This window comes from Bos indicus x Bos taurus, chromosome 2, assembly GCF_003369695.1.
Source record: "Bos indicus x Bos taurus breed Angus x Brahman F1 hybrid chromosome 2, Bos_hybrid_MaternalHap_v2.0, whole genome shotgun sequence".
Classification (NCBI taxonomy): Eukaryota; Metazoa; Chordata; class Mammalia; order Artiodactyla; family Bovidae; genus Bos; species Bos indicus x Bos taurus.
In genome coordinates this window covers 126653173-126722531 of record NC_040077.1, presented here as the reverse complement: position 1 = coordinate 126722531, position 69359 = coordinate 126653173, and the positions used below count along the sequence as shown (strand labels likewise).

The 69359-nt window shown below is 51.3% G+C and overlaps 3 protein-coding genes across 8 annotated transcripts; 1 reads left to right on the top strand and 2 right to left on the bottom strand.

Moving 5' to 3' along the window:
• Positions 1 to 13830: 13830 nt before the first annotated feature.
• Positions 13831 to 31851, top strand: EXTL1 (exostosin like glycosyltransferase 1). Of its 5 annotated transcripts, XR_003507109.1 has the most exons (13): positions 13831 to 15471; positions 22527 to 22617; positions 22909 to 23016; positions 23828 to 23947; positions 24483 to 24615; positions 24814 to 24920; positions 25758 to 25847; positions 26034 to 26087; positions 26565 to 26651; positions 27238 to 27398; positions 30030 to 30201; positions 30376 to 31484; positions 31570 to 31851. XR_003507109.1 is itself a non-coding variant. In XM_027519871.1 (12 exons), the coding sequence occupies exons 1-12, from the start codon at positions 14696 to 14698 to the stop codon at positions 30556 to 30558; spliced, it is 2082 nt and encodes a 693-aa protein (XP_027375672.1). In that variant the 5' UTR covers positions 13831 to 14695; the 3' UTR covers positions 30559 to 31851. The 5 variants fall into 5 exon arrangements, 3 of the variants coding, with proteins under 3 accessions (XP_027375672.1, XP_027375673.1, XP_027375674.1); XM_027519871.1 differs by having other exon boundaries at positions 30376 to 31851; XR_003507129.1 differs by lacking the exon at positions 26034 to 26087 and having other exon boundaries at positions 30067 to 30201; positions 30376 to 31851.
• Positions 31852 to 32766: 915 nt separating this feature from the next.
• On the bottom strand, positions 32767 to 41802 carry SLC30A2 (solute carrier family 30 member 2). 2 transcript variants are annotated; one of them, XM_027519876.1, is made up of 8 exons: positions 40918 to 41802; positions 39986 to 40200; positions 38887 to 39033; positions 38060 to 38141; positions 37100 to 37274; positions 36259 to 36364; positions 34830 to 34964; positions 32767 to 34342 (listed from the first exon to the last, which is right to left on the bottom strand). In XM_027519876.1, exons 1-8 carry the CDS (start codon positions 40965 to 40967, stop codon positions 34197 to 34199), a joined length of 1056 nt encoding a protein of 351 aa, XP_027375677.1. In that variant the 5' UTR covers positions 40968 to 41802; the 3' UTR covers positions 32767 to 34196. The 2 variants fall into 2 exon arrangements, with proteins under 2 accessions (XP_027375677.1, XP_027375676.1); XM_027519875.1 differs by having other exon boundaries at positions 38060 to 38213; positions 40918 to 41794.
• Positions 41803 to 48809: 7007 nt separating this feature from the next.
• On the bottom strand, positions 48810 to 63876 carry TRIM63 (tripartite motif containing 63). Its single transcript, XM_027519870.1, has 9 exons — positions 63571 to 63876; positions 62287 to 62459; positions 59168 to 59336; positions 58070 to 58165; positions 56671 to 56904; positions 55521 to 55543; positions 55065 to 55189; positions 50707 to 50781; positions 48810 to 49377 (listed from the first exon to the last, which is right to left on the bottom strand). The coding sequence occupies exons 1-9, from the start codon at positions 63727 to 63729 to the stop codon at positions 49367 to 49369; spliced, it is 1065 nt and encodes a 354-aa protein (XP_027375671.1). The 5' UTR covers positions 63730 to 63876; the 3' UTR covers positions 48810 to 49366.
• Positions 63877 to 69359: the final 5483 nt, after the last annotated feature.

Below are 69359 nucleotides of genomic sequence, written 5' to 3'. Positions count from 1 at the left end.
GAAACTGAGATTCACAGGAGACTTGCCGAAGTTTTGCAGTTAATAACTGGCAAAGCCAGGGACCTAAATGCAGGTCTACTTATTAACTCTGGGCTAGAGGGAAAGGGCGGAGAAGGCAATGGCACCCCACTCCAGTACTCTTGCCTGGAAAATCCTATGGATGGAGGAGCCTGGTAGGCTGGAGTTCATGGAGTCGCTGAGGGTCAGACACGACTGAGCGACTTCACTTTCCCTTTTCATTTTCATGCATTGGAGAAGGAAATGGCAACCCACTCCAGTGTTCTTGCCTGGAGAATCCCAAGGATGGAGGAGCCTGGTGGGCTGCCGTCTATGGGGTTGCACAGAGTCGGACACGACTGAAGTGACTTAGCAGCAGCAGCAGAGGGAAAGGGTAGGAATCGGGGTCTCTGAAGTTGTTTCAGCATTCCCTGCCCATCAGATTCACTCCTCCTTCTCATCCACAGTGACAAGCTGGTCCGTGGACAGGCATGCACTCAGCCACCCACATGTGTTTGTTTGTGCTCTTTCCATTTGCTGGTGCTATGTCTTTCCCATCTGCTCTTTGTCCAGTCTTTCAAACTGAGCAGAGATGTCAATTTCTCTGGGAAATCCTTCCTGGCTGAATCCCCCTGTGTTGGGGGCCAGAGTGAGGTACTCCGCCCGTGGCAAAAGTCATGAGTAAGGAGGCTCCGACATACGCAAAGGCGGGATCCAGCCTCAGGAGTCCCCCTGGAAATCCTCGAGCATCTACCCCCATAACCAGAGCCTGCCTACTTTACTACTTTGTGCTCTCACCTACACCTCTGACTTTACAGGGGACTGTCCCCCACCACCTCTTTCGGAGAAGGAGTTAACTTAGAGCTCCAGTTAATAAAAACTCCTGGACGTGACAAGAGTGTTTTAACCTACAAACTCCTCTGAAGGTTCTCTAGCCTGCCTGACGGGCTTGTCCGGCCACATGTGATTGCTCACTGCCTCCCAACCGTGAGAGGCACGAGATGCTTTAAACCTTCCAAAAACAGGTTCCTTAGAAAAGTTAGAAAACTATTAGTATAAGTATAATGGGCTGATTAGAAATTGTATTGGTGAAGGGTTTTTCATTTGTTGAGCCAATGTTTGTTGCTAAGTCTCCACATCCCCTGCCCTTACACACATTAATGAATATATAGAAGAAATAACTATTAACCTTTGATATTAATCATGTTAGACCTTAGGCTAAGTAAATTCTTTCCTTAACTAAAACTCACTATACCCTCACCCTATAGGAATGTAACTTTATTTGGGTGGCGTCTGTTTTAAGAATAATCACCCCTGGAGAAATAAGTGTTGACTGACCGCTGTCACAAGGAGAGGGTCGTAAATTGTCAGCAGGCCCCCCTGGCCAGAAGATGATGTAACACCCCTAAGACCTCTGTATACATTTGTGTGAAGCACCTGACTTTAATAAAAGTCAGGACTGCTGTCCCCACGTGACTTTTGTATACCATCTCAGTGTATAAAAACAGACTCTGGAAAATAAAGAATTGGGATCAGTTCCTCGAAATACTGGTCTCCCCATGTCTTTCTCCCTCTCAAACTCTGGTTGAGTCTCCATCTGGAGCGCGGAACCCACCAAGCTTACTAATTTTGCCTGGGTTTCTAAGATCCGACCGGGGAGGCCTCAGTGTCTCCTCTCCTTCGGGAGAAAGGAAGGACGCCTGCGGCCTACGTAAGTGGTACGAGCTTCTTGTCTTGAAGTTTTATTGGTCTCCCGCGTAAACCAAGCTACTCAGCCTCTTTTCTCCACTGAATTTTCCTACTGAGCTATCCCCATTCTATTACTCTGTACATCTTTAATTAATATCTAATTGAAGCTACTGTATCCTGATCCTCGCCAACGCCATCCCCGCTTCGAACTCCCTGGATCAGCCGAGGCTGGACCCCGGCACCCCTGGGTTTCCCTGACACTCACTGGCATCCCCATGACAGTACACATCACAAGGCAGTGAGGTGCCCTGTGTGCCCGTCTCCTCTGAACACAGCCTTGGGCTCTGGAGGGCATGGATGCCATGTTATTCATCTCTGTGGGTCTGGCACTGTACCTGGCACAGTGGGTGTTGGTTAAAAGATTGAGTGAAAAACTTCCCTGGCAGTCCAGTGGTTAAGACTCCGCTCTTCCAATGCAGGGGGAACAGGTTCTATCACCGGTCAGGGGACTAAGATCTCACATGCCCTGAGGCATGGCGCATATATATATATATATGTATATAGGTATATAAAGAGTGAATGAGTAAGAGGCACCCAGTAGAGATTGCAAACATGAATGCCTTCAGGGTCCAAGCAAGTCAGGTAAATTGGTGCAAGACAATAGGAAGCAGGAGGGGCTACAGCAAAGTGGACAGCCAGTGGCTCCCCTGAAGTATTCATATTCAATTAAAGAACATGGGTGGGTGAAATTCAGCCTTTGTTCAAAACGATAGTAATAATAATAGTTATAGTAAACATACTCTGCACCAGGAGATAAGGTGCATGGTTCAGAGTATGGGTTCTGAAAACTGGCTGTGGGATTTGAATCCCAGCTGTCCTACCTGTTAGCTGTGAGACTTTGGTCAAGTCACTTAATCTCTCTGAGCTACAGTTTCCTCTCTTGCACACGGAAATAATTATACCTACCTTACAGAGTTGTTGTGAGGATTCAAAGAGTAAGTACATGGAAAGTACAGAAAATGGTGCCCAGCACATGGAAAACGCTTGGGACGACAGGCTATTGCCATTCCTTGACAGCGAGTGCTCAGAGAAGGCCTGCCTGCAGAGGTGACATGTAAACTGAGCCCTGCGTGTCGATAAGGAGCCACCCATGATGAGCTCTGGGAGAAGAACATTCCAGGCAGAGGGAACAGACGGGTGAAAGGTCCTATGGCAGAAATGGCTGTGCTGGGTCTGGAGCACAGTGGCCAGAGAGGGGGGCTGGAGACAAGGTCTTGAGAGCAGACAGAGCCCAGATCACGGAGGGTCTTCTAAGCTGTGAAAAGAATATTCTTGTGTGATGGAAGCCACTGGGGCAAGTTTGTTTCAAAACATAGGTTTTATTATTATTTAGGTGCTGTGAGGCTGACAGACCAGGAAACAACTATCATTGAGAAAACAGTTTGGGACTTCCTTGGCAGTCCAGTGGTTAAGACTCCAAGCTTCTACCACAGAGGCCACGGGTTCCATCTCTGATCTGGGAACTAAGATCCCACATGCCAGGCAATGCAGCCAAAAAACAAGAAAAAAGAGTTTGTTATACACACAGACAGCAAGAGGAGCGGGCACACCATGCCACAGAGGGGCCACGTGGGAAAGCACCAGGGTCAGTCAGGAGGAAGAGGGAGGGAGGGGAGAGCACAGGCAAGGGCCTTTATTGTGGTTTCCATGGGAGGAGGTGGTGAGAGAGCAGGCAGGCTGAGAATTGGCTGGTATGGATAATTTCAGTGGACTCTGAGGCATGGGGACTGTCTCCAGTTGTTTCTGGTCCCTGACCCTGGAGTGCATAGGGCAGTGGAATCGTGGTACTGAGTGTGAAAGCCCAACAGAGGATGTGATGGATTCAGTTCAGTTCAGTTCAGTCGCTCAGTCGTGTCTGACTCTTTGCGACCCCATGGACTGCAGCACGCCAGGCTTCCCTGTCCATCACCTACTCCCGGACCTTGCTCAAACTCATGTCCATCAAGTCCATGATGCCATCCAACCATCTCATCCTCTGTCGTCCCCTTCTCCTCCCACCTTCAATCTTTCCCAGCATCAGGGTCTTTTCAAATGAGTCGGTTCTTCGCATCAGGTGGCCAAAGTATTGAAGCTTCAGCTTTAGCATCAGTCCTTTCAATGAATATTCAGGACTGATTTCCTTTAGGATGGACTGGTTGGATCTCCTTGCAGTCCAAAGAACTCTCAAGAGTCTTCTCCAACACTACAGTTCAAAAGCATCAATTCTTTGGTGCTCAGCTTTCTTTACAGTCCAACTTTCACTTCCATACATGACTACTGGAAAAACCATAGCCTTGACTAGACAGACCTTTGTTGGCAGTGGTTGGTTTTGCCTCGATTGGTTGGGTTGTTTTTTTTTTTTTTTTTTTTTGCATTGGCTTTGTCTGAATTGGTTGGTTTGCATTTGAAAAACAGGCTCAGGGATGAGCTGTTTACTATCTGTAGGAACTAGCTACCCTAGAAGGGGGAGTCCCTCCCGGGTCAGCAAGGCCCTGATGTCAAACATCAAAACACAGCAACTAAAAACACAGGGTTAATATGGAATTGCAGCCGAGGTGGCATGGGGTTTACATTTTATCAAATCCCCCTGGCTGCTGTGAGGACACAGTGAGCAAGAGAAAAGCAGAGCCCAGAGCCCAGTGCAATGATCCAGGTGTGAGATAATGGTGGCCTGGACTGCAGAGGATGCAGGGGACGTGGGAGCTGGCTAGCATCAGGGTCTGGATGAGGCGGGGCCACAGGACCTGATGGACATCCAATGAGGACACCTTTGGATTACAAGAGGAGATCTAAAACCCATCTTGTTCTTATTTCTGGGGTTCACACCTGTGTTTCCTTCCCCAGTTATGAACTGTACTATCTCACTTTTTTGATGTTGATGGTGTAGCAAAGGGATTCTAGGAAATAATTAGAGATTGAAATAAGATGTTCAACATAGTGCCTGACACATAGTAGGTACTCAACAAATCAGTAGCCTTTTGTCCCATGAGGGAGAGTAGAAAGCCCAGCAGATCTGAAGTCAAAGAGATTGTGGTTTGGCCCCAGTTCTACCGCCCACTGGCTGAATGGTCCTGGACAAGTGATTTCACCTCTGCATTTCCTGTCCCTAATCCGGAAGCAGAAGTAAGAGTCCCTCACCCTTCTGGTGCTTGTAAGAATTAAATGAAGTGATGTACAATATGTCAGGGTCTCCATCAATAACAGTAATAATGATTGCATCTTTAGGAATGTCAGTCTAAGCCAGACTCCCGAGGTAGGGCCCTGAGTCCAGAAAAAGGGGACTGAACCCCTTTCAACTCCATCTCAGAGCACCTCTAGGCTTGATCCCTGCCCCCAGCTCCCACCCCTCTGCTGAACATCTCCTCAAAGAGCCAACAGAAAGCTGTGTTTACTCTGCCAAGCAGCATCCCTGGGGAGGGAGGTGAGGACAAATAAATTTTCCTGCCTCAGCTCTGGAAAGCAGGCTGTTAGTTACCTGTGGTTCCAGGCAGCCTGCCTGCTAGGTAAACACTTGCTAAGCTGGCCCCAGTGCTTAACCCCTTGGCACCCAGGGCTGAGGTGGAGATGTCCAGGCGTGGACAGCTCTGGGAGACTCCAGGAACTAGAGGAGGCTGGGCGTGGCTTCTGGAGCCTACAGAGAAGGTCTAATTCAGGTGAAATATTCAGGAGGATGGCACAGAATGACTTCAGAACTAGGGTTTAAATTGGCTTTACTTGGTCTGTCCAGATTGGCCATCCCCCAGTCCCCACTCTCAACTCCTGTCCCAGGAATGCAGGCTCCAAAGGAGCAGCAGGAGCTGAGAGCTCAGCCTATGGTTTTCAGCAGGTGTTCTGGCTTGTGAGGGGCTGGACCAGAGATGCCCGCACACCTCAATCTCCTCTGGCTTTCTCCAGATAGCAGAAAACCGCCATGCAGGAAGCAGAGGACTGCCTCCCTGGGAAGAGGAGCCAGACCCTGGGCCACAACTGGGTGGGCCAGTTAGAAGGCAGTCTTGGGCTGACTATCATTATTCACGTATGTGCATCCCTGTAAAGTTTGCCAAGCATTTTCCCACGTGTTGTCTAATTTAAGGAGCCCCATAATGAACCTGTGAAGCAGAAATTAGCCCCCACCCTGTGATGTAGTGATTCAAAACCAGGCTCTATTACTCACTAGCTGTGATGCCTTGGAGCAATCACTTCACCTCTCTGAACCTCACTAACCTCACCTGTAGAATGGGGCTGAGAGCTGCCCTGGAAGTTTTGCTGCAAGGCTTAAATGAAACCATGGATCCAGAGAGCTCAGCAGCAGCTGGCACGTGGTCAGCAAATCTGTAAGCCCTTCCTTCAGATTCCTCATTTTATAGAAGAGGAAAATGAGGCTCAGTGAACTGTCAACTCATAATCTTCAAAATGTTTTTAAAAAAATTATTCGAATGTATAGTGAGAGGCTTCCCTGGTGGTTCAGTGGTAAAGAATCCACCTGCCAATGCAGGAGACTCTGGTTTATATCCTGATGGGGAAGATCCCACATGCCGTGGAGCAGCTAAGGCTGTGTGCCACAAGTGTTGAGCCTGTGCTGAAGAGCCCAGGAGCCACGACTACTGAAGCCCTCGCGCCCTAGAGCCCTGCTTCTCCACAGCAAGAGAAGCCACTGCAGTGAGAAGCCCGAGCGCCACAGCTGGGAAGCAGCCCCCACTCACCACAGCTAGAGAAAAGCCCACGCAACAAAGACCCAGCACAGCCGTATGTAAATATGTTTTTAGAAAATGCATCATGAGCACCTGTCAAAGTTGTATTTCACTCATTCATGAGGAATCTCTCTGGATGACAAAGCTGGCTCAGAGTGGTGCGTGCTAATCCACTTCGGTAGTGTTAGACTCTTTGCAACCCCTATGGACTGTAGCCCTCCAGACTCCTCTGTCCGTGGAATCCTTCAGTCAGACTACTGGAGTGGGTTGCCATGCCCTCCTCCAGGGGATCTTCCTGACCAGAGATTGAACCCACGTCTCTTGTCTCCTGCATTGGCAAGCGGCTTCTTTACCACTAGCACCATCTGGGAAGCCCCTGGTTCAGAGGGCTCATTGATCAGCAAAGCACAGAGAAGGCTGAAAGAAGATTGCTAGTCAGAGTCCCAGCTGGCAAATGCCCTACAGCAGAGGTCCCCAGCCTCCAGGCCGAGGATGGTACCTCCTTGTCAGATCAGTGGCAGCATGAGATTGAAGACAAAGTGCACAGTAAGTCTGGATGGGAGGGGAGTTTGGAGAGTGGATACATGTGTATGTATGGCTGAGTCCCTTTGCTGTTCATCTGAAACTATCCCAGCATCGTTAATCAGCTATCTACAATTGTTATTGTCATTAACCCAAGGACTGTAGCCCATGAGGCTCCTCTGTCCATGGGATTTCCCAGGCAAAAATACTGGAGTGGGTTGCCGTTTCCTGCTCCAGAGGATCTTCCCGACCCACGGCTCAAACCCATCTCCTGTGTTGGCAGGCGGACTCTTCACCACTGAGCCACCGGGAAAGCCCATACCCCAAAACAAAAGTTTAAAAATAAAGTGCACAATAAATGCAAGGCACTTGAATCACCCCAAACCATGCCCACCATCCTGGTCCATGGAAAAATTGTCCTCCGTGAAACTGGTCCCTGGTGCCAAAAAGGTTGGGGACTGCCACCCTACAGCACATGACTGTAACCTTTGGGGTGATCGCTGCTGGTCAGAAATCATTTGTATCGCCATTGGACAGAAGTCCTTTCTATCTTATCTGTTTTCTGTAAGTTAGCATCTTAGTCTCAGGCTTATAAAACATCTGGACCCTAATACATAGGGAGTCACATGACCCTCAGGGCTGCTAGATGATGCCCCAGTGGACAGATGAAGGTCAAGCACTATCCCCATTGCCTCACTTCCAAGTTCGTACACTCTTCCTTAATAAAGTCAAGTGTTGACAGGATGGGTAAGGGAAGGACTGACCTGCAACCTATATTAAGATTACTTCTGACTGAGAATTCCAGATCTTGTTGCTCTGGAAAGCCTAGTCCTGCTACTATATTAGGCTGATGGTGAGAAATTGAAGGCCCAGGAAGAAAGGGTGTGACTTGTCCAAGGTCACAAGGCATGCCTGGGGGAGAAGCAGAGGGCAGACCTGCTTTTCCCAACTCCCCTCCCAGAGTCCCTTGGGCTGCTCCCCTGGCCCTCGCCCAGGTATGAATTATCTGCTGTGGGCTTAGTGGGACAGACACATTTTAGCAGGAACTGGATCGATACTGCAGGGCCCTGTAAGTCTTCACCACAGTTTGGGGTTATCTGTGCTCTAGCAAGTGAAAGCTGAGACCCCAGAGCCTTCCAAAGCCTTCAGCCCCCGCTCCTGTTAATACTGCAGTGAGACACCCAGATGGTTCCAAGCAGGAGGAAAAAACACCAGCAGATAAGAAGCAGCAGATGGGTTTCCACGGTGATAGCTCCAAGTGTCTTTCTTCTGGAACGGAGATGGGCTTGCAGGAGGAAAAACACAGGGGAGGGAAGGAAAACCCAAATCCTGGCCACAATCTACCCAGATGGACAGCTTGGATATCTTTTGTGCAAATCATCTCCCTGCCCTGGGACCTGAGTGCGAACAGAGGACTTCATTTGTTGGGTGCCTGAGGGTCAGGCATGGTGTTCTGAATGCCAAACATTCATGATCTCATCTAATTCTCTTCCCAGCAAGCCTTTGAGGAAGGAGGTATTAGCAGCATTTTACGATGAAGAAGCAGAAGCACAGAGAGATGAAGCCGCTTGCATAGAAACACAAGCTTGCTCAGTACTCTTGACCACAGCACTCTACAGGGTGCCAAGCCCCTCTCCCCTGGGAGACTAGATATAATCTTTCTGAAAATTTCAGCCCAACCCAGAGAAGGAAGGCCCGGAGGGAGGCAGACTCAGGGTGCAAAGAGGGAACACTTCAAATCAAATACAAAGATGTTAGTGCCCATTTTCTACCTGGGCACCTTGGCCAATGTGACCCCTGGCACCTCAGGTAAGAAGAAACCCCATGCTTAGGCAGCCCCCAGGCAGCGTGATGCCACTATAGAAATGAAACCAACACAGTAGCGCTCAGAGCTCCCGGATGCCAGCGAGAGCACCTCCTTGTCCCCAAATCCGAATAAAAGGCCTGCTACAAACTTACCCTACAGAAAACAAGACTTCTGCCTCCTCCCAGAAGCTTCCAGGCAGGAGCCAGACCCCAGGCCTCTGTCCTCCTCTCCTTGCTTGTCTTCCTCCTCCTATTCACTGCTCTCCACTCCTTCCTGCCCTCTCCCACTCCCTTCTCCCTGAAGTGTGACTTCTCTCCCACTGATCAGAGCCCAGGTACGGGACTGGAACCCCTGGAAGCTTCTATGAACCCTGAAGAGCCTGATGGAGGCCCCAGAGCACTTGGCAGAGCCCAGAGGTATATTTTTAGGATGAGCCCAGGGCAGTCCTGCCTGGCAGGATGCCCTGCTTTCTCTTCCTCCATCCAAGCCCCAGAGCAACTGTGTGATTTGCTTCTGGACAAGTCCAGGCCCCAGCTGGCCTGAGAGCCCCGCTGCAGAGATGGAAGTAGGAGAGGCCTTGTGTGCGGATGCAAGTGTGGGTGTGGGCACCAGCCAGTGTGCCCAGGGCTGGGGCCAGGGGAGCTGGAACAGGATCCATATCCCCACAAACCCCTGACCAGCTGGCTTTGGCCTCCTACCCTCCCAACGTTGTCCATCATCCATTCATTCACTCATTCAACAAGCATGTGTTGGCCATTTATTATACTAATGCTGGGGATGAGAAAGATGAATGTGATATGACTCCTAGCCTCAGAACTGAAATCCTGACCTTCTCTCCCTAATCGGCTCCCCACTCAGTTCATCTCAGTTGACAGCAGCTCCATCCTGCCTGCGGCTCAGGCTCAGGCCAAACCTCACATCCGATCCATCAGCACATTTGTTGTTTTGCCCTGGCTCAAAATAGATCCAGGATCTAACTGCTTCTTATTCCTTTCATCCATGTCACCCTGGTCCAAACCACCATCACAGCTCACCCACCTGACTCACCTGGCCCCACGGGTCTCCCTGCTTCTGTCTCTGCTGCCAAATCAGCCTCTTACCAGAGTCTCAGTGGTGCTGGGAAAACAAGGTCAGACCAGGCATACGGCAGGCAGAGTCCCCACCCAGAACCTGCGCCCGGGCGGGGATGACCTTCCCCTAGAAACACCTTCCACTTACTCCCTCACCTCAAAGCTCAGCTTTTCCTGCTTTTTCTTTTTTTTTTAAATATGTATATATTTATTTGACTCCATCACGCCTCACTTGCGGCACATGGAATCTCTTACTTGCGACATGGGAACACTTTAGTTGCGGCATGTGAAATCTAGTTCCCTGACCAGGAATTGAACCCAGGCCCCCTGCATGGGGAGCGCAGAGTCTTAGCCACTGAACCACCAGGGAAGGCCCCATGGAGGCCTGCCTGTAACATTTAACAGTGCAGGCCCTCCCTTTCTCCAGACCACTATTGCCAACTATCTCATGGGGTATGTTACTTGTCTGTTTTGTTTATTGCTGATTTTCCCTCTCAGGAAAGCAAACTCCACCAGAGCAAGATTCTGTTTGCTTGGTTCACTCCCTGAGGGCCTGCCTGGCCCAGAGTAGGGGCTCATTAAGTAGCTGTAGAATGAGTGAGTGACTTGTGGGGTGACCCAGAAAAAAACTGTCCCTGCCTCCACTTCTACCATTTCCTGTCTGTCCCCACACACGCAACCACAGTGACGTCACTGCCTCAGACAGCTTTTCTGGCCCCGTGGGTTAGGCAGCCCCTCTGGGCCCTTCCATAGTCCCCTTCCCTCATCCTGTAATTGCCTGGTAGCTGACCTCTCTTTCCCTAGGACAGTGAATTTCGGGGGAGGGAGTGCATAATGTTTGTCTCACTCAGGAGCTAGAATGGTTCAGAGGTGAAAGGAATGGACAGCCTGGGTCTAAGTCCAGGCTGAGGTGTGGAAATTGAGTCCAGTCACCTAAGCTGGGGCTTCCCTGGCTGTCCAGTGGTTAAGGTCCTTGCTTCCAACACAGGAGGCGCGGGTTCAGTCACTGATCCGGGAACTCAGATCCCATATACCAAGGGGCAAGGCCCAAAAAAGGAAGTTACCTCAGCTCTCTGGGTCCATTTCCTCACCTGGAAAATGGGGATAATAATAGTATCTCCCTCAAAGCCCCCTCAGGAGAGGATTAAATAAACAAATACGCTGGCACTTAGAGCCACAGATGGCACCAAGTATGTTACGAATGTTAGCTATTATTGTTCTTCAGAATTGTATCTCCAGAGCCTGGCACAAAACCTAGCCTGTACTTAGTACTTATTAAGTGTTTGCTGGATGAGGGACTTCCCTGGTAGTTCGGTGGTTAAGAACCCACCTTCCAATGCAGCAGACACAAATTCAACCCCTGGTCAGAGAACTAAGATCCCACATGCCGAGGGGCAACTACTGAGCCCGTGCTCTCTGGAGACCAAACACCACAAATCCCGTGTGCTGCGACTACGACCAGAAGTAGCCAAAATAAATAAATATATATATTTTGTTAAAAAAAAAAAAGTATTTGGTGGATGAATGAATGAGTTTGTACAGGGACAGAGGAGAAGGAGCGGCATGAGAACCTAAAGGAGAGCCTAACCCAGCCGGAGAAGAGTCAGGGAAGCTTCCTGTAGGAAGGGAGCTTTGCGCCAGTCCCTGGAGGAGGAGGAGTTAGTGCAGGAAGGTGAGAGGCAGCAGCAGCCCCCTTTCTCTTGCTGCAGGAGAGAGCCTGATGCCTGTGGAAAGTCAGCGCCTCCCTTAGTGACTGACCCTGTAGTGTGAAGAGGCCAGAGCCCCCCTGTGTGGGCCATTTTGAGGACATTCTTGAGTGTGTGAATGGTGCCCCACCCCAGGCTGGCTGCCCCCTGAGGCCCTAACATTCCTGTGGTGGCTCCCTCATCATGTCAGCAGCCTTCTGAGATCAGGGGAAGGCAAGAAGGCAGGAGGCTAGGACTTCCCTGGTAGTCCAGGGGTTTAGAATCCACCTTCCAATGTGGGGGAAGCGGGGCCAGTCCCTTGTTGGGGAACTAGGATCCCACTTGCCTTGTGGCAACTAAACCCACATAGCAACTACTTGGCCCTCATGCCACCCCGCACCACAACAGAGAACCCATGTGTTGCAACCAAGATCTGATGCAGTCAAATAAATAAGTAAATATTTTTAAATTAAAAAAAAGAAAGAAGCCAGGAGACTGCTACTTGTTCAGGGACCCCCCCCTCCCCCGATAGGGTAGGCCTGGCTTTTAACTAGGCTATAGTCTTAAAATGGATATTATTACTCCCTCCCTAGAGAAGCAGGGACAGAGGCCCAACATTGTCCAGCCAGTAAGAGATAGAAACAGAGGCCACTCCAGGTCAGACTGGAGCTCCTGGAAGCCAGTCTGTCTTTCTATCACTTCAGTAACTTCTCATGGGTGACATCACCCATTCCTGACTCCCCACCACAGAGCACAGACCCAAGAACTGAGAGGTAGGGGGTGGCTGGGGGGGACCCTCAGTGGGGTGTGGATTAATGGAGAGTCAGGAAATGGAGCCTTCAGGAAAAAGAAAGGGCTGGTTACTCAGTCATGTCAGACTGTTTGTGGCTCCTCTGTCCATGGAATTCTCCAGGCAAGAATCCTGGAGTGGGCTGCCATTTCCTTTCTCAGGGATCTAACCCAGCTCTCCTGCATTGCAGGCAGATTCTTTACCATCTGAGCCACAGGGAAGCCCTTCACCCTCAGGAAGAACTCCACATATGGACTGGAACAAGGATCCAGTACTACAGACCCTTCCGACAGAGCTCCAGGCAAGGGCTAACCCATGGGCCTGAGTGTAAGGTGTCAGGAAAGGTGCTGAAAAAGCTGGAGCTAGAGTTGGATTGGCAGAGGGTAAGGGTGGAGGGCTGAAGGAAGAGAGACCAATCCTGGGAATAGTTGGAAGCACCTTATCCATTATCACACACCCACACCGCAGCCACTTGATGCCTCATTATCTCATCTGTTGATGGAAGGGGTTAAAATGTGGAGAGCCTGTATCCCAGCCAGGAGCAAGTCCCCCAGCTACAGTGACCAGTGGGAAGCTCTAAGGACTCTAGTCAGGAGCTCAAGGTTCAAATCCCACCCTGCCACTCCTTAGCAGGGTCTCCTTAGAAGATACCATCCCCTCTCTGAGTTTCGTTTTGCTCATCCATAGGAAATGGCAGTGATTCTCATCCCTTCATGGGAAATAGATGGGGAAACAGTGGAAACAGTGTCAGACTTTATTTTTTGGGGGCTCCAAAATCACTGCAGATGGTGACTGCAGCCACGAAATTAAAAGACGCTTACTCCTTGGAAGGAAAGTTATGTCCAACCTAGATAGCGTATTCAAAAGCAGAGACATTACTTTGCCAACAAAGGTCCGTCTAGTCAAGGCTATGGTTTTTCCAGTGGTCATGTATGGATGTGAGAGTTGGACTGTGAAGAAGGCTGAGCACCGAAGAATTGATGCTTTTGAACTGTTGGTGTTGGAGAAGACTCTTGAGAGTCCCTTGGACTGCAAGGAGATCCAACCAGTCCGTTCTAAAGGAGATCAGCCCTGGGATTTCTTTGGAAGGAATGATGCTAAAGCTGAAACTCCAGTACTTTGGCCACCTCATGCAAAGAGTTGACTCCTTGGAAAAGACTCTGATGCTGGGAGGGATTGGGGGCAAGAGGAGAAGGGGACGACAGAGGATGAGATGGCTGGATGGCATCACTGACTCAATGGACGTGAGTCTGAGTGAACTCCAGGAGTTGGTGATGGACAGGGAGGCCTGGCGTGCTGCAATTCATGGGGTCGGAAAGAGTTGGACACGACTGAACGACTGAACGGAACTGAACTGAAACCTTGGCCTTGGAAGGCTGATGTGAGATAGAGGTTGGAATAGCTCAAGGCCAATCATGAGCTGTGGGCCCTGCTGGTTATCATTATTAGCAATCCAGAAAACTGGTTTGGAAGGGGTTAAGTGGAAAGCTTGCCTCACAGACAGGAGCCAATCAGAGCTGGCAGGGGAGGAGTCAGGCTGCCGCTGGGAAAGAGATCTAGATTGACCAAACGCTGCCCTGAGAAGGGAGGCGAGACACAGCAGAGCTTGGGAGCCATGGGGCAGGGGCTTGGCAGGGGGTCCCCGGCCTCTGCACCCTGATAGCTCCAAGCCAGAGGGTGCAGGACCAGCTGCTAGAGGTGGAGGGAGGAGGGACTGAGCTGCCTGGACTGGGACAGCGGCAGGGTGGGAGAGGACCAGAACTTAGAGCCCTCCCAGCCCCCCAGGCAGGGGCCACCGGCTGCACTCAGGCCTTGCCCTCAGCTGACCCTGAGAGCCCACATGGGATGTAGGGTCTAATTTTAGCTCCAGCCGCAGGGCCCTCAGCCCAGGAGTGCTTGCCAGTGGACACAGGGTGGCCGGGCTGCTCAGGGGCTGCTCAGAAAGGGGGAGGATTGGGGAAACCAGCCCTGCTTCTGTCCAGCCCTGCACCCTGGCCAGACCGCCTCGTGTGGGAGTCCTGACAGGTCCCCCATGGCCTGGCAGACCGCCCTCCTCTCCCTCAAGGCTAAGGTCAGGGTGTGCAGCCAGGAGGGCAGAAGGACACTGGCTTGCAGTCTGCACAGGGGTTGCATCAGCCTGAGCAGCGCCCAGGGGCAGGGGGCCCTGCTGGGAAGGGCAAAAACTGGCTTGGTTGTCCAAAGGCCGAGGAAGCAGAGTCCGGACCACAAGAAGGCAGGGCCAGAGAGCGGGGTCGTCCCTGGCCTGTGACTTGTGACTTGCTGTTGGATCTTGCCCTCCACAGGCCTCAGTCTTCCCATCTGTACAATGAGGGCGCTGACCTAGAAGGTGGATCCCCATCCCAGAGACGCCCCCTCTGAACCTCTGGCTTCCTCTGCTTCCTGCAGCTCTGGCTGTGGGTGGCCACATGCAGTCATGGAGAAGAAAGTCCCTCTGGCTGGCCCTGTCGGCCTCCTGGCTCCTCATCCTGCTAAGAGTCTTCCCAGTTCTCCGCCTGGCAGAGCCTGCCAGACGCCAGGCAGGGGCCCCCCAAGGCTGGCCCCGCTGGCTGGACGCAGAGCTCCTGCAGAGTTTCTCCCAGCCTGGGGAGCTCCTAGAAGATGGCCCTCAACCTCCTCAAGCCCCCCGTGGCGGCAGCTGCTACCGGGGAGCTTGCTTTGATGCCTCGAGGTGCAGAGGTGGTGGCCTCAAGGTGTTCGTGTACCCGGCGGTCGGACCCATCTCTGAGACTCCGCGCAAGGTCCTGACTTCCATCGAGGGCTCCCGCTACCACACAGCCAGCGCTGCGGAGGCTTGCCTCCTCATCCTCGTCCTCAGCCCCGACACCCCTGCTGGAGAGTGCCACCCGGAGCTCCCGCAGTGGGATGGGGGCAAGAACCATCTGGTCCTCAGTCTCCACCCCGCCCCTTGCCTCCGGATCTTCCAGCTGGGACAGGCGATGGTGGCCGAGGCCAGCCCCACGATGGACACTTTCCGGCCCGGCTTTGACGTGGCCCTCCCGCTTCTCCCCGAAGCCCACCCTTTGCGAGGGGGGGCTCTTGGCCAGCTGCAGCAGCACAGCCCCCTCCCTGGGGTGGCCCTGATAGCCATGGCAGAAGAGAGGGGCGGGTGGCGTACGGTGGGCACCAACTTCTCTGCCTGCCCCTGGGATGGGCGTTGTGAGCAGGACCATGGACCCAAGCAGTAAGTGGACCTCTCCCCTTGGGGGCTGGATGGGAGGGGTCTGTGGTGGGAGTGAGCCCAGGAGCCCGGGTAGGATTGAGATAGGCAAATTTAGACCTCAGCTGTAGCAGGAGGGAATCGGGTTAGACAACAGAGAACACGACTAGCAAGATGATGATCTGCTGCAAGAAGTGTTCAAGGCAGATTTTGGAATATTTTCTTGGGGATCTTTAAAAGCATAAAATGTGATTCACTCCTATTTACTCTTCTTTTATGCCAATCCTTCCTTCCCTAACATTTTAGTTAACATACAAGTCTATAGTGCTTACTGTGTGCTTGTGCTAGTCACTCAGTTGTGTCCAACTCTTGGCAACCCCATGGACTGTAGCCCACCAGGCTCCTCTGTCCATGGAATTCTGCAGGCAAAAATACTGGAGTGGGTAGTCATTCCCTTCTCCAGGGGATCTTCCTGACCCAGGGATTGAACCCGGGTCTCTTGCCTTGCAGGCAGATTCTTTACGAGCCACCGGGGAAGTCCCACTATGTGCTAAGCACTTTTTATAAATGATTATCATAAAATAATACTAATCTATATCTTTTAAGTATTGGTGTACCAGACACTAAAGCCCAGAGAGGTTAAATAACTTCCCTGAGGCCACCCAGCCAGAAAGAGTACAGCTAGTATTTTAATCTAGGATTGCGTGGCTCCAAAGCTTTCAGCATTAGAGTTCTGGGTTTTAAGCAGGAGTTTATGATCAATTCTGAGACATGCCTCTGGGCCATGATCACAGATGGAAGCTGCTCCTATGTCTCATTTTGGGGATTAACCTCTAGCCTTTGGCTATAGCAAATATGGATAAAGTCAGACCTGCAAAAGCATTCCCACCAGTGAGAGTGTCTGAATACATACAAGGGACATGGGGACCCATGGGGACATGGAGAACTCATTCAAAAATGTCTCTGCCTGGGCTGGTTGGGGTGATACATCTCAGGTGGTAAAGCAGTTAACCCCTAAGCACCCTAATCCCTCTGCACCCCCAGGAAGCCAGCAATATCCTAGGCTGGCTGGGCAGACTAGAGTTGGAACCTGTCACTCTAGAATCCTTCTCTTGTCCCCTGTGTCAGATATCTCCCTGTTCTTTGCTAGAACAACATGGCTTATTCTGAGCTCCACTTCCCTCCCAGGAATTCTTCACGTGGCCAAGCTCCATTTTTGCCTCTGCCTGGGGCTTCTGGGGCTTCTCTCAGCCACAGGGCTCTTGTGGGAATGGAATCTCTCTACCTCCCAAAGGCACATGGCCTCCAGGGAACCCCGCAGCCAGGTTAGGAACAGCAGACCTGTCCCTCAGTCCCCATGGCCCTTCTGCCAGGACCCATCCCTAGCAGGCATCTTCTGGACCGCACCTGAAATGCTGGGGATCCCCCCAGGCACCTCAAGCTCCAAATTCAGATGGAGCTGACCTTTGGTGACAAGGTTCTCCACTCACTTGCCCGGCCTTATGTCTGATTAGACACAGCCATTCTTAGTTACAGGAAGTTCTTCTTTCAGCTGACTTTAGTGACTGCTAAATGCTATTGGTTACTGGTGAATCTGAAAGGTATTTTAGCCTGAACTTTGAGAAACTGAAACTTGGGGAGTGCACACGGTAGGTAGGAGCTCACTAAATGTTTACTGATTGAATCCAAACTGGCCAGAATTGGCCAGGGTTTTCTAATTGCTGTGGGCCACCGTCTGAGTTGCCTTTTTGATAAGTTTATTTCCAAGGTGTCATGCATGGCAGCGTCTAACTGTCCCCCGAACTTCAAGCAGTTCTGTGTTTGGTCTCCACCTACTTGCAGGCATCAGGACTTGTAATCTCTGGAGTAGCCCGAGCCTCAGTTTCCCTGTAGTGACAGGCAGCTGTCTGAACAGCTGTCAAGTATAGGGACAGAGAGAGGGAGGCCCACAGCCATGGGCCGGCCCCGGAAGGTAGCCTGAATAAACAAGTGCTGGCCAGAGAAAGAGGCAATTCACGGCCCCACCACTGGCCCACATTTACTCCGCCGGGGGGAGGGGAAGGGTGAAAAGGAGCATTGGGGAGAGCCCGCTCTCCGGGGCGGGTGCTGTGCCAGCCATGGCTAATCCTCTCAAGCACCTTTCAAGGGAGGTGTTACTATCCCCATTTCAGGGAACAGGAAACTGAGGCTCAGAGAGGTGGAGGGAGCCCGCCAAGGGCCTTTGGTGACAAGCTCCTTGGTTCACCAGGGCCTCCCTCACTGCTCTGATCTGGCACTCACGAGCTGCAGAGCTTGAGATTAAACCGCACATTTCTGGCTCCAAAGCCCATATTTTTCCACCTTCGTTGAACAGTCTCCTGTTGCTCTGGAATAAGCCTCTAACAGTTTAAATTGTTATTTATTTACTTTTATGAATAGGGGATTCATTCACATGGTACAAAATTCCAAAGGCACAGAAGGGTATACAGTAATAACTCCCTGCCATTCCTGTCTCCGGCCACCCAGTTTTCCTTCCTGGAGCCAAACACCGTTGCTAGTCTCTCTTGTGTCTTTTCTGAAGTACTCTGTGTGGATATAAACGTGCATAGGTTCTTCCCTGCTTTTTTTTAAAACATAAATTTAATGCACGTTTTAAGATCCCCTGCCCTGTCGCCACTGTGCCCAGGAGGTGCAGTGCCTAGGGCCCATGATATTGTAGGAGCCCATGAAACTGTTTTCATTTCTTTGAAAATCAGAAGGAAAAAAGAAATGAACTTTTAAATAGAAGAAAATGCTTTAATATATTCGTATGTTCATTTTTATACCAACACAGTTGTCGAATATAATTTTTATAATATTTTTATGGTTGAGGGGCTGCAAAGGCCAGAGCCTAGGGCTTTGCAAATTGCAATGCGGCCCTGCCTGGGGCCATGGGTGGAGTCACCTCATCAGCAGTCTTGGGCACTGAGGCCCCAGGTCCATGGCAAACACTTTACATAGTCACAGATGATCAGCAGTCACCATGACATCCCTTCTACAACACACACACACACACACACACACACACGTGCACACACACACACACACACACATGCCGTGCAGTGCTCAACCAGCCTCTGATAGGGAACTCGACACCTCCCGAGGCCACTCACTGACTACTCTCAGCCAGCTCCATTACTAGAATTTGTGCCAAAACTGACCTTTCAGACATTTGGCCCATTGGTGTTGAGTCTCTCCTCTGTTGCACACTGAGCTTTCATTTGTCTAGCACCACTGAGCGCCCATTCTCTGCTGGGTGCTCTGCTTGGCCCTGGGGATACTGGCTGAAGGAGGCACAGCCCCAACCTTCAAGTAGCTCAGTCTTATTAGAGAGACAGACAAGTCCCTGGTTATGACAGACATTGTTAAGTAGAGAGAGGCTGGGCAAGCTGCCTGCCTGGCTCCTCTACTTCAGAGCTGTGCAACCTCTTTAGGTCTCAGTTTCCTCATCTGTAAAATGGAGCATACACATACCTCTCATCTCCTAGGGTTGCTGTGAGAATGAAGTGAGTCTAAGTATTTAATGCACTTAGAACAAAGGACATGCTCAGTGAAGGTTCAGTTCAGTTCAGTTCAGTCGCTCAGTCATGTCCGACTCTTTGTGACCCCATGAATCGCAGCATGCCAGGCCTCCCTATCCATCACCAACTCCCGGAGTTCACTCAGACTCACATCCATTGAGTCAGTGATGCCATCCAGCCATCTCATCCTCTGTCGTCCCCTTCTCTTCCTGCCCCCAGTCCCTCCCAGCATCAGAGTCTTTTCCAAGGAGTCAACTCTTCGCATGAGGTGGCCAAAGTACTGGAGTTTCAGCTTTAGCATCATTCCTTCCAAAGAAATCCCAGGGCTGATCTCCTTCAGAATGGACTGGTTGGATCTCCTTGCAGTCCAAGGGACTCTCAAGAGTCTTCTCCAACACCACAGTTCAAAAGCATCAATTCTTTGGTGCCTAGCTTTCTTCACAGTCCAAATCTCACATCCATACATGACCACTGGAAAAACCATAGCCTTGACTAGACGGACCTTTGTTGGCAAAGTAATGTCTCTGCTTTTGAATATGCTATCTAGGTTGGTCATAACTTTCCTTCCAAGGAGTAAGTGTATTTTAATTTCATGGCTGCAGTCATCATCTGCAGTGATTCTGGAGCCTAAAAAAATAAAGTCTGACACTGTTTCCACTGTTTCCCCATCTATTTGCCATGAAGTGATGGAACCAGATGCCATGATCTTCGTTTTCTGAATGTTGAGCTTTAAGCCAACTTTTTCACTCTCCTCTTTCACTTTCATCAAGAGGCTTTTTAATTCCTCTTCACTTTCTGCCATAAGGGTGGTGTCATCTACATATCTGAGGTTATTGATATTTCTCCCAGCAATCTTGATTCCAGCTTGTGCTTCTTCCAGCCCAGCGTTTCTCATGATGTACTCTGCATATAAGTTAAATAAGCAAGGTGACATACAACCTTGACGTACTCCTTTTCCTATTTGGAGCCAGGCTGTTGTTCCATGTCCAGTTCTAACTGTTGCTTCCTGACCTGCATACAGGTTTCTCAAGAGGCAGGTCAGATGGTCTGGTATGCCCATCTCTTTCAAAATTTTCCACAGTTTATTGTGATCCACACAGTCAAAGGCTTTGGTATAGTCAATAAAGCAGAAGTTGATGTTTTTCTGGAACTCTCTTGCTTTTTCGATGATCCAGCAGATGTTGGCAATTTGATCTCTGGTAAGGTTAACTCAGTTCATTACTACTTCAGGGCACGGAGAGGCTGTGGGAGCAGAGGAAGGCGCCATCTCTGGAGAGACCATGGAGGGCTTCCCAGAGGAGGTGATATTTGAACTTTAGACATTAAGACAGAGCAGGGGGAGCTCTTCAGGCTGCAAGGCAGGGAAGGGTGCTTCAGGCTGAAGAAGGATGTGCAAACACACAGAGGAGGTTAACGAGGACTGACTGGTACAGTTTATTCAGTAAGTTCTCTGGCTCTGGTTTCTCTGTAGCCTTCAACTTAGGAGTTTTCAGTCCTTCAGGGGTTTACTGTGGCTTTTAGTGAGATGGAGGGTGTCCTGTTTTTAACTTGCAGCTTCTTCCAGGAGAAGCCTGATGGACACCTGAGTATCAGACAAAGAAAGCCGGGTCCGCTGGGAGACCCCTGGGCAGCAGCTCCAGGGGGCCCAGATAACCCAGGGTCAGGGGCCAGCACACCTTGGTTCCAGTTCCAGCAGAGCCCCCACCCTTTTCTGAGACCCTGAGCCAGTCCTCGGGCTCTCTGAGACTCAGTCTCCCCATCTGTTCAAGGAAGGTTGGTCCAGAGGCTAACTACTCCTAGGATTGCTTCCTGAAAGTTCAGACTCAGGACCAGACAGGCTGTAGGTGAGAAGGGTCCTGGGATCCCCTCGGCCTTACTCCTCAGTCCCACTCAGAGCAGGCCTATGGGCCCCAGAGTCCTGTGCACACCCATGTTTGAACATACACACACACCACACCACACACACACACCACACCACACACACACACACCACACACACACACACCACACACACACACCACACCACACACACACCACACACACACACCACACACACACACACACCACACACACACACACCACACACACACACCACACACACACACACACACACCACACCACACACACACCACACACACACACACACACCACACCACACACACACACACACATATACACACCACACACACCACACACACACACACACCACACACACACACCACACCACACACACACACACACCACACCACACACACCACACCACACACACACACCACACCACACACACACCACACACACACACACACACACACACCACACCACATACACACCACACACACACACACCACACCACACACACACACACCACACACACACACCACACACCACACACACACACCACACACACACACCACACACACACCCCATAGCCCGGAGTCCTGTGCACATCCATGCGTGCATGCGCACACGCACATACATGCATACACACACACCCGCACACACCCACCACAAACACACCCCATAGCCTGGAGTCCTGTGCACACCCATGTGTGCACACGCACACACACACACACATATACACACACCCCGTAGCCCGGAGTCCTGTACACACCCATGCATGTGTGTGCACACACACACACCACAAACACTCCCCCCCACACACAGACACACCCGCAGCTCGGAGTCTTGTGCACACCCATGCATGCGTGTGCGCACACACACACACACACACACACACACACACACACCCTTGCAGCTCGGAGTCTTGTGCACACCCATGCGTGCGTGTGCGCACACACACACATGCACACCCACACCCGTGCGAGCGCACACACACACACACACACACACCCCGTAGCCAGGTCATGGCACTCCTTCCCTGGCCAAGCAGTCCCAGGGTAGGCAGTGGCTCTGAGGAGGCTGTGACTTCTACCCCGCCCCCCACAGACACGCGGCCTGAGGGTGGCCCTGGGCCTGGGGGGAGGGGAGGGGGAGGAACAGAGGAGGCCTGTCCTCTGGGCGAGGGCCCTCTCTGGGCAGCTGCTTCCTGTGTGGTTCCAGGCTGGGGGCCCAGCCCACCTTCGGACAGAAGAGTCTTTCACGGGCCTGGGCTCTGAGGATTGGGGGAGGGCAGGGCATGGAGGCCACTCAGGTGAGGGGTGCCCAGAAGTCTGCGTGTGGCGAGTGGTGGGAGGGCAAACACATATGTACGTGCCCAAGTCAGCGGAAACAGCAGCTCAGCTGCCTCCCATTTTGCAAATGTGCAAACCATGGTCCAGAGAAGAGAAGGGAGGTGCCTAATCCTGAGGGCAGCGGCGGAGCTTGAGCTCGGGGTTCCTGCCTGCTGCCTTAGCAGTGGGACAGGGACAGTGTGTGGCTGTGCGTGTGCAAGAATGTTAAAATATGGGAACATGATGGTGGGCTTGCACACTGTGAATTTGGGAGTGTTAGTGTGGAGGGCTGGGGGGGCATCCAGGGAGCTGGGTGGGGGCAGCTGTCTTAGGCTTTCTATGTGCAGGACCCCTTCCTGTGCCTCTTCAGGACCCACCCCAGGGCGACGCTACCCAACGCCACCTTCTGCCTCATCCCTGGCCGCAATCCTGATGCCTTGCACTTCCTTCAAGCCCTGCAGGTACAACCCCGATGGGGGCACCCCCCAGCCATCTCCCCCCACACTCCTGAACTGGAAGGGTAGTCTAAGCCCAAACCAATGGGAAGGGGTGGTGAGCTGCCCACTCCTTTACTCTGAGACTCAGGTGTGTCTCCAGCCATATTCACTACACCCCGTGCAGAATAACACTCCATCCCCAGAAAAAATCCCACTTTTCTATCTTCTTTACCCCTTGCCCCCAGTGCAGCAGAGAGGAGGGGTGAGTGTGTGCAGGGTGGGACTGGGCTCCCCAGTGACCCCCCTACCCCCCAGGCTGGCTGCATTCCTGTGCTTCTCAGCCCTCGCTGGGAGCTGCCCTTCTCAGAAGTCATCGATTGGACCAAGGCAGCCGTTGTAGCTGACGAGAGGCTCCCACTTCAGGTAGCTCAGGGCCCTGCCCGTGGGGTGGGGACTGGACTCGGGACATGGGGGGACCCCGGGATCCTAGCCCTCACTCCTATCCTCCGTTTATGTATATTGATGACTTTACCCCCCAGCCCTAAGCCTCTGGGGTTCTGAGAGCAAGTCCTCAGCCTCTTTCAGCCTCAGTTCCCCCATCTGTACAATGGGATAAGTTAGACTAGATGATTTCCATGGGCCCAATCCCACCGGTCCATGACTGCTTAAGTACTTAGCTTAAGGAAAAGTCACACAAAAATCCAAAATCTGAGCGCCTACATGGAGCTTGGAGTGGGAAAGCAAAATGCTCAGTGATTTTCCCGTCTGATGAAACTAACTTTGCCCATCTCTGAAAAATAGAAACGTAAGCCTCGAATCTCCTGAGAAGTGGAGAACAGGGCAAGAAGCTAACAGGAATAGCTTCCTTTCACTGAGCCTCTACAATGTGCTAAACACTTAATATATATCAGCTAATTTAATCCTTGCAACCACCCTATGAGGCCAGTACTATCTGTCCACTTTACAGATGAGGAAACAGACTCAAAGAGGTTAAGTGCTTTGTCCACAGTCACACAGTTACTAAGTGGGATTTAAACCCAGCTCTGTGTGACCCTTGAACACTTGATTGCTAAATTACCTGGGATTTTGCCAAGGATGACAGCTGCCAACCCATGTAGAGAACCGCAGGGAGCCGACTTCTGGTTCCAGACCCCCACCCTAGGTTGTCCCCACACCAGGTGAGTCAGAGCCTGCCAGGGCCGCATGCCTCTTTTTTTTCTCCCTCTGGCCCCAGGTCCTGGCTGCCCTCCAGGAGATGCCCCTCACACGGGTCCTTGCCCTGCGTCAGCAGGCCCAGTTTCTGTGGGATGCGTACTTCTCCTCCGTGGAGAAAGTCATCCACACCACTCTGGAGGTGAGGGGGACTCACCCGAGGGGGGCTCGGATGCCTGGCTCCACCCCATCCCTGTCCCCTCGCCATGCCCCTCTCTTCTAACACCTCCTCTGCCCTGGTGCTTAGGCGTCCCCTTTGAAGATGCTTCTGGGAAGAATCTGAGACTTGGCTCCGAGCTCTTGAATGAGCTCCTTCTCCGGTCTTGGCCCAGTTTCCCCCTCTCTAGAGCGACATCTGTAGCAAACAGATTGCTAAGCATCCGACAGCTCCAGCTGATGGGCGCTGGTTGCCTGGGGCTTGTGTTGGGAGGGATTCTGGTTCTGGAAAGAACGTCATGGCCTGTTCGTGGTGTCTGCCACGAGTGCAGACAGCATCAGGCAGTGACCCCTACTCTGGACTCTGAACCCTGCTGTCCCCAGACATCTGGTGATGCCGATGCTGCCTTCCCCGATTCCTGGAGGGGGAGGTGTGGGGCTGCACCGGGTCCTCGCTTCCTCAGGCCCCGCCCACCACCACACTAGCCACGCCCTCTGCCCAGCCTTCTCTCCTTTCCCAGATTATTCAGGACCGAGTCTCTGGAGCATCTGCTCACCCCTCGCTGCTGTGGAACAGCCCCCCAGGGGCACTCCTGGCCCTGTCCACTTTCTCCACAAGCCCCTCAGACTTCCCCTTCTACCACCTACAACAGGGTGAGTGCCCTAGGGATGGGACACCTTGAAGTCCCCTCATCAACTCGCCCCAAGTCTGCCCCAGCCTCAGCCCTAAGGTACTACCAAACCCCTCTCCAAATCCCCCACCCCTCCCGGCTCCCCAGGTTCCCAGCTCAGGTCATTCTCCAGGGGGTTCTGTTCCCTCCCACACTAACAGCCTGTGTCTCATTCCTCCAGGCTCTCGTCCTCTGGGCAGGTTCAGTGCCCTGATTTGGGTGGGGGCTCTAGGCCAGCCTCCCCTGAAGCTCATCCAGGCGGTGGCAGGCGCCCAGCACTGTGCCCAGGTCAGTCCCCTTGCCAGCTGGGGTGCTTGGATACAGAGTTGGGGCAAGGAACAGGGCGGGGCCCTTGAAGACATCTGGACACCAAGGATAACCACACATTGTGGGAGAGCCATGGGAAGGATTTTCAAGTACCATTGCTGCCTTCCTCTTTCAGTTCCAAGTTCCTCCCTAGGTCCTTTCCCCCACCTCCATCCCCTCTTCCCTCATGGAAACTGATGAAGCCCCCTGAAAAACAGGCACCTCTTGGGAGGTTGAAGTAAACGTACATGCATTCATTTGCTCATCCGGCATTTTCTGAGCACCCTGGGCTTGATGCTGAGGATGCAGAGAAAAAGCAGGAAAGGAGTCTGCCCCAGATTCATATTTAGTTAGCATCTCCCAGCACACAGACTGTCAAATGTCACTTCCAGAGAAACCAGATAGGCTCTCGAGAGTACTTGGAAAGGAAATAAGCAGTTTGTTCAGCCAGAGCACAGATGGAGCAGCTTCAAAGATGGGACACTTGAGCTGGGCTGGGAATGATAAAAGAGCAAGAGGAAGAGAATAAAAACCTTCGAGAAAAGATGGGGATGGGGTCAGGGTCCAGGGTAGGTGTGACCTGAGCTCTAACGCTACAGGTAGCGTGTGTGTTACTGGACTTCATGCCTTCCAGAAGCCCAGAGGCAAAAACAGGGCAGCCATAAATGCACCTTGGATCCAACTAAATTCCTTCCAAAGTCACATACAACAGTGGCTCCCCTAAACTTTTTCCACCCTGAGAAAGAGTACTCCTGGGACACCTCCACCACCACCTTCTGCCCCAGACTTCAGGACATCCTCCCCCGTCTTTCCTTCTAGATCTTGGTTCTCTGGAGCAGTAAGAAGCCACCCCCACCCAGGTGGCCTGAGACAGCAGTGCCCTTGACAGTCCTTGATGGGCACAGGAAGGTGAGGATGGGGAGGGGCACAGGAAGGGCAGAAGGCTGGGATCTGGGGAACACACACACAGCAGGGTTGACTTGGGCCTGAGCCACAGCTGGACTTCAAGTTGGGCCTGGAGAAATCAGACCGTGGGTTTCAGCTGCAGGCCTAATAGAAATGATTCTCTTCCGTCCTTGTGAATTGTACCGCCAGAGAACCAGGTTTTGTGTGATGAGGGAAGGCAGAGGGACTACCTTGCTGTCTCAGGTAAGGGAGAGAGGGGAAACTTGGGCAGGTGGCAGCATTTGGGGCGGGGGTGGGGATGGGGCAGGTGGCTTCTGAGAATCTGGGATGGTGTGACACAACCGCTCGCTGTGCCATCCTGGGCAAGCCCATCTCTCCGAACCTGTCTCTTTGAAACAAAGGATGTTTAACAACCCCTTCCAGGGTTGAGGTGAGCATCTGATGTGACACTAGAGGAATCCTGAAATGTCAAACCTGGAAGGAACCTAGACACCAATGGCCCCATTTAACCAAAGGGCGCACTGAAATCCACAGAGGGAAAGCGAGGTCCTCGGGTCCAAGTTCCTTGCAGACTTGTTTTCATGGCTCTTCCTTTTACACCATGCCTGTGGGGGGTGGCGGGGCGGGGGGGATCCTGCTTAGCAGATTTTCAGATTCTCACCATGCGAGCCTGGGGAGGGGTCCCACAGCTGAGTTGCCCTCCACCCCGTCCCCCTGCAGGCCAGTGACCGCTTCCTCCCGTACAGCGCCATCAGCACCGATGCCATCCTGAGCCTGGACGCCCACAGCAGTCTTTCCACAAGTGAGGTGAGTACCCCCAAGAGGACCCCTGTGTGGGTCCTGGCAGCCCCTCAGAGTCCAGGAGCTGGGATGATCAAAGATCAAGAGGTCTAGCCTCCTGCTTTAGAAATCACCCAGGTGAGCCATCAGCCTCCTCCTTAGAAATCTAACAGAAGCTTTCCACAGATTCTTTGGTCTTCCCTGGTGGCTCAGATGGTAAAGAATCTGCCTGCAATGCAGGAGACCCCGGTTCAAGCCCTGGCTCAGGAAGATCTCCTGGAGAAGGGAATGGCTACCCACTCCAGTATTCTTGCCTGGAGAATTCCATGGACAGAGGAGCCTGGCGGGCTACAGTCCATGGGGTTGCAAAGGATCGGACACAACTGAGCGACTTTCACTTCACAGACTCTCTGAAAACATTTTCAGTTTCCAGCTGCAAAAGCACTGTTTCTATTTCCCAGTTGGGGAGTTCCTAAGCAATCCCTGGACATTTTCAGGCTGCCATCTCCTCTCCCCCGAGTCCCCTCAGCCGGGCTGGCCTTGACTCCATGTCTCCGATGTTCCTGGCTCAGCAGAAAGTCCTTCCTCACACCTCACTTAAATATCTCCGCAGGTGGACTTCGCTTTCATGGTATGGCAGAGCTTCCCGGAGCGGATGGTCGGCTTTCTCACATGGAGCCACTTCTGGGATGAGACCCAGGGGGGCTGGGGCTACACTGGAGAGAGGGCCAATGAATTCTCCATGGTTCTCACCTCAGCTGCCTTCTACCACAGGTACCGATGGTAACGCGGGCACTGGACTCAGAGGGCCACAGAGACCCCCCTCTTTGAACCAGGAGCAGGGTGGTATGGGAGTGGACACATACAGCCAGCATATCGCCCCGAGATCCAGGTTCAAGGCCACTTCCCAGTGCTGTGATGGGCAAGTCTCCCCACCTCTCTTGAGGTTCAGTTTCCTCATTTGTAAGTGTATTCACCTCACAGGGCTGGTGTGACCATCACATAAGAAAAGTACATGACGTCCTTCGCACACAGATAGTCAACCAAAGGCAGCTAGTGGTATTTTAAGTAGAGCCATGCAGAGGCCATGGACAGGGTTTGGATTTTGGGGAGGTGTGGTAAATCCACAGCCTCCCTGAAGCTACTCTTTGGGCTTCCACCTTTGAAGGCCTGGGATCCAGCTGATCCTTTCCTCCTGCCTGAATTCAGACTCAGAGCCCAGGTGAGGGCCCCCAAGGAGCCTAAGGGAGAGGAGAGTTCAGTCAGTTCAGTCGCTCAGTCATGTCCGACTCTTTGTGACCCCATGGACTGCAGCACAGCAGGCTTCTCTGTCCATCACCATCTCCCAAAGTTTGCTCAAACTCATGTCCATTGAGTCGGTGATGCCATCCAACCATCTCATCATCTGTCGTCCCCTTCTCCTACTGCCTTCAATCTTTCCCAGCATCAGGGTCTTTTCCAGTGAGTCAGTTCTTCACATCAGGTGGCCAAAGTATTGGAGTTTCAGCTTCAACATCAGTCCTTCCAAAGAATATTCAGGCCTGATTTCCTTTAGGATGGACTGGTTGGATCTCCTTGCAGTCCAAGGGACTCTCAAGAGTCTTCTCCAACACCACAGTTCAAAAGCATCAATTCTTTGGTGCTCAGCTTTCTTTATAGTCCAACTCTCACATCCATACATGACTACTGGAAAAACCATAGCTTCAACTGGATGGACCTTTGTTGGCAAAGTAATGTCTCTGCTTTTTAATATGCTGTCTAGGTTGGTCATAAGTTTTCTTCCAAGGAGAAAGCACCTTTCAATTTCATGGCTGCAGTCACCATCTGCAGTGATTTTGGAGCCCAGGAAAATAGTCTCTCACTGTTTCCATTGTTTCCCCATCTATTTGCCATGAAGTGATGGGACTGGATGCCATGATCTCCGTTTTCTGAATGTTGAGTTTTAAGCCAGCTTTTTCACTCTCCTCTTTCACTTTCATCAAGAGGCCCTTTAGTTCTTCTTTGCTTTCTGCCATAAGGGTAGTGTCATCTGCATATCTGAGGTTATTGATATTTCTCCCGGCAATCTTGATTCCAGCTTGTGCTTCTTCCAGCCTGGCATTTTGCATGAAGTACTCTGCATATAAGTTAAATAAGCAGGGTAACAATATACAGCCTCGACATACTCCTTTCCCAATTTGGAACCAATCTGTTGTTCCATGTCCAGTTCTAACTATTGCTTCTTGACCTGGAAACCTCCTGAGGTTTCTCAAGAGGCAGGTCAGGTGGTCTGGTATTCCCATCTTTTTCAGAATTTTCCACAGTTTGTTGTGATCCACACAGTCAAAGTCTTTAACATAGTCAATAAAGCAGAAGTAGATGTTTTTCTGTAACTCTCTTGCTTTTTCTATGATCCAATGGATGTTGGCAATTTGATCTCTGGTTCCTCTGCCTTTTCTAAATCTAGTTTGAACATCTGGAAATTTGAAACCTGGCTTGGAGAATTTGGGGCATTACTTTGCTAGTGTATGAGATGAGTGCAATTGTGCGGTAGTTTGAACATTCTTTGGCATTGCCTTTCTTTGGGATTGGAATGAAAACTGCCCTTTTCCAGTCCTGTGGCCACTGCTGAGTTTTCCAAATTTGCTGGCATATTGAGTGCAGCACTTTCACAGCATCATCTTTTAGGATTTGAAATAGCTCAATTGGAATTCCATCACCTCCACTAGCTTTGTTCATAGTGATGATTCCTAAGCCCAGCTTCACTTTGGACCCCAGGATGTCTGGCTCTAGGTGAGTGATCACACCATCATGGTCATCTGGGTCGTTAAAATCTTTTTTGTATAGTTCTGCTGTATATTCTTGCCACCTTTTCTTAATACCTTCTGTTTCTGTTAGGTCCATACCATTTCTGTCCTTTATTGTGGCCATCTTTGCATGAAATGTTCCCTTGGTATCTCTAATTTTCTTGAAGAGATCTCTACCCTTTCCCATTCTATTGTTTTCTCTATTTCTTTGCACTGATCACTGAGGAAGTCTTTCTTATCTCTCCTTGCTATTCTTTGGAACTCTGCATTCAAGATGGGTATAGTTTCCCCTTTCTCCTTTGCTTTTAGCTTCTCTTTTTTTTCTCAGCTATTTGTAAGGCCTCCTCAGACAACCATTTTGCCGTTTTGCATTTCTTTTCTCTTTTGCATTTCATTTCACTATTGGCTGCAGAGAAGCCACAGGGCACAGAGTAGTGGAGAGCAGAGCATACACGGGATGGGAGCTCCTGGAGGCGGCCAGGGCTCAGAAAAGGGTGCAGGACTTTCACAGGAAGCTTAGGAATTGGAATCAATGGGAGAGTGAGGCCAGGAGGGAGAAGAATTCGGCCTTGGGGGGGAATGGGGCTGCACCCTCTCCTGTTCCTCTCCTCTCACCCAGGTATTACCACACCCTCTTCACCCACTCCCTGCCCAAGGCTCTGAGGACCCTGGCAGATGAGTCACCCCCCTGCGTGGAAGTCCTGATGAACTTTCTAGTAGCAGCCGTCACCAAGTTGCCGCCTATCAAGGTGCCCTATGGGCCGTGGCATCAGGAGGCCAAACCTCCACTGGTGAGGACCCATGGGCGTGGTCGGCACTGGGAGGGCCCTGGCTAGGGAAGCCACGCTCTGTCTAACCCAAATCCTTTGTGCTGCACGGGACGGGCGGGGGGGAGGGGCGGCAGGGCGGGGTTCCAAGTAAGAGAAGCCACCCCTCCCCAGCGCATTCTCCGCCCCCCCTCTTAGGTGCCTGGGAGTCCGCGGCTCAGATCGGAGCCTCGGCCGGCCGCCCAGGACTGCATCAACCAGATGGCCGCAGGGTTCGGCCACATGCCCCTCGTGTCCTCGCGCCTCCGTCTAGACCCAGTGCTCTTCAAAGACCCGGTGTCCGTGTTGCGTAAGAAGTATCGCAGCCTGGAGAAGCCCTAGGAGGAACCAACCAGCTGAGACCCTAGCCCGGCTCCCAGGGGGCGCTGCAACCTGCCCGCGATTGGGGGCGGGGATGGAGCCGCAGCCCCCTCCCCTGGGATATCTAGAGACCCAATCCAGGCTGCCGGAGAGCCCAACACGGCCGATCCCGATTGGCCAGCAACCGCCTCGCGCACCCTCCAGCCCAGGGGCAGTTCTCTCGTGCTCTGCACTACCTCTGCCGCCTGCCCTCTGCCTTCGCAGACCCTTTACCTGGAATGCCTTTCTCGGCTTCTCTGCCGAGCTAACATCTGCTTCTCTTTCAGGTTCTCGCCGCCTCCACGAACCTGCCCGACCCCCACCCCCGCCCCGATCCTCTGCGCTTTCACAGCCCGTGTGTCCCGTAGTCCCCTTATTCATGCTGCCTTGCACAGGTACAGTCAGGCCCCCAGGACTGACCCGGGAGCCCCAGGAGGGCAGGGCCGTGGCCTCTTCTCTCTGGCCTGGCAGGTACGCCACAAATATTTGACGATCAGATAGACATCAGCTACGTGCCTGGGCCCTGTGCCCACAGTGGGCGGGGCGTGGACAAGGTGTGCCGAATGAACTCCACGCCTACACCCAGGGAGGCATCTTTGCCGCAGGTTCCTGGCTTGCCGGGCACAATCCTGGAGCCCCAGGGATGGAGCAAAGACGCGCCGAGGAGCCAGTTTCAGGGCTTCCTTCTCGACCGGGCGGAGCAGAGTTGGGAGGGGAGGAGATGGAAACGCCGGTGGCCCCTCAGGCCCGGGCGGCTCAGGCACTGCCGTCGTCCCGCACTACCAGCCTCGTCCATTAGAGGTCAGCACCGAGCCGCGCTTCCTATTCCGGGACCGAGAGTGAAAGTCGCTCAGTCTTGTCCGACTCTTTGCGATCTCATGGGCTATACAATCCATGGAATTCTCCAGGTCAGAATACTGGAGTGGGTAGCCTTTCCCTTCTCCAGGGGATCTTCCCAACCCAGGGATCGAACCCAGGTCTCCCGCATTGCAGGCGGATCCAGGACTGAGAATGGAGTTCTAAACGCCTGCCGGGCGCGGGGTCTTGGAGGTTGGTTGGTGGTGCCCAGTTTGACGTCTGAAAACTGGTTTGGCCCACACACTTGGGACTAAGAAGGCGGCCGTTTCTAGGTGGGCTGAGTGGTAGCAGGGGCGGTCCCCAGGGCCCTGGTAGTGAGAGTAGAGTAGGGGAGGGGACGCTGGGTCCTCCTGGGCTCACCCACCTGGAATTGGAATTATCACTTCCGAAATAAAAGCGCGTGTCCTTGCCGCCTCACGCTCAGGCTATAAATACCTCCAAAGCAGCTGCACGGGGGAGGGGGACTCAGGTCTCTCCTGGGATCTGGGGCCATTCCGAGAGAGAGGGACAGGGATGGTGGGTCCAAACCAGGTCCAGGGTATCGGGTGTTTTTCTGCTTTGATGGCCTCACAGCTCTGGAAACTCCCGTGACTAGTGACTAACTTACTGGCCAGAACATGCTGTCCCCAAGGCCACTCCAAGGCCTCCCACCTCCATCCTCCAGTTTGACCTCTGGCCCCTGGATGACTAAAGTCATCCCTGGAGCTGCTTACAGTGTTGGGTGCTGAGAAGGCTCTCTCTCTGGGGAGGCATGGGGCTGCTAGATTCTTGAGGTGGAGGGGGCACTGGGAGTTAAAGGGGAGGGGAGATAGTCTGGCCCTGAGTCAAGGACAGTGGGTGAGGAAGCACACAGCTGCAGCTCAGGCAGTCTTCCCACGGTGGGGAGGACTCCAAGTGCCAGGCCCAGATGGGGAAAGAGGCACCTTTTCCCTCCCCACTCCTAGCTGCTGCACCCAGAACGCTGAACTACCTTGGCAAGGCCTCGCCTGTGGGCTGCCAAGCCAAAAGGCTCATACTGTACCAACATGCAACCCAGAGCAGGTCCCCAGTCCCTGCTGTAGGGGGAGGCCTAGGGGAACGAGGCAGAAATCCCAGACCTGCCTCACACCGGCTGTGTGACATTGGGCAAGTGACTCAACCTCTCTGAGCCTCAGTTTTCTCATCTGCAAAAAGGGAGGACACCAATGGCTGTCTCTTGAGAGGGGTGTGCAGACTTGGCATACAGCACAGCCTAGAATCTGGGTTCTTGTGGCCTGTGATGGCTGGGGGGAGGAAGACTGGGGTGGATTAGAGCTCCGTCAATCAGAAGTCTATCTCTCTCACACACACATATCCAAGCCAAAACAGCCTCCCACCGATTTTAATGGGCTGAAGAACCTGCAGATAGACTGAGATCACAGGCAACCCTGGATGTGAGTGCTGAAAAGGCACAAAGAGGTCATTTCACTGACGGGAAGAGAGAGGCTCAGAGGAGAAGGCGAGAGGGACCAGCCCCTCCTGCTCCCACCGTCGGTCAGGACAGGGTCAAGACAAACCCAGTGCTGCCCCAGGAGGCTGGGAGCCCACCTGGCTCCTCTGGCCATCCTTCCAGAATGATGAGAAAAGGAACCACTCTTCCACAACCACCATGTGCTTGGCCCACTTTGGCTCCAAGCCTCACAACAACTCTGTGAGGTGGGTGTCCGCGTTCTCAGCCCACAGATGAGACAGGCCCTGACCCACCTGAGGGCAGAGACAGACCATTAGATCAGGGCCACCTGCCGACTGGGCGCACTGCCTCCTCTGCGACACGGACTGGGGACAGGTCCCTCCACTTCATCGCGGAAGCATGAGCCACCTCCTGATGCAGGAAGCCGGGGGCTCCTGTTTGGGTTGTGCCCGCTTTGTCATCCATCCCCAAGTTCTGAGCAGGCCAGGACATGCTGGCAACAGAGCCGGCCCAACCATATCTGACGTCAGGCTCCTTGACCCCAGGACACAATCAGAGCAAGAGAGGTGGCCGGGGAGCTCTGGGGCTCCTGGGGGCAGAACCCAAGCTGAAATCCCCGCCAACCTCTACCTCTCCTGCCAGGGCACCTTTGCCTTGGCACAGCTTCCTGGGTGAGGGAGGGATAAGGAAAGAGGAACCCAGCAGGTCCTTACCTAGTCAGAAGCCCCCTCCCTCCGGGAAAAGGAAACATGAAATGAAATCATAGTGAAATGATTCAGGCACAGATCAACCTCAGGTGCCCCCTGGATCCTGATTTCTGGGGCCCATGGCCTCCTTAAAGCATATTGTCAGAGGCAGAGGAAGGGGGCTCAGTTCGCAGAGCTGCTTCGCAGATGCATGAGGCAGAGGCCAGACAGACCAAAAATGGGGAATTAGGCAGGCAGGTGAGGAGACAATGAGGCCGGTCTCCCCTCTGTCACCTTTCTCTGTGCCTCACTGCCTTTCCAGAGGCTGGTGGTTGGGTGGCATTAGCTGAGGACTAGGCCCGAACTCTGCCCCGCTGGGAGCTGGAGGAGCGCGGTCACACCAGCCCCATACCTGCCGGGTTCCCCTCCTGGGGCTGGCAGTAGTCAGACGAGGGAGGCAAGGGAGGAGCCTGTTCCTGGACAAGGCCCCTCGTCACTGAACATGGAGCAGCGGTCAGGAGAAGGACCTGGTTCATAACCCAGCCAGGGCAGGCAGAGACCTGGCTGAGCCTGGGGGTGGGGGTGGGGGACACTCGATCCAGCCATCGGCAGGCCTGTCCCCACCCCGTTGATGCCTGGTCAGGTGGTCAGTCCGAGGGGCCCCGGCATGACTGACAGTCCTTCATGTCCTCAGAGTAGTCCTCGATCTGGATGGTCATGGTGTGGAAATGGAACATCTCCTGCAGGCGGTCGCTGACTGCCTTCAGCACAGCCTGGGCATCTGCATTCTCAGCTGGGGGCCGAGAAGACACGTGGAGAGAGAGGGGAGGCACCAGAGAACCAATTACTCACTCTTGGGCCCTTAGGAGCAAGTAGGAGGCAAGTCTCGAGTCCTAGCCCCAGCAGAACAAGATAGGGGGCCATGAACATCAAGAACCCCCCAGACTCACTCCTGTACCAGGCAACCGTCTGCTTCCCACACCTGGCACACAACCCTAAAAGGGCCGGAAAAGCTCTGGCTTAAAGGTTCAGTGTCTCTCCTCTGCCACTTACTGGCTGGAAAAGCCTAGGTGAGTGCCTTTACCACCTCCCACCCCTATAGTTTCTTCATCTATAAATGGGACCTTGATGATCAAATAAATAACAGATGCCCAGTACTCAGCATGGGGTCAGATCCAAAGCGCCAGCACCGTGAGCGCCCAGCATCATCTGGGCCAGTCGGGAAGGGATGGCCCCGGGGTCCCTGGCTGCCCCTCTCGCACGAGTGCTCCACCACTCACCGATGGCGATGTGGACAGACAGTATAGGCTGGGCCACGGTCAGCGCCCAGATGTGCAGGCTGTGCAAGGCTTCCACGCCCTCCACGGACAGCAGCAGATTCTGCACGGCTGTAAAGTCCACACCCTTGGGGGTCCCTGAGGACGACAGGGACAGGGGCTGAAGGACAGGGCTCCCTACCACCCATGCTGCTTCCTGCTCCTCACACGGCACCTCACGCAGACCTCCTTGGCCAGCAGAGCTGAGATTGCCCCTGCCCCCCGAAACATGCCCCTGCCCCCCGAGCCCCGTCATGTCGCCCTGCTGTATTTTCCTCTTCACACTTGACACTGTCAGAAATGATCTTATTTGTTAGTTTCTTGCTATCTCCCTGTCTCCAATGGAAACTCTATATGTGAGCAGAACAGCTGTGGTTTATCACCCTATTAGTGCCTCTTCCCCTAGTATATGTTTGATATAAAAATTTTTTTAAGATAAAGAAGGCAACCCGGGGCTCCCTGCACCCCCATGTGGCATCCTTGTCATCACTTTTATCTGGGTCTGTCACATTCTTGGAGAAAATGCTCTGACCTGCAGCTGAACACTCAGGCTGACCCCAAACCAGGATCCAGACTGATTCCAACTACAGAGACGTACGGCCCCAGACCCCAAGCACCAGAAAGCCAGGTAAGTAGGTGTGGTAACTCAGGGCAGACCATTTGCTACCACTAAGCACCCCTCAAAGCCCTGCCACGTCTTCCTGAGGCGGGAGCGCCTCAGGAAAGAAGGCCTGAGCTGGAGTGGATTCAATAGTGTTTCTTGTCCAACTCCGACTGTCTTTTTCTCATCCTCAATCTGCAACCCCCCAACACTGTGCAATGAGAAGCATAATCCTCACCCCAAAAGGGAAGGCAAGTGGAGACTCAGGAAGCATATGAGGAAGGGCAGGAGGGCCAGGTGCTAGACACACCTGGAAGCCCCCAGACTTGGCAGGGAGGACACATCCCAGCAGGGAGGAGGCACCCTTGGTGGTAGGGGGACGGAAAGGACGATCCAAAGGACATTTCTAGAATAACCACACCTGAGGACCCTGCTCAATGTCAAGATGAGCCTGGGCCCCAGGAGGTTCTCCAGACCTTGCCCCCCCACCATGTGCTGTGATGCACTCCCACACCCAACACACACACACACACACACTGCATGCTCAGTCGTGTCTGACTCTTTGTGATCCCATTGACTGTAGCCTGCCAGCCTCCTCTGTCCGTGGGATTTCCTAGGCAAGAATACTGGAATGGGTTGCCAGTTCCTCCTCCAGGGGAATCTTCCCAACCCAGGGATCAAACTGGTGTCTGCTCGATTTGCAGGCAGATGCTTTGCCCCTGAGCCACAGACTCGAACTTATCTTTGCGCTGGAAAGTAAAGAGCAAAAAGGGCGCTCCGAGCTCGGGCTACCTTCCATCAGCACCAGGATCACATCTCTCAGGATGGTCAAGGTTGTCCCCAGGACGAGGATGGAGAACAGGAAGGTGCAGATGGGGTCTATAAACTTGTACTCTGGCTACAAGGAAAAAGGAGAGGCAGAGCTGGGGGGTCACGCCAACACCTCAGCCTTCCTTCTCCCCTCCCACCCAGCAGTGAGTCGGGGAGAAGGGCTTTTTCTGCGGGGTGGGAACAAGCTTCACCCTGACCCTGCCTCCCAGTTCTCTACCTTTTATCCTGTCCGGAAGGACAGGCAGGATGTACCACAGTTCAGGATAAGATACCATGCCTTCCCACCCCTCCCTGCCCAAGGGGCTAAGCCACAGACAAAGGTAAATGGAATCTTAGGCACCATCTGGCCCAACATCCCAGCTTTATAGGTGGGGTAACAGAGGCTCAATTAGAGCAAGGGACTCCTTTACATCATGCAGCTAGCAAGCGGTGATCTAGGCTTCAAGCCCAACGCTGGGCTCTTTCCATTACACCCCACTGCCTCTATGTAATGGGCAATGCCCAGGCTTCAGCAGCCTACAGTCTTGGATTTGAATCTGACTCTACAACTTACCAGCTAAGTGATGCTGTGCAAGTCACTGAACCTTTCTGGGCTGCAAAAAACACCACCACCTCCCTTCAGGATTCTCATCAAGATCAGAAGTGCTAATGCTTGGTGGGTGTTGGGTAAATGTTTCTTCCCTCTCCCACCCTTCTGCCCAGAGCTGGGAGGGAGCTAGAAACTGGAAAGGGTCCTGTGCAGAGAGAAGCCCCCAGGTGACCTACACTCCCTCCCCTACTTCCCCCTGTCCCCAGCTCTAACCTTGAAGTATAAAATAAAGGCTGCCACCAAAACGCCCAAGCTCTGCAGAAAGTCTCCAATGACGTGGATAAAGGCAGCTCGGACACTGGGGCTTCCCTGCTCCTGGCTGGCGTTGTGGCTGTGCTCGGGGTTACGGCTGTGTCCATGGCCAGACTGGTGAAGAATCAACCCCATTCTATGGGAGTGGAGACAAAGTCCAGGGGCTCGCTGAGGGAGCAGATGGAAGCTTCAAATTCGGCTAGGCAGAGGCCCCCATCAGGACTGACCTCCCTGTGGGGGTCAAAATCCCAACCCCCACCCAAGACTGCATGATCCCTTTGGCCACGGAAGGAGCCCAACGAACGTGGCCTTGGTTTAGAGTTTTGCCAACAGGAGGAGGGGCTCAACTCCATCCAATGCCAGGCTGAACCTGGGCACAAAGCTGCCCCAGTGCCAAACCTCAGAGCAAAAGGGTACCACAGAGGAGATCGAGATCCCCCCAGCATGTCACAGAGGGTGAAGCTGAGGCCCAGAGAGGGAACTGGCTTGCCCAAGGCCACTGGGCAAGGGGGAGAGAACCCAAAATAGACACCCCCGCTCTACACAACTTACATCTCGATGAGACCAACTTCAGGCACATCAGATTGAAAAGGGCTTTGAGATTCTGTCCCTAGGGACCCCTGCTCCTGTAAGCACTGGACTCACCCCACCCCACAACAGGAAGGAAGCCTGTCTCTGGTTACTCACTGACACGTCTGGGGTGGGGACCTGATGCTGCCCCAGGTGTACAGTTCCTGATGGCCTGGCCCCAGGCCCCAGGCAGGGCCCAGGTGTTCCAGGTGCCAGAGCTCAGACCACGAGGGAGATTCTGATCCTGCAGCCATCCTGGTGTGGGGCATGCCCCCCGCCCCCAGCAAGAGCAGGCCGGCAGGTATGCTGTGAGGAGGGGGAGGGTTCGCAGGGACCCCAGGCCACACTCACATGATATTCACGACCACAGCACAGCCCGACGTGATCAACATGGTCTCCTCCTTGATCTCATAGTCTCCAGAGATCAGCCTTTCTGCCGCCAAGTACACCAGCACCCCCGTCACGACCCAGATAGACAGCACAGAGAGCAGGGCACCCAGAATCTCTGAGGAAGAGCCCGGCCCCCAATACCAATCTTAGCATGGGGCCCTGAGGCTAAGGAGCCCCCTCTCCCTCCCCACAAAATCTGAGCCTGGGTCCGATTGGAGGTATGGCTCTGCTGGAGGTGCTATGGCTGGCACCTCACCCCACCACTCGTACATCTGAAAAGGTCGGAGCCAGAAGAAGCTCAAGACATCATCTGGGACAACCTTTTCAACTGAAGCTGACTCATTAAATATATACCCATTGCTCAGCTGGCAAACTGAGGCTCTGAGGAACAGAGGCTGGGCCATCTCCCACCAAGAAGAGAATGACAATGCAGCCCAGAGATGAACTTCAGAAGGCTTTGCTGACTTCTCCCTCCCCCATAGAGCCAATCCATGGCGTTATGTGCAAAGTGAACACCAACGTCGTTTATTCTTAAATAAATACAGCTTGCCCTCTTAGGAAGGTAGACTCTCCTTTCCTGCAGGGTGGGAACTCCCAGAGGACAGGGGACTAGGGCTCCCCCATCAGACTGGGAGCTTCCAAAGGACAAAAGTCATGGTTGACATCCTTTTCTCCCACCCAAGTCACCCTCCTGGCTTTACTCAGGGACCCAATGCACTCACCTAAGAACTTACATCTTAACCCACCCCCTCCCCCAACTCCACCCCCATCCCAACCAGGGCCCTCACCAGCTCGATGCCAACCGAAGTTCATGGTCTTGGTGGCTGGCCGGGAAGACACCCACAGGGAGAAGAGGCTGATAAGCATGCTGGCAAAGTCAGTGAGCAGGTGGGCTGCGTCTGTCATGATCGCCAAGCTATGTGCCAGGTACCCACCTGCAGGGCCAAGAGGAGGGAGGATCCTTATCGGCTCCCCAAGGAGCCAGTTTCCCAGAGTGTGTGTGCAGCAGGGAAACCGCAAGCTCTGGAGAAAGACCAGGGATTCCAGACCTCTCCACCATTAGCTGTGTAACCATGAACAAGTGACTTCCTTTGTCTGAGCCTCGACTTCTAGCATCTGTGAAATGGGATTAGCAAAATCTACTTAGAGGATGAATGTGAAAATTAAGTTCAAATTGGGCCTGGAGGGGAATACCACTGTGGTCCAGTGGTTCAGACTCCCCACTTTCATGGCACCCTCAGTTCGGGTTCAATCTCTGGTCAGGGAACTAAGATTCCACAAGCCATGCAGCGCAGCCAAAACAACCAAAAACAAAAACAAAAACAACAACAAAAAAGGGCTTGGAAAGCACAGTAGGTACTCAATAAATGCTGTTTTCTTCTAGCATTCAGGTCTTTCCTGACCTACTAGTTTTGTGCGATCTCTGGCAAGTTACTTAACCTTATGATGCCTCAGTTTCATCATAAAAATGAGACTATCAGGACCCATGACAGCATGAGGTTGTTGTGAGGACTGCATGAGACAGTGTGCGTGTGAGAGGTTTAGCACAGTGTGAGTGAGTGACAGTCGCTCAGTCATGTCTGACTCTTTGCAATCCCATGGACTGTAGTCTGCTAGGCTCCTCTGTCCATGGGATTCTCAGCAAGAATACTGGAGTGGGTTACCGTTTTCCTTCTCCAGGGGATCTTCCCCACCCAGAGATGGAACCCTGGTCTCCCGCACTGCAGGCAGCCTCTTTACCCTCTGAGCCACCAGGGAAGCCTACTATTAGCATGGCAAGCATACAGTAAATGTGCTTGTTAGTATTAATCCTACAGGAACATTCAGGAGAAAAGCCTTTTGGATCATCCATGTGCCAATTTCATTGAATTAGCCCAGAGTTCTTACCGATGACTTCCCCAATCATGAACAACAGGCAGAAGGCAGAAGCCACACAGAGCTGGCGCCAGGCCCTCTTCTTGGGGTCACCGTGACTGCCAGGACCCTTCTGGGAATGGCAGTAGTGGCTGCTCTGGGGAGCCAGCTCAGTGGGCTGCAAGGCCAGGCCAGGTGAAGACGGAGGGATGCTGCTGGTCCCATCCTGCCACAGAGTTGTGTAAGTCCTGTCCAGAGAGGGAGGGTAAGGGGAGACTCAGCTGAGATGGGAGCAAAGAGGGCTGGCTCTAGTCTTACCTCTCTACGGGGTCTGCGCGTCCCCCTGTGCCCGTTTGGAAAAAGAGTTAGGATATACTCCAAGCTGGACAGACTCTAAGGAGTGACCAGAAGCCCCTCCTTGCAGGAGAGTGCTGGAGAATGACCAGTCCTCGAGTCTTGGCTCCGTGTGTTTCCTCCTCCTCCATCCCTCCCAGGGCTTGGAGGAGGTAAAGACCTTGGGAACTAGCCGGGCGGGGGGCGGAGTGGGGGAAGGGTGGGGGTGGGGCGTGGGCTAGGCTGGGCGGGTCCAGTGGAGCGCGGAGAAGGATCAGAGCTCATGCTCAGGGAAGACAGCAGCTCGCCCCTTCGCAAGGAGTTGGAGACACCGGGCTTCCCAGGGCGGGGCGGTCCTCGGGCTAAGTGCCAGCCCCGGGGCGGAGCTCCAGGCACGCACTCCCCCACGAATCCTCATGGGGTCAGGATCTGTGCTCTGCGGCGAGGAAGGACTGGTCCCTGTGCTCAGCCTCAATTTCCCCTTTCCTCCACCTCCCCACAAACCCTCTTGTCGGGGTGGGGGCGGGGGTCCCAGATCGAGCCGTCGCCAAAACCAACCACTGCCAGGATGGCAGACGGGGAGGTGGGGCTGAGGTCACTGAAATTCCCGCCCCTCCCCAGGTTCTCCTTACCCGACTGCAAGCTTGGCGTCCAACAGATGCATCCTCTCGCCCGCTTTCATGAGGCCCCGCGCGCCCTGCCACGTGCTCCCTGGAGTCAGGCGCTGGGCTCTCCAGCGACGAGCGCTCACCTGCCACCAGAGCGGTGCGCGCAGCTCCGGCCGCACGCCCTGCCGCGAGTCCGCTCCCGCCTAGACCGCGCCTGGGCCGCCGAGGGGTCTTCCAGCTGTCGCTACCGCTGCTGCCCCCACGACGCCGGCAGCTTCGCCCCGCGCCCGCTGGCTTTATCAAGTCTCTGCTTCCCCGTGTGAAGCGGCGCGTCGTGCGCAAAAGCCCGCAGGGAAGGGGGAGGGTGTAGCTGGCTGCAAAGGGCCCGGGCGCTGACCCCAGCACCCGGTCCCCGGAACCCGAGGAGCCCACCTGGCCTGCGTCGGAAAGGCTAACCGCCTCCGCCCAGCCCTGCTGCTGCTTGCTTTTTCTGCCTCCACGGCGCCCACTTGCCCCCCGCGCGAGGCTGGCTGCCTCCGGCCGGGAAGTTCTCCGGACACCAGCTTGTTGAAATCGGCTTTGAGTCGCCTGAGAGCAGGAATGTGGCTCCTAGACTCAGAATAAAGGGCCTCTGAGGCTGGGGTTGTTGTCTTCCTCCTCGGGAAACCCGTGATCGGTTTCCACCCACCGGCTGCAGATGTCCGAGGCCCCCCAAGTTTTTCTGCGCAGGCTAGGGGGCTCCCGGGGGCGGGGTGTGCCTGCACTCAGTCAGAGACAGTAGCCTTCCTGACTGACCCATCCTCGTCGCTCTAGCAGCACCAGTTCCTCCCTTTCTGGGCTCCGATTAAAATCTGGGGTGACCGGCTGTATCTCCACCTCTACATGGAGCAGGGTCGCACTTCAGCCCCAGTCGCCATCTGGACTGAGCTGACACCGCCGCCAGCACACCAGCTATTCTCCACTGCCCCGCGGCAGTTCCCAGGAGCCACGCTGGTCTTCCGCCGAGAAAAGCCAGCTAGCTCTTCCTGCTGGGATCCACTGGGGTTGGATGTGTGCTTTGTGCAGGTCTCAGCTTATCGATCCAGTCGAAGTTTCAAACTGCCCCAGGCTCAGCTCAGATTAATCTTATAATTTATTTGAGGGCAAAGTGAAGTGAAGTTGCTCAGTCGAGTCCGACTCTTTGTGGCCCCATGGACTGTAGCCTACCAGGCTCCTCTGTCCATGGGATTTTCCAGGCAATAGTCCTGGAAATCCTGGAGTGGATTGCCATTTCCTTCTCCAGGGGATCTTCCCAACCCAAGGATGGAACCGGGTCTCCCTCATTGTAGACAGACGCTTTACCGTCTGAGCCAAATGCAAAGTTCATTGTAAATCCTCAGTATATGAAGATTTACAAATTGGATCCAGACACATTTATTCATTTTACATATAAAAAAAACTTTTATGCCAGATTTCCCGTAAACTAATACTTCGTGCTACTGCTAAGTCACTTCAGTCGTGTCCGACTCTGTGCGACCCCATAGATGGCAGCCCACGAGGCTCCCCCGTCCCTGGGATTCTCCAGGCAAGAACACTGGAGTGGGTTGCCATTTCCTTCTCCAATGCATGAAAGTGAAAAGTGAAAGTGAAGTCACTCAGTCGTGTCCGACCCTCAGGGACCCCATGGACTGCAGCCTACCAGGCTCCTCCGTCCATAGGATTTTCCAGGCTAGAGTACTGGAGTAGGGTGCCATTGCCTTCTCCATTAATACTTCCTTGTACTCATTTTAATTGATTTGCAAGAGTTTAACTAATTAGTTAAGACTGTGATATACTGAAAAGCTGCTTCATTTGTGTTCTGTACCTGTCTCCTTCAGAGATCCCCAGAAGTCCTATGCAAATAACCTAGCAGTTCGGACACCTCAGCAATTTTATTCTAAAAATGTTGATATCCCTATAAAGAAGGCTTCCCAGGTGGCGCTAGAGGTAAACCACCTGTCTGCCAATGCCGGAGAGAGAAGAGATTTAGGTTTGATCCCTGGGTGGGGAAGAGCCCCTGGAGGTGGTCATGGCAACCCACTCCAGTATTCTTGCCTGGAGAGTCTCATGGAGAGGGAAGTCTGGTGGGCCATAGTCCATGGGATTGCAAAGAGTCAAACACGACTGAAGCGACTTAGCACAGCACAGGTTGTTAAAATACACATGTAATGAAAATTTACTAATGACCGGAGTTGGTGATGGGCAGGGAGGCCTGGCGTGCTGTGTTTCACGGGGTCGCAAGGAGTCGGACACGACTGAGCGACTGATCTGATCAGATTCTTGGGTCTTGTTTTTCCCAGCAAAAAAATAGCTCATATATATTCTGGCTCCTCCCTCACCTCTTCGGAGCAGTTCCTTTATAAGGTCACCAAATAAAACTTAACTCACACCTTTTCTGTCAACACCTATGTGTGTGTGTGTTAGTCACTCAGTCGTGTCTGACTCTTTGCGACCCATGGACTGTATTCTACCAGGCTCCTCTGTCCTCAGAATTCTCCAGGCAAGCATACTGGAGTGGGTGGCCATTTCCTCCTCCAGGGGATCTTACCAACCCAGGGATCGAACCTGGGTCTCCTGCACTGGGGGCAGATGCTTTACCATCTAAGCCACCAGGGAAGCCCATCAACATTCCACAAGGAATCTGATTCTGTAGGTCTGGGAAGGGGGAATCTATATTTTTAAACTCCTGTGTTTAATTCTATCATGAAATTATTGTTCTTTTTAATGACATGTTCTTGTTGTTCAGTTGCCCAGTCGTGTCCAACTCTTTGCAACCCCATGGACTGCAGCACACCAGGCCTCCCTGTCCCTCACCATCTCCCGAAGTTTGCCTAAGTTCATGTCCATTGCATCAGTGATGCCATCCAGCCTTATCATCCTCTGATGCCCTCTTCTCCTTCTGCCCTCAATCTTTCCCAGAATCAGGGACTTTTCCAATGTTCACATCAGATGAACAAAATACTGGAGCTTCAGCTTCAGTCCTTCCAATGAATATTCAGGGTTGATTTCCCTTAAGAGTGACTGATTTGATCTCCTTGCTGTCCAGGGGATTTTCAGGAGCCTTCTCCAACACCACAGTTCAAAGGCATCAATTCTTTGGCACTCTGCCTTCTTTACGGGTCCAGCTCTTACAACTATATGTCACCACTGGGAAGACTATAGCCTTGACTATACAGACCTTTGTCGGCAGAGTAATGTCTCTGCTTTTCAGCACAGTGTAAGTTTGTCATAGCTTTCCTGCCAACAAGCAATCGTCTTCTGACTTCATGGCTGCAGTGATCTTAGAGCCCAAGAAGAGGAAATCTGTCACTACTTCCACCTTTTCCTCTTCTATTTGCCATGAAGTGATGGGGCCAGATGCCACGATCTTAGTTTTTTTTAATATTTAATTTTAAGCCAGCTCTTTCACTCTCCTTCACCCTCAGCAAGGGGCTCTTTAGTTCCTCTTCGATATCTGTCATTAGAGTGGTATTATGCACGTATCTGAGGTTGTTGATGTTTCTCCCCCATCTTGAGTCCAGCTTGTAACTCATCTATCCCAGCATTTCTCATGATGTGCTCAGCGTACAGATTAAACAAACAGGGTGACAGCAGACAGCCCTGTCATACCCCTTTCTCAATCTTGAAACAATCAGTTGTTCCATACAGGATTCTAACTGTTGCTTCTTGACCTGCATACAGGTTTCTTAGGAAACAGATGAGATGGTCTAGTATTCCCATCACTCGAACAGCTTTCCACAGTTTATTATGATACACACAGTCAAAGGCTTTAGCATAACTGATGAAACAGAGGTAGATGTTTTCCTGGTATTCCCTAGCTTTCTCTGTGATCCAGTGAATGTTGGCAATTTGACCTCTAGTTCCTCTTCCTTTTCTAAAGCCGGCTTGGACATCTGGAATTTGTTGGTTCGCATAATGCTGAAGCCTAGCATGCAAGATTTTAAGCGTGACCTTACTAGCATGGGAGATGAGTATGATTGTCTGATGGCTAGCACATTCTTTTGTACTAAGCTTCTTGGGAATTGGGGTGAGGTTTGACCTTTTCTAGTCCTGAGGCCACTGCTGGGTCTTCCAGATTTGCTGACATATTGGATGCAACACCTTGATGACCTTTTCCTTTAGAGTTTTGAATAGTTCTCCTGGAATTCTGTTGCATCCACTAGCTTTATTAACAGCAGTGTTTCCTAAGGCCCACTTGACTTTGCTATCCAGAATGTCTGGCTCTGGATGACTGACCACACCATCGTAGAAATCCAGTTCATTAAGATCTTTTTTGCCCAGCTCTTTTGTGTATTCTTTCCATCTCTTCTTGATCTCTTCAGTGTCTACCAGGTCTCTATCGTTTCTGTTCTTTATTGTGCCCATCTTGAGCGAAATATTCCTTGAAATCTCCAATCACTTCTTTCTTTAGCTATTTGTATGGTATATTTTTAATGGTATAATGATTATGATTTTGAAAAGAACCTTTATCTAACGGGTTACATGATACCTGGAATTTGTCTTAAAATAATCACAGTGAGGAGAAGGAATAATGATAGAGAAGGAACAAGTATGTCAATAACTACTGAAACTGAGCAGTGAGCAAGGAAGGTATGTTATACTTCCCTGCGCTTTTCTGTACGTTTGAAATTTCCCAGAATTAAGGGTTTAGAGATAAACAAACCTCTGGTGATTCTAATGCAGCCACCAAAACTGTGTTCAAGATTTATGGAGTAACCCCTCTGAAGCCAATTTCTTTGCAGCATGATCTTACAAGAAACTTGTTGATCAGGAAGACTTCATACCACCTTTGGGTGTTCTGGTTTGCAAGTGCCTTTTGTGTGGCAACTACAGATTCCTTTGTTTGCAATATCAGATATCTCCCTGGAATTCACATTTCTGATTACAGAGCCTTGACTGCCCTCCCTGCTCCCTCTGATAAGTGACAAGGTAGTGGATAGATATACTTACCTCACACATGATCTGTGTGAGAACTGTGGGGAACTCTGGAGGTAGAATGTGGACTGGTTGTAACACTGATTTTTGTAATTTCAAGGAAACGAAAACTTCTCTCCGTCTGGCCTCAAATTCCTTCAGGCTTCTATAGGAGGATATTTTAGGACTATGAAAAAAAAGTGTGGGATTGTCAAAAAAAGGGTAGTAGCTATATCCAAGCAGGAAGAGGCAGACACATGAAGAGTCCCTAGAGGTTGGTAATTTTTTTTATTTTATTCTATTTTTTTTCTTTAATTGAAGTGCAATTGATTTACGGTGTTTCAGACATATAGCAAAGTGATTCAGTTAAACATATAATATTCTTTTTCCTGATCTGCTAAGTAGCAGCACCGGATTTCAGTATATAATAGTTTACATAACTCTGAAATTAGTTCTGTGCACTTGTGTGTGGTTTTGTTGTTGTTGTTGTTAAGTATTTTATTTATTTATTTGGTAGTGCCAGGTCTTAGCTGTGGAACATGGGATCTTCAGTAGAGTGTGGGATATAGTTCCCCAACCAGGGATTGAACCATGGTCCCCTGCGTTGGAAACGCAGAGTCTTAGCCACTGGACAACCAGGGAATCCCTTTTGTATGTAATATGTTACACTTTTTTTTTTTTAACTCTTGCTTCAGAACTTGAAAAAGGACTGGAAATGAAAGCAAAATTTGATTCCCTGAAATTCACAGGGATCAAGTTAGCCTTTGAAAAACTCCCAGAAGTGAAAATGGGCAGAGGTGTGAGGGTTTAAAGCATTTTCATAAGGTTGAATTACACAGAAGGGCTAGTTCTGGAGGATGTCACATGAATGAGTAAGTTGGGAAATGCTGGGTTCAATGTTCAGTCCACCAAAAAACATTCAGATCAGTTCAGTTCAGTTCAGTCGCTCAGTTCTGTCTGACCCTTTGACACCCCATGGACTGCAGCACGCCAGGCCTCCCTGTCCATCACCAACTCCCAGACTTTACTCAAACTAATGTCTATCGAGTCGGTGCTGCCATCCAACCATCTCATCCTCCGTCATCCCCTTCTCCTCCTGCCCTCAATCTTTCCCAGCATCAGGGTCTTTTCAAATGAGTCAGTTCTTCGCATCAGGTGGCCAAAGTGTTGGAGTTTCAGCATCAACATCAGTCCTTCCAATGAACATTCAGGACTGATTTCCTTTAGGATGGAACATCCTAAAACATAAGAGCTTTAAAGATCAGGTGGTATTCCAAACACTATCAACTTTTTGGCAGGACTACACAGAGCCCTTAAGTTGCTACTGAGTTCTGAATGTCAAAAAGGGTGGGATGGACTCTGCAGCGTTCCTAAAATTCCTAAATCTTAAGGGTCTCAGACCCAGTTGACGCACCTCCATCAGACTGACTCAGCCTCACCTCTCTCCCAGCCCCTTGTTCCTGGAGAGCCTGATGTTGCTTCAGCCACGGTCATCATTGCATGCCCTAGCATAGGTGGCTGGCGTGGCCTTCCCTGGAGTAAGTGTGGGCTCCAGCAGAGCCTCCGTGGTGACCACCGTGGTGGGGGCAGCAGCGGCTCTAGCCTTCTAACCATAAGCCCTGTCAGATTTTATTTTCTTTTTTGTAAAGCGAGTGCCTGACTTAAGCTCTAATTGCCATCCATTTTAAAAGAGGCAACCACTTTAAGGGGCCTATGTCTAGCAAACACCTTGGGCGCCTGTCCCCACTGAGATTCCTCTGTTTTCGCAATCTTAGTTGATTTGGCTAACTGACAATTTGGGTCACTTGCTTTTTTTTTCTCTCTTCCCACGCTTTAAAATCCCATGCTTATGCTTTAAATTCATCAATAAAGAGTGAGCCTTCAAAACTCTAGGCCCCCACCCTCAATCCCAATAGAAGCAGAAGACAGGCCCATGCTTTATCCCTCCCTCTCTCCACCTGTGAACTCACTGCGTGGTATGCTGTGTAACATCCAGATCTTGTAAGTAATAAACCTTTATTTTTTAAACTTTCCTGTTGCTTAGTACTTAATGGCATCTTGAAATTAACAAGAATTACAAGGGCCGGTCTAACCACATTAGTCATTAATAAGCTGAGACCAGCACAAAAACTAGGCCCAACCCCACAAGACCTGGAGGCTCCTCTCACCACCTGCAGAGTCAGCTGACAGCCCCTGAGCATCCCCCAGAGCTGCCCAAAGGGTCACGTGACATAAGGGACGCTCGGGCATTGACACTGTGGGAGGCAGACTCCGATCCTAAGAGATGGGAGGTGAAAGAAGCCAGTAGGCAAGTCTCCCCCTTCTTCCTACTGATGAATTGTTCAAGGCACATTATTCCTTCTGCCCTGCTAGAAGCATCTCCCATGCTTGAGCAAGCAGCCAGTCTCTTGGTGAAGCTGTGGCCAGCTTGGTAATGTGATACTTTATATATTTGCTTTCCTCCCTAGTGGCTCAGCTGGTGAAGAATCCACCTGCAATGCGGGAGACCTGGGTTCAATCCCTGGGTTGGGAAGATCCCCTGGAGAAGGGAAAGGCTACCCACGCCAGTATTCTGGCCTGGAGAATTCCATGGACTGTATAGCCCATGGGGTCGCAAAGAGTCGGAAGTGACTGAGCGACTTTCACTTCACTTGTTTCCTGCCTGGCTTCCACTTCCCTTCACTCTGACTGTCCTGGGAATGTAGCTGAACTATTCACTCTTTGCCTCAGGCTGTGTTTTCTAGAGAACCAGAGAACAAGGCATTGAATGAAATCTTTTCTGAAGGGTCCTGTCAGGGCCAGTTTCCCAAGGAGCTCTCCTTGGGAAATGCCAGTTTGAAGGACAACTTGTTTGGTGGGATAGAAACCTGGGTTTTTGCCATTACTGTCTATTTCCTGCCCTACACTTCCTAGCAGGCCTTCTGTCCGTCTGCCCTGAACTCTCCTCACTGGAAAAAAAAAAAAAGGCTGAATGAAACCCCAGCTTGGAAGAAAGCGCTGTGCATTTATTAAAACAACATATAACACAAACTCGGTCACCGTCCCTTATGTGGGGTATAGACACTGAAATACAGTACATTATCCTTTCCTGGACCTGTGAGTGCTAACCCACCAAGGAGAGGAAGTGGGCAGCTGTATCAACCTGGCTTCCTTCCCTTCTTTATAACAATCGCCAGTCACACAATGACCAGACATTATCATACAAAAGTTCCTTTACAAAAAGCACCAAATTGGCATACATATACAAGTATACAAAAATCACATTTAAAAAATGTACAAAATATTCCATTTTGCACCAACGTAGAAAAGAATCCAGTGTGGTTGTTTCAAGCACGTTTCCAATTCTGGTTCGCAACGCTGGACACAGCGGTGGGGTCCTACTCCTAGTTCCTGCTCTCTGAGCAGAGAGAAGACACACCTCCCCGTTGCCCCGCCAGGGGCCCTGACCCCTCCCACCCTGGGCCTGTCACTAAGGCAGCTGGGCCCATCCCCACCCTCCCCGGTCTCTCTGCATCTAGAGGGTCTCTCCCTCATCATCGCCTTACTGGTGTCCTGAAAGAAAAAGACAAAGAAAATCAAGGTGAGATGGGAACGCAGGAGGACGTAGGGCTTACCAAGCTGCGGGGAAAAAATTATCAAACCCCAATTCCTGTCTGGGCTTCCCTGGTGGCTCAGACGGTAAAGCGTCTGCCTACAATGGGGGAGACCTAGGTTCGATCCCTGGGTTGGGAAGATCCTCTGGAGAAAGAAATGGCAACCCACTCCAGTACTCTTGCCTGGAAAATCCCATGGACAGAGAAGCCTGGTAGGCTTCAGTCCATGGGGTCACAAAGAGTCAGACATGACTGCTGCTGCTGCTGCTGCTGCTAAATTGCTTCAGTTGTGTCTGACTCTGTGCGACCCCATAGACGGCAGCCCACCAGGTTCCCCCGTCCCTGGGATTCTCCAGGCAAGAACACTGGAGTGGGTTGCCATTTCCTTCTCCAATGCATGAAAGTGAAAAGTGAAAGTGAAGTCGATCAGTCGAGTCCGACTCTTAGCGACCCCATGGACTGCAGGCTACCAGGCTCCTCCGCCCATGGGATTTTCCAGGCAAGAGTATTGGAGTGGGGTGCCATTGTCTTCTCCAAGACATGACTGAGTGACTGCTAATTCCTGCCTGACCTCTTCCTTTTAAAGTCAAAATGGAATTTAGCTGCCTGAATGCTATGGATTGCAGATCCAATGCAAAAAACTATAGACAGCTGACAAATGAAAGTGTTAGTTGCTCAGTTATGCCCAACTCTTTTGTGACCTCATGGACTATAGCTCAGCAGGCTCTGCTGTCCATGGTATTATCCAGGTAAGAATGCTGGAGTGGGTTGCCATTTCCTTCTCCAGGGGATCTTCCCAACCCAGGGATCAAACCCATGTCTCCTGCATTACAGGCGGATTCTTTACCACTGAACCACCAGGGAAGCCCCAGCACTGTTCACTCTTTCCAAATTTTCACAAGATGAAAATCCAAATTCTTTATTGAAATCTTCTTTTAAAAAACAAAAGCTCCTTTTTAAAAAAGACGACTAATTTAAAAAAATGCTGACAACTAATTTTTAAAATTTTAAATATTGAGCCAAGCCTGAGTGCTCTCTATAACTTCTGTTATACTGTGTCACTTTCCATTTGGGAAGGTCATTTAGAGGTAAAGTGAGAACTCTTTATTATGAATAGTTGGAGGGACTTCTCTAAGAGAAAAGGGAACGGGATTTCACCTTAAAATCTCTTTTTAATTTTGCCTTAAAAACTCTTAAAAAGGGTAGAAACATCATCCCAGTGTCACTCAGTAGGGCTCTCAAGTTGTCACTGAATGAATGAAAAAGTGGAGGTAGATGGGTATCTCACCTTCTTCCTTCCCCTCTGTGGACTCTTCCTCTTCATGATCTTCTTCTTCTTGAATGAACTCCTCCTCTTCCTCATCTGTGTGTGACAAAGAACAATTGCCTTAGGTTGGGGCGGTGTCTCAGAGGAGAGGTTCAAAGGAGATCCAGGCTGGAGACAGCCAGTTCAGTTCAGTTGCTCCATCGTGTCTGACTTTTTGCGACCCCATGGATGGCAGCACACCAGACTTCCCTGTCCATCACCAACTCCCGGAGTTTGCTCAAACTCATGTCCATTGAGTCGGTGATGCCATCCAACCATCTACTCCTCTGTCATCCCCTTCTCCTCCTGCCTCCAATCTTTCCCAGCATCAGGGTCTTTTCCAATGAGTCAGTTCTTCACATCAGGTGGCCAAAGTATTGGAGTTTCAGCTTCAACATCAGTCCTTCCAATGAATATTCAGGACTGATTTCCTTTAGGATGGACTGGTTGGATCTTCCTGCTGTCCAAGGGACTCTCAAGAGTCTTCTCCAACACCACAGTTCAAAAGCATCAATTCTTTGCCACTCAGCTTTCTCTATAGTCCAACTCTCACGTCCATACACGACTACTGGAAAAACCATAGCTTTAACTGGACAGATCTTTGTCAGCAAAGTAATGTCTCTACTTTTTAATATGCTGTCTATGCTGGTCATAGCTTTTCTTCCAAGGAGCAAGCATCTTTTAATTTCATGGCTGTAGTCACTATCTGCAGTGATTTTGGAGCCCCCCAAAATAAAATCTCTCACTGTCCAGTCAGGATCAAAGGGCCATGTTGGTGCCTCAGGGGCCCAGGAGGCAATGGGTTTGGTCCTCTTTCCCCCAACACTCTCCAAGGCAGGGAGGCTCAAGACCTCCTTTGTTCCAGTAGCAGCAGCATCTCTTCCCTGGTCTGCCTGTGACCAGAGGAGACCCTGGAAATGCATATGCAGACTGTCTGCCTCTGCACACAGAGCATCATTACCTGGGAAACAGGGAAATGCCTTGGTCCTCAGGAGTCAGAGTCCTTATCCTGAAGGCATCTGCTCAGTCTTTGAAATCTGCTTGCCTCACACTCCTTGTCCAGTTTTCCCACATTCCTTAGCCTACAGGGCCATGGATACAGGGTGGGAAGCCCTTCAGGGGCCATCTGCTCGTTAGTTGCCTGAAACTGAGCCCCAGATGGTGACTATGGTGCAAGCTCTGTGCTCACTTTCCCGTCCTGGGGTCTCGCCTTCAAGCTCTACTCACAGGGGACAGGCCCCTTCCCCACCCTCTCTCTCAAGCCGCTTCTTTGAGCCTTTGGGTGCCCTGAAGGGGTCAGTACAGACTCAGAGTATTTGTCAAGAGTATCTGGAGAAGGGCTTGAAAGAGTTAATTCCTCCAAACTGACAACTGGGATCTGTGTATAACCCGAGGAATTTTTTTTTTTTTTTTTTTGTGGTGGTGGTGGTTTAAACCATTATTACAATTAACTACTTATAGCAGCATTTGCGAAGAATTTACTATGGGCCAAGTGCTAACTTGTGCTAAGGACTGTACACTCATTGCCTCATACAATCCCCAGATGACCCTTGGTGGAACCTGCACTTACTGCCCATGTGGCCCCTGCAAGTCACTCACCTTTCCTTGGATTTTTTTTTTAATTTTTTATTTTATATTGGAGTATAGCCGATTAACAACACTGTGATAGTTTCAGGTGGACAGCAAAGGGACTCAGTCGTACGTGGTCATGGATCCATTCTCCCACCTTTCCTTGGTTTTGCCTTGACTACAAAACGGAGATGACGAAAGAACTACCTCTTAAAGTTGTTGTATTAAACAACAGAATTCATGTCCAGGGCTCAGTGGCCAGGCCACAGAAAGTTCTCAAGGAATGGTGTCCATGGGTACACTCTCCATTTACCCGTGAGGACACAGAGAGGCTCAGGGAGATTACTGAAGGCAGTGCAGGTATTCACAGTGTCAGACTGCTCACACAGTATGATCCACTCTTGAAGATCTTAGTTTAGGGAGGGTGACGCCAGGGGATCTTCTCAACCCAGGGATCGAACCGGCATCTCTTACATCTCCTGTATCAGCAGCCGAGTTCGTTAACACCACGTGGGAAGCCCAGATGATCTACAGCCATGGATTTACCCAAGTCCACTGACACCTCCCTGGTGACTGGCAACTTCCCTGGTGGTTCAGACAGTAGAGAATCTGTCTGCAATGCCAGAGACCCAGGTTTGATCCCCAGGTCGGGAAGATCCCCTGGAGAAGAAAATGGCAACCCACTCCAGTATTCTTGCCTGGATAATCCCATGGACAGAGGAGCCTGGTGGGCTACAGTCCATGGGGTCGCAAAGAGTCAGACATGACTGAGCGACTAACACTTTCATTGACACCTCAGCTTTGGGATGTATGTCGTCCTTACCCAAGAATAGAGTATATTTGGGCTTCTGAGAATGGATTTAACACTCCGGATTCTGAAAGCTTGCAGGCGAGCAGACGCAGGAGGTGCCAAGAAGCTTTTCTTTCTCTTGCAAGCCCATTCACAGCTCTTCCCTGCCCCTACACGACCCCTACCCCTCTTTCTTACTCTCAGCAGACCACCGGAGCATCACCTCTCACACAAAGGCAACATTCAACAGAACTGGATCTGCCCTCCCTCTCTTTGTTGCTAACTAGCTGCCTTTCAACTGTGAAACCTTGAGCGAACTATCAACATCTTTGTCCTCCATCTGGTTCCTCGTGCTTTCTTATTATTTTTCCTTTATTATTGTTATGGCTATATTGTTACAATTATTATAGGTACTCTGTGGAAAAGTAACCACAGACAGAAGCAAGGACAGAATATAGATAAATTAAGGTGCCTGAGTATCCAAGTTTACAGCAGTAGGAAGCTGAAGCTAAGACTAGATTTAGGCAATAACTAGTAAGGCAATGGCACCCCACTCCAGTACTCTTGCCTGGAAAATCCCATGGACGGAGGAGCCTGGTGCGCTGCAGTCCATGGGGTCGCTAAGAGTCGGACATGACTGAGTGACTTCACTTTCACTTTTCACTTTGATACACTGGAGAAGGAAATGGCAACCCACTCCAGTGTTCTTGCCTGGAGAATCCCAGGGACGGGGGAGCCTGGTGGGCCGCCGTCTATGGGGTCGCACAGAGTCGGACGCAACTGAAGCGACTTAGCAGCAGCAGTATATGTCTAGTACCTTACAGAGGCCTCTGAATCAATGTCTTATTTGCTGCACAGCATCATTCGGTGGTCATTATCAGTAGGCCTATTTGTAACCTAAGTTTAAAGTGAGGAAATGAAGCTCAGTGAGGTGGAGGGAACCATCAAAATGCCACGAAAGATAAGAAATGGCAGAACTGGGTGGTTCCGTAGTTAAGAATCCACCTGCCAATGCATGGAACATGGGTTCCATTCCTGGTCTGGAAAGAGCCCACCTGCGGGAGGATAACTAAGCCTGTGCTCCAAAACAAGAAAAGTTCATGCACTATAACTAGAGAAAGCCCGCACACAGCAACGAAGACCCAGTGAAGCCAAAAATAAATTAAAAAAAAAATAGAAGTAGCCGAACCAGATTTGATCTTAGGTCTGCCTGATTTTATGAAGTTAAAAGACGCTTGCTCCTTGGAAGAAAAGCTATGACCAACCTAGACAGCATATTAAAAAGCAGAGACATTACTTTACCAACAAAAGTCTGTCTAAAAGCTATGGTTTTTCTAGTAGTCATGTATGGATGTGAGAGTTGGACCAGAAAGAAGGCTGAGTGCCGAAGAATTGATGCTTTTGAACCGCGGTGTTGGAGAGAACTCTTCAGAGTCCCTTGGACAGCAAGGAGATCAAACCAGGCAATCCTAAAGGAAATCCACCCTGAATATTAATTGGAAGGACTGATGCTGAAGCTGAAGCTCCAATACTTTGGCCACCTGATGTGAAGAAATAACTCATTGGAAAAGACCCTGATGCTGGGAAAGACTGAAGGCAGGAGGAGAAGGGGCCGACAGAGGATGAGATGGTTGGATGGCATCACCAACCTGATGGACGTGAGTTTGAGCAAACTCCGGGATTTGGTAATGGTCAGGGAAGCATGGTGTGCTGCAGTCCATGGGGTTGCAAAGAGTCGGACATGACTTGGTGACTGAACTGAACTGAACTGAACCGAACTGCCTGATTCCAAGTTGCCTTGCTGTTTCTATCACCCCAAGTTCCTCCCTATAGCAGATCCATACATAATTTACTGAGCTGGGCTTATCCAGAAGTTGACTGTACAAGTCTGATGGATATCTGGGTATGTTTGGCAGTGTATCTGCCTCCATGTGGGGCTCAGTGGGAGGGAAGCTGACTTGCAGGGGAAATAATCCCTTACCTGTCCCAAAGTCGATGGTCCTCAGGGTGTCAGCTACGTGCTCTAAGTCCAAAGTAAAGTAGTCCATGTTTTCAAAGCCCTGCTCTATCTTCCCCAGCTGGCAACCCTTGGAAGCTTCCACGATGCTGTGGGGCAGAGAGAAAAGGGGGGAAGGGCACAGTGAGATCTCTGTTCCCAGAGAAGGAAGGAGGCGTTTTAGCTCCAACTTACACCAGGGCACATGCTTGTGTCCACACCCAGGCCTTGCACCCAGAGGCTTCCCTGGAGGGTGGAGTATTTTCCCTTGGGTCACAAGCAGAATAGATGTCTAAGACAGCAGGGATGTAAAGGCTAGGAAAGGTAGCCTGGGGGAAGACCCTCCCAGCAGAACTAATGCAAAGGAGGAGGCCTTCTGAACATGTCAGAGGCCCTGAGGGGAACTGGAGCCTTGACTCATAGCCCTGGGGAGACACTGACCTTCTGATGAGCTGCTTGGCACTCTGTGGGGGGAGAGAAAGAGCAAAGGGTTAGAACTGCAGAAAGGGGAGCCCCAGGAAATCAGCAAAACAGGTGACCCGGCACTGCGGATGCACATTTGGTGCCATCCCCTTGCCCAGCTTTGACCTGTTCATCGGCTTCAGCCAGACAGAACTTGGATTTTCCCTCTGTCCATGGTCTGCGCAGGCCTTGGTCATTATCCTAGGACCCTCCCGTTGTGGCAGGAAGCTTGGATTCTAGGAGTATTCATCTAAGCACTCTTAAACACGGAAATCCCCAAGATGAGAATCATATTCTAATCACCTTTTTATACCCGATGTCTAGCACAAAGCCTGGCCCACAGTATGTGCTTAGGAAATGTTTATTGAACTTAACTCTTCCTTACAAAATCTTACAGCTGATCCCTTCATGTTTCCCCCAACCAGCTCTTCTAGGGTAGGGCTGTCTCTTTCATCTGTCTCTCCATCTCAGCGACTGGCCTACAGCAGGTGCTCAGTTAATAGTGTCTACATGGGCACTGTATTTTGTAGTGTATTTTGCACTGTATTTTGCAAAGCCATTTCACAAGCATCCTTTTATTTGATCCTCATAAAATCAGTTGAGAGGAAGGGAGGGAGAAATTGTTACATGCTCACTATGCAGACAGGGGCTTCCTGGGTAGCTCAGCTGGTAAAGAATCTGCCTGCAATGCAGGAGACCCCGGTTCGATTCCTGGGTCAGGAAGTTCCCCTGGCGAAAGGATAGGCTACCCACTCCAGTATTCTTGGGCTTCCCTGGTGGCTCAGATAGTAAAGAATCCACCTGCAAAGCAGGAGGCCTGGGTTCAATCCCTGGGTTGTGAAAATCCCTTGGAGGAGGGCATGGCAATCCACTCCAGTATTCTTGCCTGGAGAATCCCCATGGACAGAAGAGCCTGGTGGGCTACAGTCCATGGGGTCACAAAGAGTTGGACACGACTGAGAAACTAAGCACAGCACAACACATACAGATGAGGAGACTGAGTCTTTAAATATGAATGAGCTTGAAATAACTTCCCCAAAGGCATAGTCTTTGGTGATCACTGATGGAGCCCAACTTGCCCCTTGGAGCTGCTGAGTTGAAGTGCCCACCCCCTCCCAGGACTGCTTACCAAGAGGAAGATGGCGCCACCGGGCTCGTCCAGAGACTGGATGGCTGTCTCCACCAGCTTGGTGGACTTGTCCAGTTGCTCCCGGTACTGCTGGATGAGGGCCTCAAGGAAGCCAAGCTTCTCCTCCTGCTCGCGCGTGATCCGCTGCAGCAGCTCGCTCTTCTTCTCGTCCAGGATGGCGTACAGCGTGTCAAACTTCTGGCTCAGTTCTTCTTTCACCTGGTGACTGTTCTCCTGGTGACAGAGATCTCTGAGTCACATCCTGCAGGTCCTCCTTCCTATCCCCTACCCTTCCTTCCTGGGATGGGTGTGCTAGGAATGAAGAGTCTAGAGCTGGGAGAGATTTACTGCACCCCCATTTTGCAGAACACAAAACAAAGCCTTAGCCAGAAGAAAGCATTTGCTAGGGTTTGCCAGCAATGTTTGGAGGCTGGCGTCATAGAGAAAACTACACCTTTCCTCAAAAGTGGAGACTCTAGGGTCAGGTGGGATGACATATGTGGGCCTCCTGTGTGCCCCCAGTCACACTCTTTCTCCACTTTAGGACCAAGACCAGATTTGGGAAATTCTGCATCATTTGGTCCCCAGAGAAGTGGAGAAGCAGCCCCACCCCACCCCTGGCAATGGTATCCACATTGAGACTCCCTGCTGTCCAACACTGACGCTACATTTTCGTTTTCTTACCTGTAAACTGGGTATAATAGTAGCATCTCATTAGACTGGGGGCCCCTCGTGGATAATAACAACATCCTTCTTCCTTCTCTGAACCTATACTCACACAACTCTATCCATCAGAAATACACTGATCACTCCCAACCCCCCATGTCATTCCCAGGTCCCCACCTCAAGGGTATATGAAAAATCATGGATGCTTTTGCAGGAATAGAAAAGAGTCCTCTACCTCTACAGTCTTGCTCCTCAGAGTGTGGTCCATGGACAAGCAACTTGGGCAAATCCTGGGAGCTTGTTAAAAAAGCACAATCTCATGCCTCCTTCTAGACCTACTGAATCAGAACTTGAATTCTAACAAAATCTCAGGGTGATTTCAAGTTTCCCATTAAAGCCTGAGAAGCTTTAGTGTATAGCACACTGGAGAACAATGCTCTAAGAACTACTAGCTTCCTGGATAAATGCTGGGAATGATTGAAGGGGACACTGCCTGAAGTCAGGGACCTGGTCTGTCTTCCTCGCCACCCCATCCTCAGCATCTTTGGCAGAGCCTGGTACCCAGCTATCCTCAAGAAGCTTTTGTGAGTGAATGAATAAATGGACTAGTCATTCCCTCCCCAACCATCCCTGTGTGAACACTCCAGGCCCAGGCTCGACGGGGAAGCCACCCCAGAGACCAGGTTGCCCTGGGAAGCTTCAAATGCCCAGGCCCAGCTATGCTTCCCCTCACCTTGGTCACTCGACAGGAGTCCTCTAGCTGAGTGATGATGGTCTGCACACGGTCATTCCCTGCCACCAGCATGGAGATGCAGTTACTCAGCTCAGTCTAGATGGGAGGGATGGTGGGGGAACAGGAGAGGAGAGACAAAAATAGTCTCAGGGCCCACCCTCATGGGAGTGGCAGCAACACAGCACCCTCACTCCCCTCTCTGCTAGAAAGAGCCTCTTTCTGGGTGCAGCTCAGGTCCAGAGCAGAGAACACCAGAGAGACACTGCATCCCTCACATCACAGTGGAGGCACAGAGAGGGGAAGTGAGTTGCCCCAGATGCACAGCAATGTGCTGGCCAAGGAGGGGCTTGTTTCTAGGAATGAAGGGATCCATAAAAAAAAAAAAAAAAATAGGTTGGAGAATTCTAGAAGAGAAAGATCAAGATAAGAGAGGAAGGAGGGGAGGAAAGAGTACAGAAAGGGGTTGTTGTTGTTGCTTAGTCAAAAAGTCATGACCGACTCTTTTGCGATGCTATGGACTGTAACTCACCAGGCTCCTCTGTCCATGGGATTTGCCAGGCAAGAATACTGGAGTGGGTTGCCATTCCCTTCTCCAGGAGATCTTCCCAGCCCAGGGTTTGAATCTGTGTGTCCTGCATTGGTAGGTGAATTCTTTACCACTGAGTCACCTGGGAAGCCGCAGCTTATCGCATGTACAGGGTGGTGGGGCTCTCACAGGCCCAGGGACCCAGGGAGAAGGCTGCCTCTTGCTGCAGGGGGATCTGGGGACCGGTGACCAGCACAGAAAGAGGCAGCAGGGGCCCAAACCACACTGGGTTATAGAAGTCATGGCCTGAGAGGACCCGGGTGACCTGGCCCTGGGATCTGGTCTCTCCCTTGCGGCTGCACCCAGGTGCCCTCCAGCTGCTCTAAGTATAACTCATGAGCTCAGCCATCTCCCCAAGGAAGGCAAGGGCAGTTCTCCCTGCAGCCCGGGACGTCCCTCCGGGGGACTATTCCTGAAAGGCCGGCTCAGCAGATCTACGGGGATCAAGTCCGCATCCTGAATCATCTGTCCAGCGGGCTCGGGCTGGGGGTGGGAGTCGCTCAGGCCAGTACCTTCTGTCCCTGGAAGACACTCTGCAGTGGGGCCACCTCGCAGGCCTTGTGGGCTCCGAACACCTTGCACATGGAGCATGTGGGCACCTCGCACGTGAGGCAGTAGATGTTGATTTTCTCATCTTCGTGCTCCTTGCACATGGGGTGGCTGCCCTTCTGCAGCGGCCGGCTGAAGTGGAGAAGAGTCATCAGTCATGAGGTGTGGTTTCAAATCCCTGTCTTCCCCTGCAGCCCCAGGAGCCCCCCACCCCCCCTCCACATCTACAACCCGAGCTCTCAGAGGTTGTCTGTCCTGAATCCTTTTCTTTTCATTCTCTGAGGGCCCAGAACCAGGGAAGCCAATGACACCAAGACTAGGATTCAAACTCCAGTGATGGAGTTGGCCCAGGCCTGGCCAATGCAGGACCTGGAAAAAGTTGTAGGATCCCAGAGTCATTTTGAGACGTTCTGGAAAAGAGGAAACTGGGTCCCAGAACGGTGAATGGACTTGCCCAAGGTCGCCCAGCAAGTCAGGGCAGGGGAGGCTAAGGTTCATTTGTTCTAATTATAGTCCCCAGGCTCTTGGTTACAGCAGGTTGGGCTTCCAACAAAGCAATTTATACTCATGGCCTCACTGAATTCTATATTTAATCCACCAGACTGTAATCTCCGTCGAAGCAGGGAAACTTGCCTGTTGTCTTCAGCCCTAAATCTGCAATGTACAGTGCCTGACATAGAGAAGGTGGTGGTTGAATACGGGTGGAGAGAATACATCAGTAAGCAAGGTGTACCAAGGCTCTGAGAAGGAGGTGGTATGTGTGCCCCAAGTCACTCAGCGAAAGCAGAGGCAGCCCAGGGCCATCCAATGGCCCAGCACAAGCCTTAATTTCCAACCTGAGAGTCTTTCCAGGATCCAGAGTTGCTTCTTTCTCTTTCTTCCCAAACACATATTCTTAGGATGACTCTCTCCCTTTGTCTCTCTCCTCTTAGGGCCTCTGGCATTTTATCTATGGTTCTCTCATGGTTACTTCCTCCCTGAGATTCAATTTTTTGAGTCTAGGTTTTACCGCCTGGCTAACTCTACACTCATCTAGAGTCAACAGCACGCCTACATCATCTCTGATTTCCAAGCCCCTAACACAGCAGTGTGTGTGTGTGCTCAGTCACTTAGTCGTGTCTGACTCTTTGCGACCCCATGGACTGTAGCCCACCAGGCTCCGCTGTCCGTGGATTTCTCCAGTCAAGAATACCGGAGTGGATTCCCATTTCCTTCTCCAGGAGATCTTTCCAACCCAGGGATAGAACCCATACCTCCTGTGTCTCCTGCATTGACAAGCAGATTCTTTACCACTGAGCGATGGCAGGCAGCGCATAAATGGTGACTATCCCCCAACATGTCAGTGCCTCAACTCCAAACAGCCCTGCATGATTGATCACACCCAGGGCATTACTGTCCCCTCAAGAGCTTAAATAAGCTCCTTTTCAGACTTGTTTTCCCAGGGTCCCCCATGCCAGCAGGGCTCTCCCTTTACTACCTGTCTCTGCCCTCTGGGAAGGGAGCTCTGCGGTGACTGCAGGTGCAGAGGTGAGGCACGATCCTGCGGTCTGGTGCCTGTGTCCCCTGTCATCCCGGATGTCCATCCTCCCAACCCCAGGCACCAGCATCGGGGTTCAAGTCCACACTGTTCTGCCGCTTACTCATGGTGACCTTGGACAAGTGATTTCACCTCTCTGGGCCCTGGTTTCACCCCCAAGCTACTGAGATCATGACAGGAGTTCTCCGTGATGAATGTGCAGTGCTTGGCATGGGGCAGAACCTCAATAACTATTGTCATCATTCAGTTCTGGGGAAAGGCCTGGGAGGGTTCAAACACAACTTCCTCTTCCTAGGTTGACTCTATTATTTTGGTGCAATATTGATTTTATTATGATCATGATCAACAACATAATCGCATTTTTGTAGTGTTGAACTCTGGCAACATGAGAGGTAGTAGCAGTTAAGAATGTTCACCATGGAGTCAGTCAGACAGGCTCCCTCTCAGCTTCACCACTCGCTAGCTGAGTGGCCTAGGACAAACCTCTGAGTCTCCATTTTCTCATCAGAAAATGAGGGTAAAAATGGCTCAAAGGATTACTGTGAGAATTAAAACGGGGATTATGCATGGAAAATGCTTAGTGCAGCGCTGCACACAGTGGATGCTCAGTAAATACTTGCCATCTTGAGCACTTCCCATCAACATCCTATTTGATAGTCATGATAGCAAATCTTACTGTCCGTTTCTGGAGACAGAGGAAATAGAGGCCCAGAGACTCACCCAAGACCCTACCGTGCATGAGTAACAGAGTCAGAGTAGCAGACACAGTGCTCTGGTTAGAGCTTTCTCAAACAAGGACTAGTCTGTCGACTTTTGGGGGCACAGGACGCTGCCCACAAGCACATATTTGGTGAGGGCTTGGGACTGCAAGGGCCATGAGGTCAGCAGCCTCTTGTCAGGACATGCTGATCAGTAAAGATCTGCTTGGTAGCTTTATCTCTCCCCAACACAGCACAACCTCCACTAGGCACAAATTCTGCCCAAGAATGAGTGGCTATTTCACAAACAGGGAGAGTTGGAGCTAGATGGGTTGGGCTGGGTCCCAGCAATTCTTCTCAGCTGCGAAACTCTGGGTAAGTGATTTTACCTCTTTGAGCCTCAGCTTCCTCCTCCATGAAACAGGGATGATGAAAGCCATGCTAATCCATAAAAAACTGCTGTGAAGCAGCAGCAGGAAGCATTCCTGGTGTTTGGCACTGCTCTTATCATTATAGAGAAAATGGCTTTGTTCTCACTGGGCGCTTTCTCTGCTCATCAGGGCCACTTAACTGGCCCCAGTGGCTCCCTCTCCCTCACTCTCCCTCTCACATCTCATCTGTCCCCTGATTTTGGTCTCAGCATCTTCCAGGAGGATAGCCTAATGTCTGGGTCCCCTGCCATTCACTGGATCACACCGAAAGCCAGGGCTGGGTGGACTAACTGGCATATCTCTTCCAGCTAGGGGACTGGATCCAGAGTAGGTGAAGGAGGATGGGTCCCTGAAGCGCTGGACGCCCAGGATGGGCAGGGGCAGAGGGATGGCCTCCCCGCGGAGGGAGCACTGACCTGGAGCACTCCTGTTTGTAGATGTCAATGATGTTCTCCACCAGCAGATTCCGCTGCAGGCCGTACACTCCGTGGCGGTCCATGATCACCTCGTGGCGGCAGGAAGGGCAGCGGAAACGGCCTCCAGACATGGCCGCGGAGCCAACCCGGCCAGTCCAATAGGGATTGGCAGCCTGCTGGCGACAGGGGCGGAGGTGAGGCCTGGGCTCCCTCCTTGGCTCCTTCCCTTTCTGACCTCCGACTGTCTTCCCCATTGATCACCACCACCATTCTCATCAAACCACATGACTTAAACCTTCCCCTTGGCTCAGACCGGTAAAGCGTCTGCCTGTAGCGCGGGAGACCCAGGTTCGATCCCTGGGTTGGGAAGATCCCCTGGTGAAGGAAATGGCAACCCACTCCAGTACTCTTGCCTGGAAAATCCCATGGATGGAGGAGCCTGGCAGGCTACCGTCCATGGGGTTGCAAAGAGTCGGTCACAACTGAGCGACTTCACTTTCTTTCCTAATATGAGAGAGCCAGCCCACTTACACAGGGAGCATCTGAGAATCAACTAAGGAATCAACAGGTTTGGAGGTCAGCAGACCAAGGGTCAAGTCACAGTAATTCTTGGAATGACTTCGGGTGAGCAACCTTTTCTCACCAAGCCTCCGTTTGTCCATTCATGAAATGGGCATGTAATTACAGCCAGCTCCTAGAGTTGCGTTTTAAAGAAAAGATAGAGACCATTCTGTAAAGTGCTTCTGGGGAACTTTGAGGCCTGTCTCCCAGCCAGGATGGACACCCACTCCCATTCTTTTCTTAAGGAGATGAAGCCCCTCCTGCTCCCCATTATAGCAAACAGTTTCAAGGGGAAGATGCTGAGAGGGTGCCTCTCAGCCACCCTCCTCCTAAAGATCTGGGCCCCCTGCCACTGCGGAGCTGGCTCCAGCCCCTGGGGTCTGGTTTCTCTCTCCTTTCTGCCTGCCTCTCCCACTTATCACTTGAAGCATTTGACTCCTGATTGGAGAGTCAACTGTGGTGCTCAGGACGGGGTGGGGTAGCTGCAGGCAGGGTGGGGAGGGGAGAAGTGCGTCATGGAGAAGGAATGGGTCAGCCAGAGCCGCCTCCCCAGCCCCGTTGACCCCTTCCAGAGACTTCGGCAGGGGTTCACTTCAGAGGGGGAAAAAACAAGTCCAGTTTGGAAGGGTTCCGGACTAAGAGAGAAGTTTTCTTTTAGCTTTCATCACAGGAAGACTGAGTAGCTGCCTGGAGCCCCAGTCCTATGCCAGGCCCAGCACTGACCTGGAAGATGTCGTTGGCACACTTCCGGCAGAGGTTGTGCTGGCACGGCAAGATGACCACCGGCTTGGTAAACATCTCCAGGCAGATGGGGCAGATCAGCTGCTTCTCCAGGTTCTCCATGGGGTTTCCATCCTGGATCAGGCTCGACTTATAATCCATGTTGTCCTGGAGACAGACGTGGGGACCCACCTGGCTGCCTCCTTCACCTGCCTTGCTCTAAGCAGACCTGGGGGTCTTTGTTACAGAATACCCGCCCGGAGCCTCTTTGCCTTCCTCTCCTGGTGCCCAAACTCTGCCTTGGTCTGAGGCCCCTCTGATATTTATAGCTGGGCCCTGGTCACATGAGCCCCAGGAGGAGACCAGCTGAGCATTCCGGTGCCAAGTGGCTGGCGAAGCTTGAGTTTCCTCCAGGCCTGAAAGACCAACCCTCTCGGATCACATGTAAGGATGAGCAGTCACTGTTCCCTTGGGACGGGGGTCGTAAACAAGAACAGCTTGTTCGTGGGCAGGCTTGGGGCAGGACTGGTACCCAGAGTTTCCTCCAAAAATTAGTCTCCTCCTACAGCAGGCTGGTAAGGAGTGAGGGGGCCACTGGGATGTGTGGGGTTAACAACCAGTGCCCTCTCACTGACCAAAATAAATCCATCCCCTCCTCTGGAGTCCTGGGCAACTCCCCAGGTAAGGCCTACCCCCGAGCACAGCACGTTGCTAAAGACCCTGAGATGTCCCCAACCAGGGCTAGCCCGTCCCTCCATCCCTTGGCCACTAATTCCATTTTTTTTTTTTTCTTTCTGGATCGCATGTAGGGTCTTAGTTCCTCAACCAGGGATCAAACCCACACCCCTTGCAGTGGAAGTGTAGAGTCTTAACCACTGGACCTCCAGGGAAGTCCCTAATTCCATTTTAATACAGGATTCCTTCCCTTGATACGGAGTCTGTTTCCTCATTTTATAGATTTTGACACTGAGGTTTAAGAAGGAAAGGATCTTATTCAAAGTGATCTGGGAAGTAAGTGGCAAAGCCACAAATCTTATTCATTCATCAGACACTGAGCGACTAAACAACAGAGACAATCTATACATCAGGCAACGAGTGAGTGAAGTCGCTCAGTCGTGTCTGACTCTTTGCAACCCCATGGACTGTAGCCTACCAAGCTCCTCTGTCCATGGGATTTTCCAGGCAATAGTACTGGAGTGGATTGCTATTTCCTTCTCCAGGGGATCTTCCCAACCCAGGGATCAAACCTGGGTCTCCCGCATTGTAGACAGATGCTTTACCATCTGAGCCACCACGGAAGTCCTATACATCAGGCAACAAAATGAGAGATAAATGAGTAATCCTTTTCCCTGCCCTGGGAAACTCCCAGGCTAGGAAGGGAGACAGACACAAATAACTGTCATGTAGGGCCCCGAAGCACTATGTATCCACTTAGACATTATCCAGATGTTCCCCTCTGCTTTCTGCACAAATTTAAATTTTTCTCCACATCCTTCTGGACCATCTTCCATGTTGGCTGGTAGAAGTCATTGTTGTTCAGTGCCAAAGTCAAGTCTGACTCTTTGCGATCCCATGCACTGCAGCACGTCAGGCTTCCCTGTCCTTCACTATCTCCCAGAATTTGCTCAAACTCATGTCCATTGAGTCAGTGATACCATCCAACCATCTCATCCTCTGTCACCCACTTCTTCTCCTGCCCTCAATCTTTCCCAGCATCAGGGTCTTTTCCAATGAGTCAGTTCTTCGCATCAGGTGGCCAAAGTATTGGAGCTTTGGCATCAGTCCTTCCAATGAATATTCAGGACTGATTTCCTTTAGGATGGACTGGTTTGATCTCCTTGCAGTCCTAGGGACTCTCAAGAGTCTTCTCCAACACCACAGTTTGAAGTTATTAGAGCAGCTCTAATGTCTTTAAGGTAGAATGTCATGCAAAGGGATATGGGTATCAGGTGCTGGTATGAGAGTGGGAACACTATCACTGGGCCCCAGGATGAGCCTAAAAGTCTGTAGAACCTACAGGAGGAGTGTCCAGGATCTCACAAAGAAGGGGCAGCAGGAGAACAAGTTTGATGACCTCAGCCTAGACAGGAGTGGATGGTTGAAGCCCTGAGATAAGGCCTAGTGAGTAGTAAGGACAGAGAAGCCAACCTTGTGATGGGGAGGGAAGGGGAAGGAGAAGAAGAGGGGCAATCTCTCACAGAAAGAGCAGGAGTCTTAGAGGACAAGGAGTGGGCAATTTTTTTTCAATCCTTTTTTAACATTTGTTTATTTATTTGGCTGTGCCAAGTCACAGTTGCAGCATGCAGGATCTTTAGTTGTCACACATGGGATCTAGGTCCCTGATTAGGGATCAAACCTGCGCCCCCTGCATTTGGAGTGTGGAACCCCAGCCACCGGACCACCAGGCAAGTCCCAGGAGTGGGCAGTTTCAAGGAGAAGGTGGTCCCTCCCAAATGTCAATGGTTAGTTTTTTGCTGAGCATCTACTATGTGTTGGGCACTGGGTTAAGCAGTTCATGATCATTATTTTATTTCGTCATCTCAACAGCCAACAGGTACAACGATGTAAGAACTATTGTACCCCATTCCTCAGATGAGGACACTCAGGCACAGAGAAGTCAAATAATTTGTATGAAGTCACACAGCCTGGACCTAGGACAAAACCCAGATATGTTTGACTTAGGCGCCCAAGCTCCTCATTTCTCTACTTGAACTGCAGGTCAATCCTGCCAGGCCAGCCAGGAAGAGGATGAGAGTTGAAAAGAATCTGTCCTTTCCTCCTTACTTGGTTTTGTTCAGACTTAAGGCAGCACAGTTCTCTGGGAAGGAGGGCCTTTTCACGGCCATAGAGACAAAGGCTTCAGGCTGTCATGGCATCCCATTCTCCTTTGTCTAAGTGACTTGGTTATGGCCAGGGAGACCCGAAGGCTGGTGGAGGTGGGTTAAAGATAAAGGATTTCCGCCCTGATAAAAAGTGCAAGAAGATAGCTTCGTGCTTACCTTTGAATGAGGTTATAAAGGGACAAGTCTGAGAAGGAAATCAACCCCCTGAGTATGGCAGAGAGGAACTGCAGAAAGCACTGGAGTCATTGATGCCATCATTGTGCTGCTAGTTTACCTGCCCTTGGAACTGCCTTCTAAGATGTGAGAGACCGAACGTCATGACAGTGTAATTAATCTGTTACTTACAGCACAGAGCACTCTGTATCCATTCAGGATTCCAACTCCCATATGTCAATGATTCTCAAATCTCTAATTCAAGTTCAGATCCTTCTCTTCTTTAAGCTGAAGATCTGCTGGAAATCTTTACTGGGATGTCCCAATAGCCTCTCCAACTCACCATATCCCAAACAGAACGCATCATCTCTGCACCACCACCACTCCCCACCAAGCTTCTGCTTCTATATTCGTTTGTCTCATGTCTCAGTAAATAGCACTCCCATCCAGCCATTTGCACAGACCAGAAGGCTGAGAGCCATCCTAGGGCTCCTCTTTCCTCCCCATTGCACACCCAGTCAATCTCTGTATCAAACACAGGTTCACCTTCACATCTCACTTGTCATCTTGCCATCTGGTTTTCCCTCTGGACTTGGAAGACTCTGAGAGCAAAGACTGTTTCTATCCATCTCTGTACCTCCAGCGCCTGACACACAGTAGGCACAAAGGAAATGCTGCTTAAGGGAGTGGATGAGCGCATGAATTAAACAGAGGCAGTGGGGTTACTGCCGACTGACGTTGGGAAGATTGGGGTGCTTGAGCAAATTTTTCTTGGCTGAGATGGGGCAGACCGTGGAAATGGGGGATGGAGTTGATGGAGTAAATTCTAAAGTCTTTGAAAGGCACTTCCCTGGTAGTCCAGTGGTTAAAAATCCACCTGCCAGTGCAGGGGACACTGGTTCGATCCCTGGTCTGAGAAGATCCCACGTGCCTCAGAGTAAGCCCCTGCACCACAAGTACTGAGCCCATGCTCTAGAACCCATGAGCCGCAACTGCTGAAGTCTGCACGCTCTAGAGAGCCCGTGCTCTGCGACAGGATGAGCCACCTCAAAGAGAAGCCTGCTCGCCACAACTAGGGAACGCCCATGTGCAGCGACAAAGCCCCAGTGCAGCCAAAAATTTAAAAATCATTAAGAAAATAAAGTCTTGGGAAGGAGAGGGACACGCCAACCTTTGAGTTGGGAGGATAGGAGAGAAGAAAGGATGGAGGTTAAAATCAGAGATGTTGGGAGATGGAGAGAAATGTGCTCATATTGATGACCTCCGTCAGTCAAAAGACAGTTGAGGTCACCTTCTGAGGCTGAGGCAGGGGGACGAGTAGCATGAGTGAGTGGTGGGAAAAGTTTGGACCAGCCGTTGTGAAACACAGGAGGAAGTGCCCTTAGAGAGGGGTGGGAGGACTCTCTGGGAGCAGAAGAGCCTCACTGATGTTTCCCAACAGATTTGCCATTTGAGAGGAGCCATTCACGTGGCTCTGTTGACTTTCACCAGCCGCACTTGGCAGTCCAGGTGCAAAAGCCACACAGATGGACAGTGGGATCGACTCCAGCCTGGGAGCTGGCGAGACCAGTACTGCTGAAAGTCAAGGGCTGAGAAAAGGAAATGCCTCCGTGGGCCACGCTGGGCCGCAACATATGTCTCGTCATTTAATCCTCACAACAGCTCTGCAAGGGAGATATTTTGGTCTTTGTTTTTCCCAGGAAGAAAGGAGACTCAGAGAAGTAACTGGCTTGGCCAAAGTCACACAGCCCTGAGGAAGAGAGCTGAGCTGGAGTTCACATCCAAGGTAGCCTGACTCCCAAACCTGTGCTCCTCATATTGAAACATTTATCTAGTGCTTATTGCATGCCAAACACTGTGCTATGCCCTTTTTCATCCATCCCTCCCTCTTGTTCAGTCTTCAAAATAACTCAGTGAGGCAACCCCCTCATGGTCCAGTGGTTAGGACTCTGAGATTTCACTGCCAGGGCCCAGGTTCGATCCCTGGTAGGGGAACGAAGAGCCCACACATGGTGCTGTGCAGCCAAATAAAAAATAGTCTTTTTAAAAATAGCTCAGTGAGGCAGGGATCAGGATTTTCCCTGTTTTGCAGCTGAGTTACAGAGGAGGACTAAGCCATTTGGCCAAAGTCTCCCAGCCAATGAGTGGCAGAGCCGGCATCCGAAAAAGGAAGTCATAAACCAGTATTGTCCAGTTATTTGAACATGCTTGAAGCTGCAGACTGACAGGCAAAGACAAACGTGTAATATCAGTGGCGCATCTGAGCCTAGAGCTCTTAACTGCTACACTGTACTGCTTCTCTCTTTGCAAGTCTCTGCACATCTTCATTTTTATACCGTTTTTTAATGAAAATTCCAACCATACAAAAGTAGAGAGAATTTAGTGTTAAGAATTCATGTGACCAAACCCAGATTCAGTTCTTTCCCACTTTTCCCCATTCTTACTTCATCTCTATCCCGACACACTTCTTTTTTCTAGAATATTTCAAAAACAATCTTAGGCATCAAGTCACTTCATCCATAAATACTTTGGTAAGCATTTCTAATGAGGATTCTTTTTTTTTTTTACATAATCACAAGCCATTATTTTAACAAAAATAACAAAAATTTCTTAATATTATTAAATCCCAGGCCATTTTAAGAGGCTACTGATTGTCTCAAACGTCTTTTTAGTTAGTCAAATCAAATCCCAAAAAAAGGATCCAAATAAGGTCTTACACGTGGGATTTTGTTGTTTTTGTCCCATTAACCTCTTTTCATCTGTAACAATCACCTCCGCTACCATTCTTTGTGCCAC

Bases quoted from the DNA above. Each gene is read 5' to 3' on its own strand.
- EXTL1 (XM_027519871.1), top strand. From the start codon at position 14,696: ATGCAGTCATGGAGAAGAAAGTCCCTCTGGCTGGCCCTGTCGGCCTCC. The intron at 23,948-24,482 runs GTGAGGGGGACT...CTCCTTTCCCAG, and splicing joins TCATCCACACCACTCTGGAG to ATTATTCAGGACCGAGTCTC. The intron at 26,652-27,237 runs GTGAGTACCCCC...ATATCTCCGCAG, and splicing joins GCAGTCTTTCCACAAGTGAG to GTGGACTTCGCTTTCATGGT.
- SLC30A2 (XM_027519875.1), bottom strand. From the start codon at position 40,967: ATGAAAGCGGGCGAGAGGATGCATCTGTTGGACGCCAAGCTTGCAGTC. The intron at 37,275-38,059 runs GTGAGTGTGGCC...CCACTCCCATAG, and splicing joins GCTGTGGTCGTGAATATCAT to AATGGGGTTGATTCTTCACC. The intron at 36,365-37,099 runs GTTAGAGCTGGG...TTTTCCTTGTAG, and splicing joins CCTTTATTTTATACTTCAAG to CCAGAGTACAAGTTTATAGA.
- TRIM63 (XM_027519870.1), bottom strand. From the start codon at position 63,729: ATGGATTATAAGTCGAGCCTGATCCAGGATGGAAACCCCATGGAGAAC. The intron at 56,905-58,069 runs GTGAGGGGAAGC...CTCTGTCACCAG, and splicing joins ACTCCTGTCGAGTGACCAAG to GAGAACAGTCACCAGGTGAA. The intron at 50,782-55,064 runs GTAAGGGATTAT...TGTCACACACAG, and splicing joins GACCATCGACTTTGGGACAG to ATGAGGAAGAGGAGGAGTTC.